The sequence below is a fragment of the Poecile atricapillus genome, chromosome 8, assembly GCF_030490865.1.
Source record: "Poecile atricapillus isolate bPoeAtr1 chromosome 8, bPoeAtr1.hap1, whole genome shotgun sequence".
Lineage (NCBI taxonomy): Eukaryota > Metazoa > Chordata > Aves > Passeriformes > Paridae > Poecile > Poecile atricapillus.
Window position 1 is genome coordinate 4,675,863 of NC_081256.1, and position 72,089 is coordinate 4,747,951.

At 43.9% G+C, this 72,089-nt stretch overlaps 1 long non-coding RNA gene across 2 annotated transcripts; it reads right to left on the bottom strand.

Annotated features, from left to right (window-relative positions):
• Window positions 1-7,613: 7,613 nt before the first annotated feature.
• Window positions 7,614-50,636, bottom strand: LOC131581830 (uncharacterized). 2 transcript variants are annotated; one of them, XR_009278150.1, is made up of 3 exons: window positions 50,524-50,636; window positions 18,349-18,481; window positions 7,614-7,892 (listed from the first exon to the last, which is right to left on the bottom strand). It is a non-coding gene; the product is annotated as an uncharacterized LOC131581830 (long non-coding RNA). The 2 variants fall into 2 exon arrangements; XR_009278151.1 differs by having other exon boundaries at window positions 18,344-18,481.
• Between the last annotated feature and the right edge of the window lie 21,453 nt (window positions 50,637-72,089).

Sequence of the window (72,089 nt, forward strand, 5' to 3'; positions counted from 1 at the left end):
ACTTGAGAGGGAACCCTTAGAGCTCAGGACCTTCTTCTGTGTCCTTCACAAAGGCACCAGAGTTCAGAGGTACAGCCTCCTTCAGAGATGCAGAATACACAGCATCCCTCAGCAGATTGTCCCAGTCACTCGCTCAAAAACCCCATTTCTTCTGGATCTTACCTGACTTTCCAACCATTCCTTCTGCTCTGCTCTGCTCTGCTTTCCAAGGCCAGAGGTCTCAGCAGCTCATGGTTTTCTCCCTTATTTCACCACACAGTGCAATAAAGTCTCTTCTCACTGTTCTCTCTGACAAGGCAGATGTTCCTTCATTTAATCACATTTTAGTCTCACATACCAATGACTCTTTTCCCAACTCACTGGCTCCTTTATGTGGGTATAATTACATCCACACAGGAGATGGTCCTGGGAAAATTACCACAGGAAACATCAACCTCTCCCCTTCCCTGCTGATCCATACTAGTCCAAAACTGAAAATGATTCTACACATAACTCAAAATGTGGACTTCCCTCTGATTTTACTAGAAACTGTAAAACATTCAGGTATTTTGTGCTTGTTTTGTCTAGAAAAAAAAAAAGGACAGGGTGTCTTTTCACCTAGGTGAGCATTCACTTCATAGATTACTTGAGTTCAAAATGAGATTTAAAATAGCTCTCAGCTGTATAACCTATATATAAAATTCTCCCATCTTATGCTCAAGGAAGGGAAATATCCTCCTAGAGCAATTTTACAATTTTTATTTAAAGGACTCTCAAATACATTTTTCAGCTTTCCAGAAGTACATTTTGCTGCTGCTACTTTCCAAGACTCAATGCAATTACTTGTTAATAAAAACATGGTTTAATATGGTGGCAGAAAAAAATTGATACCACTTCCATTCTCTGCCTTAAAACAAATGCAACATAGGAAGGAACTGAGCTGTCTCATTTCTGAAATGGGAAGCAGATATTTTTCCAAGTTCAGATCATTACCAAGTGTAATATTCATATAACAAGCTTAACTGACCTCATGCTATTGCTTCTCTGGAGCTAACTTTGTGGGAAATGTATTACAAAACCTAAAAAGAGGAATACTGTCTCAAAATCTCGTGCCCTGCTCACCAACCAAAATGAAATATCTATGAAAATAATGAAAATGGTCATTATGGAGCTGCTTTATGTGGCAGAAGGAAGGTGTGCACACTGCAGGAAGGCCCTGGAATCAGAAACCTTCAGCCACTGGAGCTGGCTCAGCTGATGGCTTGGAGAGGCTCCCTAGAACAGAGGCCAGACAAGATTAAGAGAATAAAGTGAGTATTTATTGAAGGCCTTCACCAGGCACACCTTGGGCAGTCAGAAACCTCCCAGAGGCTGCAGCCAAGCTGGAAGATGGTCACAAGTTTCTCAGACAATTACAAGTTTGGTCCATTTCCATCTCAGGGGTTGATGCTCCAATTTCAGGTAATGAAGTCATTTACCCCCAGTTTGCTCCCCTCAGTTCTCTGTTGTTTACATTTTTCAGGGTCTGAGGCTGTGGGGTGTCCTTGAGTCCCAGGCCTGGAGAGGAATGGTTTTATCTGAATAAAACAGGAGAACAGCAGCTGACAGGCCATGGAGCTTTAGAGTTGTACACAAAGCAGTGCAGAATCTGAAAAACAGAAAAGTTAAATGCTAAGGCATCACAGCCACTGCAGGCCCTGAGGCAGCTGCAGTGTCCCTGTGCTCCAGCTTTGTGCACACCCTCTCATCTGTACCTCATGGGATGGAGCAGCCTCCAAACCAGCAGAAAGTCACTCCTCCCCTGTGGCTGAGGGGACAAAGTGCTGGAGTGTGAGACACAGAGTGTGTGCCCTTGTCTCTGATACCTAACTCTGAGATCCAGGAGAACTCTGAATTTCATAGAACATGAAATTTATGGGCATGTTTTCATGGTGTTACATGAAAACAACTGTTAAAGTTAGATAGAAAAGCTAAAAGTGTGAGTGTGTAGAGAGTTTTCTTAAGTCACTGGGTGAAAAAGTTAAAGTTTAGAGTTTAAACTAGTTTAGAAAGCAGAAGACAAGATGGAAGATTTAGGGTGTTGTTTCTTTTCCTTCTTTCTTCTTCATGTTCTTCTTCTAGAAGTTTTTTGGTAGTAGTAAGTGATTGGATAGAAAATGCTGCAATGCAGCAGGTGATGGGTCACTGGGTCATTAAGAAAAATAATATACGTGTCTACTGTTAATTGGATAAGAATAAGTATAAAGATAAAAGAACTGCATGGTTTGGGGCCATTTTGAGCTTTCAAAGCCAAAGTGAGCCACAAAGTGAGCCACAAAGTGAGCTACAGGGCCATTTTGTGCCATCAGAAGAAAATGTGCCAGGTTGCAGTGAATTAAACTTGTGCAGAAAGTCTGGAGAGACCTGTCAAGTTTTGTGATAACATCCTAATAAACACCAGAAACAAGATCCTAACAGGCTTTGGAGATTTTGTCCTGACCTGGAGGACTGTGATAAGCAGGACTTCCCGTGAGGGAATATCCCCAAGGAGTTCAGCTCAGAGAAGCTGAGAAATCCAGGAGTGAAAAGAAGTGCAGAAGAAGCACAGCAGAATGAGAAGAGAAAAAAGAAACAGAAAGAATTTTTAAAAAGTTACACAAAGAGCCAGGGAAGCAGAGTTGGGCACTCTTTCCTACCTTTTCTGTCCTCAGTGCATCAGGCCTAATGACCTTGAACAAAACCCAGGCCAGGCTGATCTGAAGCTGTTCAGTGCAGCCACTCATCTGCAGTTATTCCTTTTTGTCATCAAACTGAGAAAAAGCTGTTTACTCTGATGCAGCACCCGTCTTTCCCTTGGAACAGGGAGAACTGAGTTCAGCTCCTGCTTGTGCTCCAGGGAAAAGAACACATGGACCAGGAATTTCCTCAGACAGCCCCGGATTTGTGTCTTGCAGGGGGGGAGAGGTGAGGCTCTCAGTTATGACTGACACAGGGGAGGAAAGGGAATGATTTTCCTAGCCTGGTGCTCGAGACTTAGGGCAGTGCTGTGGGATAGGGACACTCCACTCCCACTCCATTTCAACTTTTGAGTTCTACTGAGTCTAACAGTAGCTACAAGGGACTGAAAATATAACCAGGTCAGAATATCTTATAGTTTGGTCTCTGTGTTTTGTGAAATAACTGCTCAGATTCAGAAGGGAACTGACCTTGGATCTGCCACCTGGGCAATGACTTATTCCACCTGCAAGAGCTGTGGAGCAGGGCCCTCAGCATCCCACGGGCTGGGGAGAGGTGAGCTGATGGGAGAAGGTGTAAATCAGCCTCCTGTAGCCTCGAGAAGCCACAGCTCAGCTTGCTGCCAGGAAATCCAAAGAGGCACTGGGAAAGAGGAGGGCAAACACAAGGGAAGGAGAAGAATCTGACGACACTGACAGAGAACAAGTAAGTGTGAATAAACCATAGATTTTTCTCTGAACCACCTCCTTGGACATGACAGAGGGGAGAGAAGGGGGTGAGAGCTTTGCCACTAGGGATCTATTCAGTTTGGAATTCCTAGGTGGGATTGGAGGGGATGGATGGCAGTGGGAGAGGGCTGGACACAATGACCCAGAGGTGCTCTTAGCTGCCCATGTCTGGGTCACAGCAGCACCACTGGACAGAGCTGAGAGCTGCAAGGGATGGGATGGGATAATGGGATCAGTGGGATGGGATGGGATCAGTGGGATGAGATGGGATCAGTGGGATGGGATGGGATGGGATCAGTGGGATGGGATGGGATGGGATGGGATGGGATGGGATGGGATAGGATGGGATGGGATGGGATGGGATGGGATGGGATGGGATGGGATGGGATGGGATGGGATGGGATGGGATGGGATGGGATGGGATGGGATGGGATGGGATGGGATGGGATGGGATGGGATGGGATGGGATGAGATCAGTGGGATGGGATGGGATCAGTGGGATGGGATGGGATGGGATGGGATCAGTGGGATGGGATGGGATCAGTGGGATGGGATGGGATGGGATGGGATGGGATGGGATGGGATCAGTGGGATGGGATGGGATCAGTGGGATGGGATGGGATGGGATAATGGGATGGGATGGGATCAGTGGGATGGGATGGGATCAGTGGGATGGGATGGGATCAGTGGGATGGGATGGGATGGGATGGGATGGGATGGGATCAGTGGGATGGGATGGGATGGGATCAGTGGGATGGGATGGGATCAGTGGGATGGGATGGGATGGGATGGGATGGGATGGGATCAGTGGGATGGGATGGGATGGGATAATGGGATGGGATGGGATCAGTGGGATGGGATGGGATGGGATGGGATCAGTGGGATGGGATGGGATCAGTGGGATGGGATGGGATGGGATGGGATGGGATGGGATGGGATGGGATCAGTGGGATGGGATGGGATCAGTGGGATGGGATGGGATAATGGGATGGGATGGGATCAGTGGGATGGGATGGGATCAGTGGGATGGGATGGGATGGGATCAGTGGAATGGGATGGGATGGGATGGGATGGGATCAGTGGGATGGGATGGGATGGGATCAGTGGGATGGGATGGGATCAGTGGGATGGGATGGGATGGGATGGGATGGGATGGGATGGGATGGGATCAGTGGGATGGGATGGGATGGGATAATGGGATGGGATGGGATCAGTGGGATGGGATGGGATCAGTGGGATGGGATGGGATGGGATCAGTGGGATGGGATGGGATCAGTGGGATGGGATGGGATGGGATGGGATGGGATGGGATCCATGGGATGGGATCAGTGGGATGGGATGGGATGGGATGGGATGGGATGGGATGGGATCAGTGGAATGGGATGGGATGGGATCAGTGGGATGGGATGGGATCAGTGGGATGGGATGGGATGGGATGGGATGGGATGGGATGGGATCAGTGGGATGGGATGGGATGGGATGGGATGGGATCAGTGGGATGGGATGGGATGGGATGGGATGGGATGGGATGAGATCAGTGGGATGGGATGGGATCAGTGTGATGGGATGGGATGGGATGGGATCCATGGGATGGGATCCATGGGATGGGATGGGATGGGATGGGATGGGATGGGATGGGATGGGATGGGATGGGATGGGATGGGATGGGATCCATGGGATGGGATGGGATGGGATGGGATGGGATGGGATGGGATGGGATGGGATGGGATGGGATGGGATGGGATGGGATGGGATGGGATGGGATGGGATGGGATCCATGGGATGGGATGGGATCCATGGGATGGGATGGGATGGGATGGGATGGGATGGGATGGGATGGGATGGGATGGGATGGGATGGGATGGGATGGGATGGGATGGGATGGGATGGGATGGGATGGGATGGGATGGGATGCTTGTTTGCTGCCCTACAGAGAGCCTGGCTGACATTGGATTTGGACACAGATTTAAAGGAAATCTTTGAATATAATACTTGCAGTACAATGCCTATGTCCAGATTTTTAAAAGGAAAGAATTCATTTGAAATTTTGATCCCTTTTCAAGGCCTATGTAGATCTGTATAATAAAGAAATTAGAATGTTTATGTTTGTTTTTCATCAATTTCCCTAAAAATAGGGACAGAAATTATTCTTTTTTCTGTCTTCAAAGAGTTGTCAACCCTGTGGGACAATAACTACTTCCTGTTCAGTCTATCTAGTGGGACTCTGACCTCTCATGTCTGTTATCTCCTGCTGTTATTTCAGTATAAAACATATATATGAATAGATATTTAACTATATATACCCTAATAACTATTTCCTTTCCACTCCTCTCATAGAGTACTTCCACAACAATTAAAAAAAATTCAGATACATTTAATTAACAATTTAAAAAAAAATTCAGATAAATTGCCATAGAGGAAATGAAAAGGGTTTTCTTCAGCAGAGGATACACAGTGATTGCCCTTGATTAGGTGCAGGATTTGCAGTAACGCCACCACATACCCCTGCACCTCATCCTCCTGCCACATTACCCTTCACTTAATCACAGGAAGTGGTTTTATGACAGTCAAGAAAATTTTGGGCATTGCAGGTAAAATGTTTTGTCTCATCAATATTTATTTTTCCCTCCCACTGAGCTCTGCCAGGTTTTAATTTTTTTATTTTATTTTATTTTATTTTTTTAATGAATGTGCAAAGCTTAAATTAGGAATTAGAAAAACCTCTTAATATTAAGCATTTCCAGGAAATAATTTATAAAATCCTGCAATGCTCCACATGGATGGCTCAGAAGAGAAGTAATCAACCAACTCAGTAAATGTCAAGGGGAAGATTAGCCTTTACTTCTGATGAACACAATTCAGCAGCCACATCAAAAGGTGCCTTTGCATGTGGAACTAAAAGGACTATTTCCTGCTTTAACAAAGTCTTTGACTTGCCTGTAGCTGCAAGTTTATCTCATTCACAGAACCAAACCCACCTTGATCTAAAAATTGAAACACCTTTGAAGACCATTTAACCCCTTGCTGAAGTTGACAGAAGAGTGTTTTGGCTGAGTATTTCAGATAAGCAATTGCAGAAAGGGGATTTTTACTTTGATTTTTGTTTGGATTACAAGATTAGCCCACCAGCTTTGAAAAGCTATCCAGAAGGAGCCTGACTCTGAATGTCACTTACCTTGGTGCGGGTATTTCTGGCTGTTCAGGAATGTGAAGGGCGAAAGCAAAGCTTGCTTTCCTTAGATGTTCCACATAAGTACAAACAATAAGCACAAACAGCCAGAATGATACATTTCTTATCACTTTTGGTCAAAAATCTCCCTAATACCTCTACATCTCCCTGTCTGGCAAGGGTTTGAGGAGCAGAAATCCCCCAAAGGCTCTCCTGGAGCAGCAGGCACTGACCCAGGCAGGATCCCCTGTGCCCGAGCCAGCAGCCTGAACCCGGCTCTGTGCCCACTCCAGCCCCAAAGGCAGAAGAGAACAAGAACCAGTGCAGGTTGAGGCTGGCTACTGATGCCTCAGGATTTTAGCTTTTATATTTGTCATATATTTGTAATCCTGCAGTTCTTCAGTGTGTAACTCCAAACTCCACACACAGTGGGAGCTGCTGCTTTCCCATTTGGGTCAGACACAGCAATTCCTCTCCAGGCCTGGCAATCAAGGACACCTCACTGCCTCAGGCCTGAGAGATGGAAACAAAAGTGAGTTGGGGCAGCAAACTTGGGGTAAATGAGTTCATTACCTGAGGCTGGAATTGGAAGATGAACCCCCAATGTACAAATGGACCAAACTGATAAAAGTGTGAAAACCTGTGACCCATGGTCCATTTTTGGGTGCAGCCCCTGGGGAGCTTTGTCTGCCCTAAATGTACCTGAAGGATCTTCAATAAACAGAACTGCTTTTTATTCCCTTGATTTTGTCTGGCCTCTGTTTTTAGGTAGCCCTGAAAAAGCACCACTACCCTGCCATGCACTGACATGTGTGCTGGTGAAAACAAAAAAATCTCCTTTCTGGGCTGAAATGCTTTATTTACCACTTCTTTCAGATATGGATTTTATGCACAGAGCAATACTTAAAAAAACATTTGAGAATTTCTTGACAAGATACTAATCTATTTGAGTATAATTACACAATCTTCCTGTGTGTCAGTGGCTGATCTGCGAAGATGAGAGCCTGGCACAGCCCTGGGCTGGCTGCTGGAAACAAGGCTCAGCCCGGAGTCCCACGAGCATCACACAAGTCCAGAGTGGTGAGGGAGGTCCAAAGTCACCTACAGCACATCAGGGCTGACCAGAAGCCATGGCCAAGGCAGGGGAAGAGGATGTAGAGCCTGGTGGCACAGGCAGTGTGCATCTGCAGTGTGACTTCAGCTGCCTTCTCGAGATGGTGACTGTGCTAGAGGTTTCCTTATTCCAAAATCCTGTTTGCATCCATGGTGGAAATTAACTCAGCTGTAGCAGACTGGGAAATCTGTGGAAAAAAACAAAAATTGTATAAGATTAAAATAATTTTGCTTCTTTCTTAAAAACAAAATATTTTTAAATGCCAGTAAATTAATATTACAGCATCTTTTAAATTTTAATTAATTTTTTTTTCTGGCATGATGACACAGTGTTTCTGACATTTACAGGAAACAGAGACACAAGAAACAAATTTATATTTCCCATTCATATGTAAAACCAAAGGAAAGGAGAAATGCAATGATGTGATTTATAGACCACTTCCAGATATTTCCACAGTAAACTCTTGAAAATCTTTTGTAGCACAGATATTTCAGCACACTCAAATAGTACTGAGCTCTTTATTTGCCCTATAAACAGTGAGACAGGAACTTCACAATCTGTCAAATGTAGAAGCAAACAAAACCAAACTGCTTGTTGAACCAATAGAGAAATTGACTGTGAACATCACTGATTTTTGTCCTCTTGATTCTGTCCTCAAGTGATCCAACACTGTCAGGCTTTAATATGTGATCCCTTATTGCCAAGCTATTTTAAAGCAAAACATAAGGAAATCTGAGTTCTCCTATGTGTGGGATAGCAGAAACCCGTGCAGGATTCCTGGGAAGTCTAAAACTGCAGTTTGTGGAAGTTAATGAGCACATTAACTGGGCTCCACACACACAGAACACTTCCAGACATCTCTAGCTCCAGGGACAGGGTAGCACATGCCAGAAATAAACTGGGAAGCACATCCACGAGCATCTACAGCAGATCTACTGACACCAATTGCTACTTCATTTTTAAAGCATTTCTGAGCTGTTCCAGTCTCTGGTTTGATAAATGCCTCTCTCTCCAGATCCTCCACCAGTCCTGACCCCTGGGTGGGAAGGTTGTTTCTTTAGGTAAATGAAACATGGTGTGGGTTAAGACATCCTCAGTTTTCCCAAGAACTGATTAACCTTTCTATTTACAGCCATTACTGTTTTTGGAACTAGCAGTTTGAGCCCTGAAAAGTGAGGACTGCTTTCTCCTGGCATCAAGGCTGCCATGAAAAGCTTCATTCCTTTCCTAGCATGAGGCACCATTTGCTCACAAGAGCTTTTCAAAGAAGGGGTTAATTTCCCAGAACTATTTTTATTTAATGCAAGTCAGTCAAACGTAGAACTAAACCCTGACAGATTCTGAGGAGATTCACAACACATGAAATTCAAATAGAGGGATTTTTCTTAAAAAAAAATCCCTTGGGTCAAGAGAGGTCGTGGTGAGGAACCATAACTAATGCAGCAAAATGGGAGAGCATCAGAGGGAGTGACTGGTCCTTGGCAGCTGTTTAATGGTGCAGCACTCCAGGCTGACCAGCACTGATTTTGCTCCTGATGTATCACTCCCTCTGCTCAGCCCCCTTAGCCTGAGGCACAGCTAATTGTGATTCACCCACTGGCACCCAGAAAACAGCCTGAAAAGTTCAATATTGGGAAAAATATTCAGCCTTAGCATGGGAGATCCTTCGAGGTGAAGTTCCTTCTTTGCTGTCCCACTCTTTCACCCTTTCAAAATGACAGCCAGTGAGAAATAGAAGGCTAAACATGGTTAAATTAACTCTGGAATGAAGCATTTGTTTTCTCTTTATTTTATATTTAATATTTTATATTATCTTTTAATATTTTATATTATCTTTATTCTCTTTATGTATCTTTATGTATCTATATATTCTCTTTATTTTTATTTGCCTTTTAATTTATTGCCTTTTAATTTATATCTTTGACTTTTAATTTATATCTTTGACTTTTAATTTATAATTTATAATTTATAATTTATAATTTATAATTTATAATTTATAACCCATTCCTAATGTTTTTAGCCCTGGTGGTTTCTCACCCCAAATCCAATGAGCAGAAGCTGATGTTTTATTCTACATATGCTGTGTGACCTGCAAGATGTGTGAGTGTTTTCCTGCTCAAGGATTGCTTTGTTAGAATAGTTTCCTCCCTGGGTTGTAACCACATTTCTTGTGGTTTTTTTCTTTTTAATTCATGGAGAGGATGGCTGAAGCATGAGTTCTCTGGCCATCAGGTCACAGAGTCCCTTCCCAGCTTGTAACAAACAGGCCCCAGTCCCAGAGGGGACCAGACCTGTTTGGAAACGGTGGTAGGAGAGGGAAGAGGTGTTTTCCATCACCTTTGTCCCCGACTGCAAATTTCAGAGCTGATAAACAATACTCCACCAAGGGGAAGGAGCTTCTAGGCTGGGGTCTGGCCATTTCTCAGTGCCTTTGGGGTTTCTCTGGGGTCTCAGTGGCTTTGGGGTTTCTCTGAGGTCTCAGTGGGTTTGGGGTTCCTCTGGGCTCTGTTTCTCAGTGGATTTGGGGTTTCTTTGGGGTCTCAGTGGATTTGGGGTTTCTCTGGGCTCTGTTTCTCAGTGGGTTTGGGGTTTCTCTGGGGTCTCAGTGGGTTTGGGGTTTCTCTGGGCTCTGTTTCTCAGTGGCTTTGGGGTTTCTCTGGGGTCTCAGTGGCTTTGGGGTTTCTCTGGGCTCTGTTTCCCAGTGGCAGGAGCCTGTGCAGGTGGATCCACAGCAGGGGCATGGCCCAATTCTGCCGGACATTGTCACATCCCCACCACTGCTGTGCTGTGCAAGGTCACTTGGCAGCGTCGGTCACTTCCAGCTCTCTGAACTCCCCCATGTACATCCTGGGCTTCAAGCCCACCAATAATCAGCTTGACACCTTCCTCTTGCCTCTTCATCTCTCCCTCTCTCGGGTAACCTTTACCAGAAGCTGCCTTGACAACCTTCACGCCCTCTCCTCCTCTCCTCTCCTCTCCTCTCCTCTCCTCTCCTCTCCTCTCCTCTCCTCTCCTCTCCTCTCCTCTCCTCTCCTCTCCTCTCCTCTCCTCTCCTCTCCTCTCCTCTCCTCTCCTCTCCTCTCCTCTCCTCTCCTCTCCTCTCCTCTCCTCTCCTCTCCTCTCCTCTCCTCTCCTCTCCTCTCCTCTCCTCTCCTCTCCTCTCCTCTCCTCTCCTCTCCTCTCCTCTCCTCTCCTCTCCTCTCCTCTCCTCTCCTCTCCTCTCCTCTCCTCTCCTCTCCTCTCCTCTCCTCTCCTCTCCTCTCCTCTCCTCTCCTCTCCTCTCCTCTCCTCTCCTCTCCCTCTCCTCTCCCTCTCCTCTCCCTCTCCTCTCCCTCTCCTCTCCCTCTCCTCTCCCTCTCCTCTCCCTCTCCTCTCCCTCTCCTCTCCCTCTCCTCTCCCTCTCCTCTCCCTCTCCTCTCCCTCTCCTCTCCCTCTCCTCTCCCTCTCCTCTCCCTCTCCTCTCCCTCTCCTCTCCCTCTCCTCTCCCTCTCCTCTCCCTCTCCTCTCCCTCTCCTCTCCCTCTCCTCTCCTCTCCTCTCCTCTCCTCTCCTCTCCTCTCCTCTCCTCTCCTCTCCTCTCCTCTCCTCTCCTCTCCTCTCCTCTCCTCTCCTCTCCTCTCCTCTCCTCTCCTCTCCTCTCCTCTCCTCTCCTCTCCTCTCCTCTCCTCTCCTCTCCTCTCCTCTCCTCTCCTCTCCTCTCCTCTCCTCTCCTCTCCTCTCCTCTCCTCTCCTCTCCTCTCCTCTCCTCTCCTCTCCTCTCCTCTCCTCTCCTCTCCTCTCCTCTCCTCTCCTCTCCTCTCCTCTCCTCTCCTCTTCCTCTCCTCTCCTCTTCCTCTCCTGATATTAACATCCACAATATTTAATCCTGACTGCCAAAGGACTGTCAGCACTTTGGGGATTTAGAAGGGACTGGGTGCCAAAATTCTTCAGGCTGCTCTAAAACACAGTCAGTGTTTAACTTCACAGAGATTCACACAGACAGACAGACAGACAGACAGACAGACAGACAGAGCCAGTGGCAATACCCAGAGCACCTTGGCTTTGCAGGGCTGCCTCCCTCCAGCCCTGTTCTCTGCTCCTGCTCCCACAGATAAATCCAGCCTGGAGTACTGGGGATATTGGCAACAAGGGGTGTTCAGGACACCAAACTGATTTGCTTTGTCAAAAACACAACTGAAGCTCACAATGCCTTAAGGGCCTGCCAAAAAAGTGACATTTTTCCACCCCCCCATCTAATTTTTAAGGGGGAATTCCCATGTACTACTGAAGTTTATATCACATAGAACCTGAGGAAAAAGGTGCCTCTGGTATAAACAAAAATTAAATCAAGCAAAATTAGGTACTGAATGTGCCACCATGAGCAGAATGGAGGGAATGCAGCAGAATATGACAACAGAAAGGGAACATAATAAGGAATGCAGATGGTGAGTTTAAGTTTGATGCAATGAAAAAGGAGGAGGCATGAGAGAAATCCACTGAGAGGAGGTGATGGGAGGATGGGATAGCTTTGGTGGCTGCTGAAAGATGCAAGCAGAGGGGAGGGAGTTGGGATAAGCAGGATCTCCAGCTTTCAGCAACTGCCATAGAAGAAGAAAATACATCAGTAGAGAAAAAGGAGATGCAGCTACCCTGCCATCATATTTCCTTCTCACTCAGCCTTCATACTTATTAAACAAACTTATATTCATAAAAAATATCAGAAGCCTTTAAATTTTTATTTTGCCAGTTATATTTTTAAGTCATGAGATCAATTTTTTTTTTTTCAATGGCAATGAAGAAAATTAAAGGAATATTTAAGGAGAGTGAATTAATAACAGAAGAAATTTGAAAAAAACTGGCTGTGGAAAACAGTCAAATAGGCATCAGAACAGCCTTTCAGCTCAGTTTAGATTACAGCAAGCAACTTCTTATAACTCCTTTTTGCTCAACACACTCCAAGTCTGTGAATCAGGCATTTGCCAGCTCAGATCTGGGCTTTGCTCTGCAAAGGAGAACACACATTGCCAGCCCTGCCTTTGCAAGGAGTCTGGCAGCTCGCCACATTACAGCAATATGAGAACAGAATCACTCCTTGAATACTGTTATATTTCAGCTTTTATCACCACTACAAAAGCCCATGAGTTTAACTACACTTTATCAGTGTTTGAGACCAAGAACTGTACCTAAACAAACAGTCTTGGCCACTCTCATTTTTTTGGTACCTTCATTCAAAACTATCCCACTAAATTCCCCACCAGAGATGTCCCTGAGTTCTTTTGCTTAGTGTAAATAACAGCATGTGGTCCTAAATCAAAAAACAGCACAGCATAGTATACAAATTCAACTGTCTTTAGTCAGACAACTGCCTTCGTATATTTTCATAAAAAGTGCTTTAAAACCTAGATGCCATGAGTTATAGCTCTTTTGCTTCATTGCAAATTGATGTTTCATGCTTAGAGCATTAGCTCCATTCTTAGCCTCATCTGTCTGAACAACCTCAAAATGCCTGTGTGTCAGTCTGCCTTGTGGAATGCATTTCTGCTGGACACCACTCGAGCCTTTTTGCCTGTTTGTAAAGCTCAGTTTATATCATGAAAAGCACTGGCACCTGATGTTTACTTCAAATGCAGTGAAATCCTTTCTCCTTTCCTTTCCTTCCCTTTCCCTTTCCCTTTCCCTTTCCCTTTCCCTTTCCCTTTCCCTTTCCCTTTCCCTTTCCCTTTCCCTTTCCCTTTCCCTTTCCCTTTCCCTTTCCCTTTCCCTTTCCCTTTCCCTTCCCTTCCCTTCCCTTCCCTCCCCTTCCCTCCCCTTCCCCCCCCCTTCCCCCCCCTTCCCCTTCCCCTTCCCCTTCCCCTTCCCCTTCCCCTTCCCCTTCCCCTTCCCCTTCCCCTTCCCCTTCCCCTTCCCCTTCCCCTTCCCCTTCCCCTTCCCCTTCCCCTTCCCCTTCCCCTTCCCCTTCCCCTTCCCCTTCCCCTTCCCTTTTTCCTTTCCTTTCCTTTTCTTGTTCCTTTGCTTTCCTTTCTTCTTCTTTCTTCTTCTTTCTTATTTCCTGTTTATTTTCTTTTTTCCTTTCTGTTCCTTTCCCCTTTCCTTTCTCCTTTCTGTTCCTTTTCCCTTTTCCCTTTCCTTTTTCCTTTGCTCCAGAGGCAGGCTGACAAACTAACCTGGTGCACATCTTGACTCAGTTCTGAGGATTCCATGTACAAAAAGGGAGCCTGTTCTTTGCTACCTACAAATGCTTGTGGCTTTTATCCCTAGGGACCTTCCCTGAACAGAGCCCATGGGTGCTGTGTTGGCCCCCTCTCACCTCGCTGCCCCAAAGGCACAAAGGACACACAGGTAGGACAGTGGAACTTATTCTCCCTTCACTCATGATATGTTTATTTTCACCCAGGGAGTTGCATTTGGGGCTGCTCTGCACTCAGGGCTGCTGGAAGGCAGAGCAGCTGCAGCCTCAGAGCCACCTCAGGCACACTTTGTTCAGCAAGCATTGGCAACCTGCCTTCATCTCCCATTTCCCAAAAGGAGCATAAAATCTGGGGTTTTTGCAAGGAGGTGAAATTGCAATAAACATAACATGAGGATGAGGGATGTGCCAACACAGCCTTTTGGGCTGAAGTTGGACACTGAAAAATTAGGTGCATTAGATGTTCATAAAGGACCATTAATGGAGACAGTAGGGGGGAAAAAGGGTATTTCATTTTCTCTGGCTTGCTGAACCAGTCCTCATCAGCAGAGGTTTCTGTGCCAGAGGTGTTTGGTACCAGAGCGATAGCTTAGGATTTTAACTTTTATATTTTTCATATATTTGTAATCCTGCAGTTCTTTAGTGTGTAACTCCAAACTCCACACACAGTGGGAGCTGCTGCTTTCCCATTTGGGTCAGACACAGCAATTCCTCTCCAGGCCTGGCAATCAAGGACACCTCACTGCCTCAGGCCTGAGAGATGGAAACAAAAGTGAGTTGGGGCAGCAAACTTGGGGTAAATGAGTTCATTAGCTGAAGCTGCAATTGGAAGATGAACCCCCAATGTGCAAATGGACCAAACTGATAAAAGTGTGAAAACCTGTGACCCATCATCCATTTTTGGGTGCAGCCCCTGGGGGGCTTTGTCTGCCCTAAATGTACCTGAAGGATCTTCAATAAACAGAACTGCTTTTTATTCCTTTAATTTTGTCTGGCCTCTGTTTTTAGGTAGCCCAGAAAGGCATCACTGTGAGTGCTGAGCACAGCACAGAGCAGGCTCCTGTCAGCGCTGCTCTGATCATCACCCAGGGCAGCACGAGCAGCTCTGCAGCCCCTTTAAAGCACTGATTTCTCAGGAGTTACAAGATGTGAAAAAGCAGAGATTTAACATGTCCAAAACAGTTCTGACAGAATTCAGTTGAACATCTTTAATTATCTGGCTGCACTAAAAAGCTGCTGTAAAAGCCTTGTAACTCAGGGACAATGTACCATGAACACAGTGGGTTTTCATGCAAATCCTTAAAACATTACATCTCAGTTTATGCATCATTACAGACAGCTTAAAAAGGTTTTACAGAAATATATTTCAATTTTGAAGCACTAGTAGTCAACTATTCAAAGAATGATGAGATAGGAGAACTCTTGGCTGCTTTAGTATCATTTTGGGATGACATAAATGACACTGAACAATAGAGGTTTTTTTGGAGGTTAAATAGTTGGCATTAGCAGGGTAGGGCAGAAATAGTCTCTATGGTAAGCATTTACCAACATTAACATTTACTTTTACAACATTTACTTTATTTCTTCAAAAAGCAAGTTGTTGCTATTTCACATTAGTCAAAATTATTTGCATTAAACGCAAAAAGAAAAATAGATTTTTGACTGGGAAAAACCTGCACAGAAAATGGGAATTCTATTTGTTAAAGTATCAGATACATATAAATGAAAGGGGTAAAGGCAGCTCTGGAGGGCCAACAGAGTAAAGAGGTAAAGACCAAAGGGGTCCCCATCCCAGGAACTGTGTGTTATTATATATTATATATCCCACCAGTGTGTTATTGAGTATGAATGGCAGCTAGAAAATCACCTGGAGGTGTGAGGGCACTGAATTATCTTGGAAAGCAAGGGCAGGAGCAGTGAGCTCATGATGGATGCAGGGATTCCTCCCTGCAGTGGGATTTCAGCAGCCCCTGCCCACTGATCTGAGGCACTCGGGTACCAAACCCCAATCTTTTGACACCATCATGGGTTTTTTTCAAAACTTGTACAGCTTTCTGAGGGATGTCTGACCTAAGAACAGAGTGGGGTGGGATTTAGGAGGCTTTGACTCTTTCTTCTCTCTGGTATTTCATTACCCACACCTGCTTTACCCACTCCAGACAGGAGCGCTACTGGTTCTACTTTCCCTCCCCAACAAGGAAAACCCTCTTTTTTCATATAATCAGCCTGTGGCCCAAGTGCTAATGAAGCTAATGAAGCTAATGAAGCTAATGAAGCTCCCCTGCCTTGGTTATGAGTGGGGGTTTAATACTCTTTGATTCCTCTTGTCACTGCCACTACAACACCTGTCCACTGTTGCTGGTCTGGAATATGCCTGGCCCACCATTTGCACTTAATTCATGGTTTCTGGGAAAAGAAACAACTGATGCAGAACTTTGGCCAGCAGAGTTATGAATATACAAAGGCAGATGGCAAGATTGAAAGCCAGTCAGAATTTATCAAAGTGGAAGGTGAAACAAAAAGACTTCCCAACAAAATGCCACTGACATTTATATTAAAGGGGGAACAAAGCCCAGATCTGACATTTAAATATAATGCCACCTGTGTAAAACCTAAACTGAATTTTTTACAGGCAGCAGGAAAGCTTCAAGGCAGCTCCCCTTGTCTGTTTGTTAACTGTGCAGCCTTTCATCATAAAAGGTTTTGCTTTTTTTGCCTTTTTACATTCTTCAAAAGGGATATTGAACAGTGACTATGCAAAAGGCAAGGCAGCAAGAATTAAATGAGTTGAAGAGATCTCAGCACAGGTAGCAGAGCATCACATTTAATTCTTTTGGTGTTCATTTTAATAACATTTATCATGATGAACTCTTAAGTCATTACAGAGTGTAAAATATGCAGTGCTGTGCTTTGCCATTTAACATATAATTTATCTCCTCATTGCTGTGATGAAGACATTATTACTTCTTTAAAATAACTTCTTATCAGGCAGGTTCAGCCACATACCACTGGTTTTATTTCAAAACTCTGCACAACAGTCATAATCAGCAACTGATTCCCCATTTCTTTTCTTCATTACTAAGAAAAAACTCCAGACCACTTGTCAGAATCACTAATCAACAAATTACCTGCAGGAGAAAGGCAGGGAAAGGAGATGTCACCACAGACCTTGTTGCCAGGCTTTTTCTCTGTCTTTATCTGGTTAAATGCTTCACAGATCCATGGGGTAAAGTAGAAGGAACATTTCTTTAGGTCAGAAAGGCTGCTCCTCTGTCAGGCTACATACAAGACAAAGATCTGCACCACGTCACCTCACTGTCAGACCGATCCATTTGTGACCAAACTACACTTCATTGTCCAGGTGGAGCTCTCAGCTTGATCTGAAGTGACTGAGCACTTATTTAATCTCTTAATAAATGACTAATTTCTCTCCTTGTGCAAGTACTTTCACTTCCCTTTAATTTCCAGCTACTGGGCTTTGCAGGGAGGGAACAAAGAGCTCTGGGTCAGAAATCTCTTCATGTGTACTTGCAGCTTTCTGCCTCCAAGCCCACCTTGGCAAGGGACAAGGGCTGATGTCCTCTAATGTCTCACTGAAAAGTTTCCTTGAAAGTCTTCTGAAGAGGATAAAGGAGGGTACTGCTTAATGTTCCTTAAACCACTGTAATCCCAAGATCCCTGTTCCTTAATATTGCTTTTAGTGTGACTTGCCCTGGGGGAGCACTGAACACGGTCAGGAAAGCTCTGTACCTCAGCAGGCTTTCAATCCTCTTCTACAGGGGGAAGCAGAGCTGGCAGCAGGAAACAATCAGACCAGAAAATGAAAGATGAGCAGGAGTCAGAACTCATCAGCCGCTTCAACTTGAAGCATTTTATGGGCATTTTGAGAGAAGTTGGAAAGTGTAACAAAGAGAAATTAAGAGTGGTGTTATAATCATCATCATCATGATGTTTGTTCACAGATTGCCCCTTTACTAATTTTGATTATCACCTTTTGAACAAAGCACAGGGTGAAGAACATGAGCTACACGAGCACACTGACATGTCCTAAAAGCAGTGGTGATGACTCAGGAGGGTACAGGTAGCCAGTTCAGCACGGTGCTCAGAGGCAATTCATAAAAACATACAGTGCACATAAAAAATCATCAGGGAACTACAGTCAAAATGGGAACTTCACGTAATTTAACTGCCCAGCTGCAACTCTGAGTGTCTCATCACACGATGGAAAGTTGGGAAGTGCCTCGAGGACAAGGAGCCAGAGTCTAACTGCAAGCAGAGTGGATTAGGAAAACTGGGGCTGCACTAGACTAGACAGAATGGGGTTCTTCTCTACACCCTCATGAATTTTAAGATTTCAAAATAATGAGAAAGAGCTTCTGGATTTCAGCTGTGCTGATTTTACCCCCAGGTGGTGTAAAAGCATATGGATTTTGATGACTCAAAGTAGACAATTTGTTAGATAAAGTAAAAAACAACACCTTGCTCTCCACAGATGATTTGGTGAAACAGCTGGAAGGGCTCACTTCATGCATCACTTTTGGATCTGCAGCAGAGCTGAATTACAGGACCTCAAGAACTTCATTAGTCTGTTGGCTTACTCAACAAAGGTACCTGCAGGTGAAGGGCAGGGAAAGGAGATCTCACTTGCCACAGACCTTGCTGCCAGCACTGCAGAACCATCCTGGGGTGCAAACCATGGTTATTCCTCTTCCCAATTCACACCCAACAGGCTCTGAGCACCCCCTGCTTTACCAGCTTTTAACCCCCACACCTGACAGATATTTAAGAAACACAAACTTCACTGTTTTTTACTGGCAACTAAGGGGTTGGAAAAAAGTCTTCAGTATCAGCTTCCTTTTTGCACACTGGCTCTCACCCAAAGGCACTTGGGAAACTCTTCTATTTGTCACAGTACAGTAACCCAACACTTTGGGAATCATAATGTATCATTTCATAGCTTTAGTGGATAAATAGCTGTAATTTTCATTAGTCCTTCTTGAATAAGCTTTCCTAGAGTGTGAGGTTTTAACTAAAAAGCTTTGACTTTGTTCTGCTAACTACTAAGAAATGACGAAAAGACAGAAATTATAAGAAAGCCAATCAATACATTACCCTGTATATGTACACAAATTATATGCAGCAGATGAAAATTGTATACAGCAGAGGAAGGACATCATTGATAAGAGGTGCTGGTGGGATTTGGTGGCCTGTTCCACCAGGTCTCTGCCATGCCTGCAAAAGGGAGGTCCCACCTTTGTCTGTGGGGACAGCACCGTGGTCCCACCCCATTTTCACAGCCTGGCAGGCACAGATTTACTGGGAAGGAGTGGAACTCTCCTTCCTGTGGATGTGAGTGATGTCCAGCTGCCAGGGGTGCAGTTATGCAAGAAATGAAGAATCCAGTACTAAGGTGCAGGAAGGAGTAAAATGCTATCAAGCCTGTGTGCTGTGAACACAAATACCCTTCTGTCAAAGACAGATGCTCTTCTTTCTAAAACAGTAAGAACTGTGAAAAAATTCCAGGATCTAAATCACAGGAAAAATTTATAATGTCTTCACGTGCATTTTTCCTCAATTAAAAATAAAATTAAAGTACACAGAAGTGACATGGAAATGAAATGCTGCTGAAATTATAAATTGCATTCTAATATGGTTGTTTATTCTCTTAACATGGTTTAGTCCTGCTCTCAGGGGTGGGTGGACCAGGCAGCCCAAGTTATTCCATCCCTTTTCCAGTATTGAAGCATTTTCCTTGGCATCCTTTGCTGATCCAGAAAACATTGATTTATGCCTATACAGGTAAAACCAGCTGCTTCCCCTACACAAAACCACCTTGATGCTAAATGTAACCCAAACCCTGCAAACACATCAAATATGGAGGGAGGAAAAAAAAACCAAACCAAATGGAAGTAAAGGCATTTTCTTTCCAGACACGTCTGAAAGTACAGAAAATGGATCCTTCCCCAGCTGGAACAGATTTCATCTTGAGCATTTGTTATCTGATAGAGCACTGTAATTGACAAATTATCATGGAATAATTTTTGCCACTAAATATATTTTTATAGATTTCTCAAGTCTTGCTGTGTTTCTAAGAGCATTAATGCAATCTCTTAATATCTCAGCTATCTCTAAACAGAAGGCAGAAGCCCTTGATTAAGTAATTAGTTATGTCAGTAGAAGAAATCATCAGCAAAATCATACCTTCCTTTGGTATGAAAGAAACAAAAAACCCAGGGGAATAGCTTTGTTGTACAAATTAAAAGAATCCATTTATCATTCATCAATAATTCACCTTGACACCTTGCATGCTGCTTGTGCAGAGGGTGAATGGCTTAGAGCCCCCTGGCACAGAAAGAGCTCCCAAACTTGGGAAAAGGCCCAGGAGCAGATGGCAGCTCCTCTCTGCCACCTCCCTCGTTCCTCCTGTTGGAGCAGGGGGCAACGTGTCCCTCCCTCCCTGCACACAGTGACAACCCAGAAACTCTGCAAGACTCTGTGCTCCTGTTTGCCTAATTAACTTTCCTTAGCCAGAAGGGAAAAGATGTGGTCTGGCCTCAAAATCTGTTACAAATAAATTCTCGGCAGGGTAACAAAGCCCTGGAAATGCATTGATCAGGCAGCCCACATTCACAGATGGGCAATCACTGAATGCTTCCTTCTGCTAAGGAACTCACCAAGGAGAAATGTAGCTAACCTTGGTGGGTTTTTTCCATTCACTTATGAAAAGCACAATAACCACAATAATCTTAAAGGCTGAATCACTGTGAGAACAATCTTGAGAACTAATAACATGAAAGGCAGTATTGATGAGGCTGGGGTGAGAGAACAGCTCTGCAGCTGCTTTTCCTGTAAACACAGGGAGTGGAAAACCTGCTCATTTCCTTGTAGGCCAAAAAAGATGCTCGGGGGATACAAATTCCACCAATTCCAAACCAGAACCGGATCCCATTGGTTTAAAATCCCTTCTGCTTTCAGAGTGAGTACTACAGCAGTATCACATCACTTTTTATGTAATGTCAGTTTTATTTCCAACCACTTTACATAATAACAGTTGATAATTCATTGCATATTATTTTGACTCAGTGCATACACTCCCACACTGTGAACATGGCTCATACTGCAGAAAGAGATTCTCACCTTCCCCTCTGCTTTGTGCTTTTCTTACTTAGCATTATACAGGCTGTGAGCAGGCTGCTTTCTACATGCACATCATTCAGCTCCTGGCCCTGCACATGGCTCAGGATTTTGTTTAACAAAACATTCCAAAATAATCCATTTTTAACATGGCTGCTTCTAAATAAAGCTGAGGTTTGTCTGAGATCAGCTGATGATCTGTGCTGTCAGTGATATTTTGTAGTCTATGAACACCTATTCAGTATCAGGGTTACAGCTCAACAATGAATGGTTTTATAAATCTGATTGTGTTCCTCACAGCTTCATCAAGGAGGAAGTAATACAATAATAGGCAAATGTGCTGATGTCCCTGAAGCTGGTGGGCTGTGTGGAGGTTCTCAAAGTTGTCTTTACTACCATCACTAGCTGGTGAGAGAGAGCAGACCTCTCTCCTACCCAGCAATGAACCAGCCTGCCCTGCTGAGGAAACCTGAGCCACCCCTCAGCTCTGGGCTCTGGCAAGCCTCTGCTGCTCACCTTGGCTAAAGAATCCCCAGTGAAGCAGCATGACCTGTGCCACACTTAAAGTAAATGTTAGTGACTCCATCTGGCTTTAAAACTTTACTTTGTGTGAGTTTTCTTTTCCTTTTTTTCTGGACTAACACTGCCCAGATGAACGGGCAGCCTTTCACAGAGATCATAGTGAGCACCTCGAGCTCTGCAAAGACCCCTTTTTCTAGAGCAGAAAAGAAAAAAAAAGAGACAGAACTGAAATAAAAGTTTGTGTAAATTCTGTACACGGGATATTTTCAGTGTGGTTATGAAATGGCTTTAGAATCATTTTCAAAGGAACATAAAATGGCTTTGTAATTACAAAACAGATTTGGAATGATTGAAGTCAAGTACATATTCTGAAAAGCATCCTAAAAACTTCTTGGCATTACAGAGCCCTAGATGTCTGTTTTATGTTCTATCTTGGGAGCAGATAAAAATCTGTTTTTTTCCTAGACATTAATGTTTGCTATAAAGTGTAATGAGAAAGCAGGGCACAGCAGAGGAAATATCTTCATGCTCATAAACAAACGTGAGCAGCAACAGCAGCAGAGCAGCAGCAGCAGCAGGAGCAGCAGCAGCAGCAGCAGCAGGAGCAGCAGCAGCAGCAGCAGGAGCAGCAGCAGCAGCAGCAGCAGCAGAGCAGCAGCAGCAGCAGCAGCAGCAGCAGCAGCAGCAGCAGCAGCAGCAGGAGCAGCAGCAGCAGCAGCAGCAGGGGCAGCAGGAGCAGCAGCAGCAGCAGCAGCAGGAGCAGCAGCAGCAGCAGCAGCAGCAGGAGCAGCAGCAGCAGCAGCAGCAGCAGCAGCAGCAGCAGCAGCAGCAGCAGCAGCAGGAGCAGCAGCAGCAGCAGCAGCAGCAGCAGCAGCAGCAGCAGAGCAGCAGCAGAGCAGCAGCAGCAGGAGCAGGAGCAGCAGCAGCAGCAGCAGGAGCAGCAGCAGCAGCAGCAGCAGCAGCAGCAGGCTCCCTCCCTGCTTGGAGAGCTGCTGGGCAGGGAGAACCAGAGCAACCCAGGAGAAGCAAGAGCATGGGAATGCAGCCTCAGGATTGAGGGAGGTGAAGAGGCAATCACAGAAGGAGCTGAGTGGGAAGGGACCCACAGGGATCATGGAGGGCCCTGCCAGGACCCACCAGCAGTCACAGCACGTGCCCAAGAGTAGTCAAATGAAGAATCATAAAAATAAATTAAGAAGTTATTTGTGTCACCTAACTTCTGTGACCTGAGCAACTCCCAGGCAGTGCTCGTCCCTCCACTGACCCCAGAGGGGACACAATCTTCTTCACCAAGCAGAATTCAGTCAGATGTCTAAAGCTGGTGGAAAACCTGTGCTGCTGTAGCAGATGACAAGGCACCTGCAATGCATTCACCCCACAAATCTGCAGATGCACACCGTTGCTTCTCATTAATTAATTCCTGCCCTCATTTGGCCAATTCTTTTTCCAACTTAGGAAGAATTTGCAATATCCATGCCTTGGTCATTTGACCTGGATTTCTTTGGACAGCTGATAGGACAACTGGGGAAGCCCAAGTTCCATGCCATGAAATATTTCCATGTGTTTCAGCAGAGAGCCCATTTGTTGGATCTTGGTGATTTTATTAGTCAGACTCTGGGGGGCACTAGGATCTCATGATGAAACACGTGGGATAGAATCACTGCTGTTTCCCACACTCGTATTTGCAGCTATTTGGATTTTGAATGTAAAATCAGGGCCAACAGTGATTAAGTTTCAAATGAGTCTCATCACGCTTCAGAATTCCCCTACTTCCAGTTCCACAAACCCTCTCTGGACCTCTTCAGCTGGGAAACCAGCACAGAGTTCTCAGGAGAAAATTGCTTATCTTCAGTTCTGAAACTGAATGTGCAACATGATTTTGCACTGTGTTAAATACTTTTGTTGAGAAGTCCTACACGGCCAGCTGGCACAGCAGGAGCATGGACAGGGGCCGAGGTTCTGAATCCCAGAGCTGCTCCCTCTGGGCTGCTTTCCCCTTCCCCCTGCCCTTCCCACTACACTGGTTTAGCTTTTGATCCCACACAAACCCAGAGAGCACAGGGACATGAGCAGGTTGTTGTTTTTCCCCATGGCTCCTGCTCAGCAGTGACTTCTCTGCCCTCCTCAGAAGCACAGGGTGGGGTTCATGTTCTCTTAAATCCTCATCTTGCTCTTCTCTGTAATCATCTCAGCTTACAGGACAAAGCAATACCCAAAACCTTTGTTAACTGCAATGAGAAAATTGTTCCTAAAGAAAAGTTATGAAAGCAGGGGCAGAAAAAGCATGATTTGAGGTAGGTGCAGGGAAGCTTTCAAGGATGCCTGGAACACCCACACAGTCATTTGCCCTGTTCACAACACTAACAAGGAACCACTACCATAAAAATAGCAATAATAAATAGATCCAATTGCAAAATCCACATTTCAGCCTGCTATTTATATGGATTATGTGATACCATCTCCTCTCCCTGACTGTCTGATATGGTTAGCCAATATGGCAAGAATGGCAAACATTATCATCAAACATGTGACTTGCAATTTAAGCAATAAAACTGTTTTCATGAAACTTCCTATTATGTAAGGCAAAAATATCACAGAATTTATGGAATTTGTCTATATATGGAGGATTTCAAATGACAATTGCCTGCTAGCAGTCTCAAGACCAAACAATTACAGTGGAATATGTTTAAATAAACTATACTTATAGTTAAATGTATGGAATTTCAAAGAACACTGAAAACCTTGAAAATCTCTTCAAATTAATCACTGCAAATTATTCAGTCAGTTACAATTCCAGTCATCTGTGCTTGGGAGAGTAAAAAGCATGTAATTTATTTGTCTGACTCTCACAAAGTGTCCACCCATTCCTTTAAGCTCCATTTTCACCGTGCTTTATGGGGACTCTTAGACAGCTCTACAAAAGCATTTGAACATCAAACTGAGATTCCCAACATACACTGGGCAGAGACCAGAGCTTCTAGGTGAAACCCCCAAGAGGGAATATTATGTGGCATCTTTGATAATTGCAGTCCCTATTGTCTTTAATTTCTAGATTAAATGCAGAAGGAGGTGGGGAAATAAAATCCTTTTTCACAGTCTGATATTGTCATCTGAGGATATTATCTAGCTATAATTTATGCTTTAAAGCACTTCAGAAGGAACTGATATTTTTATAGATGCCTGAACTCTTATGATCTGTAAAGCTGCCAGCTGTTAATACTCTGGAGAAATAGAAATTCAGTTATTTAAAACCACAAAGAAACTAACCAGAAATCCAACCTACAGAGCACACAAAGAGAATTCTAATTTGACCTTTGTCTTTAACCCAAAGTCAGAGACTGCTCAGCTAAAAATGGGGTAAGTGCAAGACTCAGTTCAAACCCACTCAGAGGCTGAGAAAACTGATGTGTATCTGAACCTCAGCTAAGTGCAGTAAAGCTTACTTCAGCTAAGTAAAACAACCTTTACTGCTGGAAAACCTTTTTGTTGGGACCCTTGTTGTGGAAAGGATCCTGTTGTTCTGTCAGAGCAGTGCAGATGAGCAGCTGGAGCACATCTGTACTGCCCCTGCCACCACCGAGGGCTCCAATGGCTCAGCCTCTGCTTTTGATACATCAGAAGGTGCCAAGATTTGCTTGGCAGTCTCTAGAGTTATTTTGGGTCCTGGACTAAACAGTGGAAATTGTTGGAGCCTGGAATACAGAATGTGTGCCCTTGTTTCTGATACTTAGTTATAAGATCCAGAAAAACACTGAATTTCATATAATGTGAAATTCATGAGCATGTTTTCATGGTGATACATGAAAACAAATGTTGAAGTTAGATGAAAAAAGCTAAAAGTGTAAGTGTGTAGATTAGAAAGTTTTTTTAAATCACTGGGTGAAAAAGTAGTTTAGAGGACAGGAGACAAGATGGAGGATTTAGGGTGTTGTCTCTTGTCCTTTCTTCTTTCTTCTTCATGTTCTTCTCCTGGAGGTTTTTGGGCAATAACAAGTGATTGGATAGAGAATGCTGCAGTGCATCACAGAGGTGATGGGTCATTGGGTCATTAAGAAAAATAATATACGTGTCTATTGTTAATTGGATAAAAATAGGTATAAAGATAAAAGAACTGCGTAGTTTGGGGCCATTTTGTGCTTCAGACACAAAGTGTGCCACAAGGCCTTGTTTGTACCATCAGAAGAAAGAAATGTACCAGATTGCAAAGATTAACCTTGTGTAGCCAGCCTGGAGAGACCTGTTCAGTTTTGTGATCACCTGTTAATAAACACGAGAAACAAGATTCTAACGAGCTCGGGAGTTTTCTTCGAATCCTAAGAACTGAGATAAGCAGGGCTCCCCACGAGGGAGGATCCCAAAAGAATTCAGTCCAAAGGAGGCTGAGAAATCCAAGAATAAAAAGAAAAATACAGAAAAGATGTAGCAGAAACGAAGAAACAGAAAAAAGACTTTTTAGAGAAAAGATACAGAAATGATCACCAAGAGCTGGGTTTTGCTGCCCTCCACTTCCCTGGACAGTCCAGCCCACCACCAACACGGAAACCAGAGGTGTTTCTCAGCAGCTGGTGTGTCAGTGAAATGGGAAAGGGTGACAGTGCCCTGCCCAGGAGGGGATGCCAGCTGCACCCCCTGCCTGTGGCTGCAAGAAGACTTTGTCCCTTGTCCCACTGTGCTTTGACAGCATCCAGGTATATCTGACTTTTCCAAGACTTTGAGATTTCTCCATCACTGCTGTCATTTTTGTGGGTGCAACTGAAACTCGACTGCTCTTGAAAGAACAGCCCCCTAAAGCAGCTGAAGCAAGTGAGCTCCTCTGCCTCTGGCCACCACACACCCATCCCATCTTTGGTCCCCATTTTTCTGAACCTTCCTGTCTCTACCCCCAAGGATGATGCAAAAGACAAGCACCACACATGTCTCAAAACCCCTCAGCTCGATACCTCTTTTTTCTCTCAAGGATATGAGAAAAAACCCATAATTCTCACACCCAAAGGACATCACTCTTCAGCAAGTCCAAGCAGTCACTGCCAAGAGAAACAACATTCTCCCAGCAGCTCCCACTCTCCATCCTGCACCCACAGCTCAGTGGGTCAGTAAAGCAAGAAACCTGACAGGAATGAAGTGCTCCTGCTTTCCAAGCCCAGGGCACCTCCCCTGAGGGAGCCTCCCACCCAGCTCACCTCTCCTCCTCCTCTTCCTCACAGCAGGGAAAACAGCAGATCCACAAACCTTGGCCTGATTTCCCAGGTTGCCCACGGATTCCCACTACAGCAGTATCAGTTTGCTGGTGACCAGGAGGAATTTGAGATAAACCCTGCACAAGCAAACTGCCTGGGCACAAAGCACTGCAGGGTCCCATCTGGAGATTTGCTTCTCCCCACCTTCCCCTGCTCCAGCTGCTGAGAAACAGCAGCCACAGCATTCCAGCTTTAATCATAGTTTTGTTCACCCTCCACAGAGCAGTAATAAAAAGTTCAACTGGGAGGGGGGGGGGAAAGAAATACCACAGCCAGTCATTCCCACCAGCCATACATCTGGCCCTTAATTACCCCATGGTATTTATATAATCAACAAAATATTCAACTTGTATGACTGATCATGCTGGAGTAGTGGAACACATTAGCAAATAAATAGCAAAACACACAAATTTGTCAACAGATGGATTACAACCCAACGTAATTAAATGCAAAATAGTTCTGCTTTTAAAGCAATTGCTCATAAATTAGCCTGTCAGCAAATGTATGTAACTAATTGCATGAAAAAAATTAGGCCATAAGACAATATTATCTGCACATAGTCTTTCCAAACAATGTAAAAATGATTTGGTACATTATTAATTGAAAAGAAGTCAAACTGCATTAGTTTAATTGCTCTTTTTTTGTGCAAACCTATTAGAATAATTTATACCATATTTATCCTCTTTAAATTTGATGATAGGTATTTAACTCTTGTTTGTAGACTAGCAATGATGATTTTACCTTTTTCTCAGCTTCATAAATGCAGTAAGAATTCTGTTTGTCCATGTCAATGATGGACTCAGACTGTGTCCCAAGAGGGTGTGAGGAGAATGGCAGCTGAAGCTGTCCTCAGAGATGCAGCCCTTTTAAAATCAACCACAGGCTGTTACAAAAAATCAATGGTGGCAAGGAAAGCTTGTTTTCAGAGAGGAAAAACTAAAGAACTGTAAAACACGATCTAAAAAAAGTGCATCCATAATGACACTGACAGCCCTGAGCAAAGCCAGTTCAGAGCTGTGAGGTTTCACATCCAGAGCCTGGCTCTGTGACACATAATTAAAGGTTTAATCCCATGATTTTCAGCCCAGGATCTACCCAGGTTGGAGCAGGATCCATGGGTTACTGATCAGGAACCTGTGAAAGGTCATTCCCTGTGCAGGAACTGGTTTCTCTTTTCTCCCTATTTTCTCCCAAGTAGAAGAGAAGCACTTGCAGCCCAAGGCTGACAGTCATGAACACAAAGATTGCATTGATTTTAGGAAGCTTTGCTTAAGTTCTGTAACCCAGAAAAATCCATCCTGAGCATAATTCAGGTCTAGTGCTGCTACAGATGGGGAGAGCTGGTGACATCAGAGAAACTACCCCAGAAGAAAGATCACAAGTGTGATTCATTTCATGGCCCTAATCAAAACATCTGCAATTTGAGCACAGGTAATTAACTGCACATAAACAATTGGTGAACTAAGAATCATCCATGTAAATTATTCAGTGACTAATGAATAAATTTGAGGGTGAAAAAAAAAAAAAAAGCAAGCAGCTATTTACTTATCTTGAGCATTTTCCCCCTTTTCCCCTGAACAAGAAGTAAAGCTGACAGAGAATTAGGAAGAAACAGAATAGCATGGAGAAATTACCAGCTTGGAGACAGAAACACAAATGAGCAAACTTGCCAGCTGAACCAAAATGGAAACACTGAAAATCCAACAGCAATCCCCATGCTGGACATTTTTCCCAAAGCAATAAATACAAGGAGCTCCCAAAGCAGAGCCTTGCCTGGCCTGGCATGGAGAATCTGCATTCAAATTCAGCACCTTGCTCTCAGCAGAGAATGAAATCCTGCTCATTGGGCTGCAGAATGATCACAGCAGGGTTGATTGTCTCTGACTGATGGCACAGAAACTGTGAAGCTGTGGGATGAGAAAAGCAGAGAGGTCAGGAGGATTTGGCTGTAAGCTCCAGCACAGTCTCCTGTTGTCAACACACAAATGTTCATTCAATAACAGGACATGGAGTGGAGGAGCCTCTTTAACCCAGCCCAAAAGCCCCAAGAGCCCCAGCAGTGGGGTTTGGCTCCTTGCAGTGTAGTGCTGCCCCTTAAAAGGGCAGAATGACACCCTTCACATTAATATCTCACCTTGAGGAAAGAGAAAATAACCCCTTGGGTCAGTATTTGCAGGGAGCTTCAGGGCACAAGCAATATTGTGGATGTAGGGATGAGTCTTCCCAACCTCCAGAGAATAAAATTTATTTCTTGGCTGAATGCTTTAGCAGGTGAAGTCCAATGGAGCCTGGCATTTGTTGGTAATGAGAAAATTTGGCATATATTTATTTATATTATATATAAATATATTATATTGCATTGTACTGTATTATATTGTATTGTATTATATTATATTGTATTATATTATATTGTATTGTATTGTATTATATTGTATTGCATTGTATTGTATTATATTGTATTATATTGTATTGTATTGTATTGTATTGCATTGTATTGTATTATATTGTATTGCATAGTATTGTATTATATTGTATTATATTGTATTGTATTGTATTGTATTGTATTGTATTATATTATATTATATTATATTATATTATATTATATTATATTATATTATATTATATTATATTATATTATATATATCATACTATATTATATTGTATTATATTGTATTATATTGTATTATATTGTATTATATTGTATTATATTGTATTATGTTATGTTATATTATGTTATGTTATGTTATATTATGTTATGTTATGTTATATTATGTTATGTTATGTTATGTTGTGTTGTGTTGTGTTGTGTTGTATTGTATTGTATTATACTGTATTGTATTATATTATATTGTATTATATTATAAAATATTATATTATAAAATATTATATTTATATTATATTATAAAAGCTGACATTTATGGATAACCCTCCAGAGGAGGTTGATAAAATAATCCCAGGGGAAAGAGGCTTGTAACTCCTTGTGTTGGTGATGTGGGAGTCTTGAGTGAGATGTTTTTGCCCTGGAGGAAGGGGAGCACACATGAAGGGAGGAGGCCTTGCTGTGTCTCTGCTGAAGGTTTGGTCCGTGCCAACGGGGGCCACTCGGTGGCCAAACCTGGGGGAGTCACTGAATGTGACCTGAGAAAATGCAGCTGCTGCTGTGAAGAACTGGGCACCACAGGATCCCTGAAAATACTTCTGAGTTTCCATATTCCCATCCAGAATCCAACAGAAGCAATTTCTGTGCTGCCTATAGCAAATCCAGAGGGATCTGGAACAGTTACAAAACCATGTACAGCCCAGCCATATGTACTCTAAAATCTTGCAAGTTTGTCATAAAAGAGAGGAAATTCCTCTCAAAATTAGCTTTGGACTTCCCAGAAGGAAGTTCAGGGTTAAGATTACCCCCTCCTATTCAGCGGATTTGGAAGATACAGCTTGACAATGATGGATGCAGATAATGTTAATAAATACACAAGTACATTTAATCAGTATTTGGTATTGCAAAGAATGCCCCTGCTTTTCCTACATTAAATTTCCAAAGCAGTTTTGGAAAGATACAAAATCAAGGCTGTTAAGTATTCCTTGATTCAGACAATGCAGGGGAAATGGAGATACTGAGCCAAATGAAAAGTGAAAATAAGAGTAGCAAATTTAAACTCTTCACTCCTGGGCTTTAAGCTTAGAGCATTATTGTCAGCACAGGATTCACCTCAAAAATCTTTATTTCACTTCACTGGAATTACTGGTTACAGCTTTTCCACAGTGAGTGCTTGCTCCTGAGAAATTTACATGACATGAAGCTTGGGAGCATGATCAGAAATTTAACACAGCAGCTCAGCTGCTCTTTCATCCTCCTCCAGACCTGCAGGGTTAGGAAGAGCAGAGGTGGAGCTGGAGCAGTGTGCATCACCTCTGCCCTCTCAGACCATGGGGAAAGGCTACCGGGCCATCTGTGTGGTGTGCTCTGCTGGAATTCCCCAGAAATGCTCTGACTTCACCACTAATGGCAATGCTAAGAAGAGGAAAATATTTAAATGCACGAAAGAGAGGTTTCTGTGAGCGCTTGCAGTACACATTACCTCTGCAGAGATTTTTGCTTAGGGCATATCCTCTTGTGAAGTATTAAGGATTCCTCATGTCCTGAAGGAGGCACTGGGGAACTCTTCAGAAATCTCCCATTACCCACCCAGCTGCCTCTGAGCAAAGGAGACTCATTGATCCTGAGTCTTCAGAAAGTCTTTGCAAAGCCAGAAGAGAAAGAGGATTTTTTTCCCCCCCTTTTCACATTAGACCCAACCAAATGGTTGGACAGAAGCACAAACTTGCTTCACAGCTGGCAACTTCCAATTACTCCAGCAAATACCTTAGGATGCCTGTTGATGAGAGAAAGTGAGGAGCAGGACTGCAGAGACACCAACAGAGACAGAGGAATTGCACAGCATAAAAGGTGTCTGATGAGGCAAAGTTAGGCCCTACTTACAGAATTTTAATGCATTCAGCATTTGGAAGACAAATGAACACTCAGTGTAGGACAGTGTTGAATTATTCCTGAATTGATAATGGGCTGTGCTTTCTTCCCCAGTTTCAATTTGCTGCACCAGGCCTGCTAAGCTTCTACAAGAAATGCCACAAAGCTGACAAGCATTTCCAGACAGTGGGGAAAAGATCTGCTGGTGATGATTTGTGTTCCTGTAGAGCCCAGGAGTTGTGGTGGTAGGCTTGGAAGGTTTGGAGCTGTGAGCTGCACACAGAGAGCAGGGACAGGCTCTTCCCCATGTGCTCACAGAGCAATGGGACATTGGGGGAGGCAGAAAGGCAGCCAGGGAAGCAAGGAGAGAACACAGCAGTGGAGTTAACAACAGCCAGAAATTGCATTTACAGTGTGGCAAAGCAAGATTTAAAGAGGGGGTGGCAGGGAGGAGAATGGCACATCCTATGGGAGGGTCCTTCCAGATGTGTGAGGATGAGTGAGCACAGCTGCATCCCGGACTGGAAAGGGAGACCCTGCCCTGGCAGCAGAAGAGAAGGGAAAATGGGATATGGAGAGATGGGGCAGAGCCTTTAAAGGTAAGGCAAACTGGTGGTGGTAGGAAAAAAACCCCAACAAACCACAAAAGAAGAAAAGGGAGGAGCAGAAGGACACACAGAGAGGTTCCTCAGCTGAAGCAGGTGGCAAAAGGAGCTGCAGGAAGCTCTTTGGACAGCTGTGTGCAGGAACCTCTGTGAGTGCTGCAGAAAACAGCACTGGGGGAGCTCAGCTGGAGGAGCCACAATGAGGATCAGAGCTCCAGGGAAAAGAAGCTACACCAAAGGTTCGAGTGTGAGTCAGCTGCAGCATAGACATTGAGATTTAGAGAAAAGATGGCCAGAGAAAGTGTCCAAATGATGGATGCTGGGGCTCCCCAGCTGCCAAAGAAGAGACAGGAGAGTGCTTGTATTACTCTTGGTATGACACTTCCTTCTGTGCTTTAAGATGTGTAATCTGGATGCATGCACTCAAAAAAAAAAAAAAGAAATAAAAAAATATATGAAGATTTGCCAATGTGGGTGGATAAACCTGTCATTATTAAAATGAATCCATTAACTATGATGCTTTATAAACTCCAGATGATCTCTCTTCTATTATCCCATAAGGAGATTAAAATTTTTCATTGTTGCTTTTATGCAATTTCTTTGTAAAGGAAAATAGCTCAAGGTTAAATTGAAAAACCTTTTCCATCCAATAAAGAGACCATATTAATTTTCCCTCATCTTAGAGAAAATATATGGCCTTGTGAGACATGAAGGCTCTAAGTGTGCTTCTTTCTAGGCTCCTAACTGATCTGTTTAATAATGGAGCAGTGCCTTGGCCATCTGCTTTACTGCACCGCTCTGGCAGGGAGCGAGGCTGCCCATGTCACTTCCAATCAGTTAAATTCAATCCAAACAGATAAAAGTTTGCAAAATACATTTTAAATCCTGGGAACAAGCAGTAAAGCCCTCTCTTGCAAATTAGGTATTCGGTGACTCTGATCTCCCTTTTAATTTACTGCCTCCAAGAAAGGAAATAGAAAATAAGAGCAATGTTCCCTTCCTGGCAGCAGTTTAGAGTATGAATATTGTACAGTTGAGCACCCATGGCAGAAAGTTACATTTTGGCCTGTTGTGCACAAGCTGTGCATTGGATTGAAGCACAGTACATATCATTTACACTCACGTATCCTCCCAGCTGATTTTGCAGCTGCAATAGAATCCCTGACCTCTGCACGAGGTAACTGGTACAGCAGCACCCTGACCTGCACAGATAAACCTCAGGGCTTCCCAGGCTCTTTCATTATCATCTCCCAAGAGCCAAAACAAGGCAGTGTTTCTCCTGGCACACACTGCTGTCCTCCCATGGTATCATTTATGCACCTCTCAGAACTTTTCTGCTTCCTGATCTCTCAGCACGAGCCCAGCTCTCCCCTGCTCGTGCCCTCCCTTCAGAGGCTACAGCCAATTCCACTTCCATGGCTAACCCTGGGTGCTGCAAGGCTCTTCCACAAGCAAGATGATCAGGGTAGGATCAGCTCTACAATCAGAGGGTTGATTTTCATAGCAGAAATGCTGGCCAGACATTGTTACTGCTGAAGATGAACAGATCACACGGACACAGGTCGAGGTGTGGTGAAGAGAAGAGAGAGTTTATTTTTCCCCCCAGGATTTATAGGCTCCTGACCACAGCCAGGGATTGGGTGGTCAGGATAACACTTTCTCACTGCACTGGCCATGAGAGATGCCCATCACAAGACATGTAACAGAAAGAATGTACACATATCTATGTTTACAGTTACTGTCCTGGGAAAGTCTTTAAAAAACCATGTCAGCAAGCTCAGAAGCTGAGTTTTCAGGGTGACAAGACATCAGCTTGGAGCACACAGTGCCCACAGGCCAGCAGCTCATCCCAGAGCACTGCACCACCCATCTTTCCATGGAAAGGTGGGGTCCATGGAAACCTGTCTGGGTAGCTCCTGCCCACCACAGTTAGCAGTGTTTGCTCATGGAACAGAAGGGAGAGCACATCCAGTGTGTCCAGGGCATTCGTGGGCTGTCACTGGGGACAAACCTTTCCTGCTGCTTTCAGAGGGATGATGAGGGTTTGTGCTGGAATGCAAGTTTCCATTAACAGCCAAGGTGAGTGAGCATCAGGAAATTATACGAAGCATCAGTTTTATGAGCTGAAAGATTTGTTACTTCCACCCACACAACTGAAGGCATTATTTTAAAGTGTTTAAATTCCTAAACCTTATTCTTTACATATCAAAAGAAAGAATTCACTAGAAACTGTCCCCCTCCCCCCAGTTCTAGTATGAACCTCCCTAGGTGCCTTTTAGAGGTTTTTGATGGATAGTTTAACTCATAATTGTCACTTCAAAGGCTCTTCAGATTGTAAAATCTGTTGGATTGTCAGAGGTGCAGCCAGGTGTGCTGGAGTCAGGAATGAATGCATTTTCCCAGGACACCAAGTCTCCAGGCTGGGCAGATGGAGCAAGGCTGCACCATCCTGCACCAGACGTGTCCCACCTGGCCACCACCCCCTGGGACTCCTGCCCCTGCCTTTGCCATGATGCCTCAGGATTTTAACTTTTATATTTGTCATGTATTTGTAATCCTGTAATTCTTTAGTGTGTAACTCCAAACTCCACACACAGTGGGAGCTGCTGCTTTCCCATTTGGCTCAGACACAGCAATTCCTCTCCAGGCCTGGCAATCAAGGACACCTCACTGCCTCAGGCCTGAGAGATGGAAACAAAAGTGAGTTGGGGCAGCAAACTTGGGGTAAATGAGTTCATTAGCTGGAGCTGGAATTGGAAGATGAACCCCCAATGTGCAAATGGACCAAACTGATAAAAGTGTGAAAACCTGTGACCCATGGTCCATTTTTGGGTGCAGCCCCTGGGGGACTTTGTCTGCCCTAAATGTACCTGAAGGCCTTTCAAAAAATAGAAAGGTTTTTTATTCCTTTAATTTTATCTGGCCTCTGTTTTTAGGTATCCCCAAAAAGGCATCAGCCCTCTGCCTGATGGGAACAGTCAAAGCAGTTGCCTGAGTTTTACAGGGCATGGTCACATCTGATGGATGTGGAGGAACAGACCCAGCAGAACACATGAGGGCAAAAATAAATCCAAATTTTCTTCTCCATCCTCCCCTCCTCCCCTTGAAGCTACTGTAGATTGTTTTAAAACAGGTTTGCTATTCATCTGCACAACCACAAATAAACCACTCTTGCTCTGCCCACTTACTAAAAAGTGTTTTCTTTCAAACACACAAAATCCCAAACCAAAACTTCTAGGGACACCAAGTGAAATAACCACAGTTATGTATCTAATGGTTTACAAACATCAGACTCTGAAAAATAAAACCTGGTTAAGACAAGGATTCTGATCCTTACCACAGGTTTCTGTAGAAGGCTAGGGTTGTTTTACTGAATTAGGCATTCATGAGTATTTGATCTGAAGATGTACCAGCTTGGGAGACATGAAAGAGTAACTTGCCATCTGAGCTAGCTGGAAAAAAATTAATAGGGAAAAATTAAGTTGAAAGCCTTTGCATGAATTGCCAAATGTCCTAAAGATATTCTTTTTCACCTACTGATCAAATAAATATGGGAATCTTCTGCCTAGAGATATCTTTCAAGACTTATATCTCTTCAACACAGGAGCTGCCTGCTCAGAAGAGTTCAGAGTCCAGCCCCTCCTGCCTACAAATGACACAACTGCTCTGAAAGTAGCTGGAGTGGAACTTGGGTCACTCTAAAAACAGAACCTACTTCTGCAACACAGACAGCAATGTCCTTTCCTCTCAGCAGCACTTCCATCAGCATCCCAGTGTCTGGGGCTTTTTTAAACCCAGATTTTGTGACTTTTCTTCTCGCAGATGTGAAGGAGGGAGTGAAGCTGTGCCTGGCCTGGCAGCTTGGCTGAGCACACTGTTACAGAAGGAGGGCTTGATGCTTGCCTGCCACAAGTAAAATGAAGTCTTCAGTCTTTTTTCCACAATTTGAAGGTGAAATCCCCAATCAATCAATAATACTCACAGTCTTGAGCTACAACCAAAGAGCATAGGCCAAAATCTCTGTTCCTTATTTTTTTCCCTCTTCCCCATAGCAATCCTTCTAAAAATTCAGTCTTGAAGTTCAAGCTTAAATTTGTCTCTTTGAGACGGTCCAAACCTCTAGGAGCCCTGTCTGACTGAAGGATTTGTAGTTACTTTGATGTTTTTGTAGCGTCAGTGCTCAGAGGCACTTTTTCAAAAAATTTATGCAGACTGTCTCATCATATATAGGCAACTGGACATTAATAATCTAGCAGTAAAAGATATGACATCTGCATAGTTTAGAAAATAATGAGGCTTATATTTAAGATATCTGTCCCTATGTAAGTTATTAGAGTACAAGAATCCATACACAAAAATCAATCTTAATTGTCCAGAACCAGCTTTCAGCTGGATTTAAGAATACATCATTCTAATTCATGGCAAGTAACAGACACACAGCAAGTGACAAATATCCTGACCTAAAGCACATTTGATGTTCTGCTCCCAGGCTGTTATTTTTTTGAAATCAGACCCATTATTTTAATGAGATGCTCTGCACGTGGGATGTAAGAATGTCTGACCCTAACTCAGCAAAGGACTTGCTCCCGATCCAATTAATGTCTGTGCTTAAGAGTAACCTTAAATTTGGAGGGGATACAGAATTCCCACTTCAAAAGGCAGGAAAGCAAAAGGAACCAGAAGTATCCAGAGCCCACAGAGCCTCTAAGGGAAGCACAGCTCTGCATTTACCTGTGTCAGATGCCCCTGGTGGGGTCCTTGGCACCGTGCTCTGGCCTCTGATGCTGCAATTGTCCTCCTCCCTTCAGCCCACCAATGCCCCAACTCCCCTCCTGGCCATTCACTTTTGAGATCACAATTCCCTTTCTAAGTGTGATTTCTGCAGTGGGTTTCTGACCCCACTTCCTAGCGATGCCCTCTTGGTTCTTGCCCCTTTTTTCTTTTCTATTTTCTCTGTATTCTCTGCATATACATTTGGAGCTCTGTAGCCTATTAATTCCAGCTAGTTTCCCCAGTACTTTTCCATGCCCTTTCTCTTGGAAAGAAGACAAAACAAATTCAGAGCTCCAAGCCCCAGGAATACAAGGTCCCTATCCTATTTTGGTTCTTCCTGCAAAGCAAGGCTGAGAACAACTCCTCAGGATGGAGATTTTCATGGACAAAGTACAGCTAGTACCAAGGGGGGTGGCTCCAGAGTAGGGGCTTGACCTGAGGGGGGAGAATGCATCACCACTTGTCCTCCTAATTGGTGCTAATTGGTGCTTTTTATCAATTATGCTAATTTCCTAAAACCTATAGTTCACCCTGTGTGGGTGGACTTTTGTGGATGTCCTTCCATAACTGTCCCTGGGGACCTCCAAATAAAAATCCACTTTTATATTATCTTCCATGCTAAAATTTCTCTTCAGTTTAATTTCTAGGTTGAAAAAGGCAACACTGGCACTGTCACCCCTCCATGGGCCTTGGCAATGGTTCCCACTGCCCACATCTGCAGAAGAACAAAGGAAACCACGTCTCACACACTGCCAAACGTTCAGGACAGAGCCACAGTCTTCAAAAAACAGCCTCAGAGTTGTAGCTGACACCTGGTCCAACAACATCTCTATTTCCTGAACATCCCAGTGCAGACAGGTGTCTGGATGGTGCTGCAAGTCAATTCCTCACAGGCTGACTTTTGTTTCACCTGATGTGTTCAGACCATGGATTTGGGATGGAGGGGGAATTGCAGTGCTACCAGTAGTCACAAATGAAAGCAAGCTCTAAACTATTTTTTTCCACCATTCTAGTTTGACAAGTAAGGGCATATGGAATTAATTCCAGGAAAAGACAGGAGTCTTTTTCTGTCAGAGGAGCTGCCTCAGTTCCCGGAAAAAAAAAAAGTGAATTACTCAACTTTTTCTACAACTGCCTTTATCAAATCCTCCCTTGTTTTTGTGGTACCAGCAACTTCACTGCCTAGGGAGCCTCAAGTGTAAAGCCAGGACTGGGAATTCCTCCATGATAGCACAGGTCCTTCACACAGGTCACACAATACTAATCCTCACTCCTGTATCTTCTGTGTATTTAGCCCAAAGGGTTTTGACAGGGTCTTCAACATATGCTAAAAGCCAAGTACACGCTTCAGTGGGCTACAAATAGAGCTCCTTAAGTTTGAAATAACACATTTTGTAAAGCTCTGCTCCAGAACACACACTTCAAGGTTTTACACATAAATACTGCACAGATCACCAGTAGCTCTAACATTTCCCATATGCTCCTGTGCACATTTCACTCATTTCCTCTGCTATTGGTAGTTTATATACAGGCACTCCTCTCTCCTCTCACAAAATCATGTACAGAGGCTTTTGGTTTCACCATCCCCCATTTTTGGCTTTAGCTAGTAGGGGGGTCATCAGAGAGTTGAACTGGTAGATAATGAAAGGCTTCAGGATCATTAATTTTTTTAATGAAGATCATAAGCTCCAAAATCTATGAGAAGAGAGTTCCCCTTTGGAAGACACAAGCACAGCTGGTTGCCCTTACCCTGACAGAACACCCTGTGGGTGGCTATTTCTTGCTCTAAAAGATACAGTCTCAAATGGCTTGTACTTGCTCCTGGAAAGACCTTTCCTATCTGTCTGAATACTCTTTCCTAGAAATATCTGCCATCTTACAAAACGCTGCTTTGATGCTGAGATTAAGTGTATCAGCTTTCTTAGGAGAGCGCTCAGGTTGATTTCTGAGCATTCTTAATGAAAACTTCCTTTCCTCTGTTCTTCTCATAGTTCATTAATTTTTTATTTTCAAGTCTGATCCAAGGCTTTACTGAAACGAGCAGGAGCAATGGTATTTGAGATTGCAGACATGGTTAAAGCCAGCGCCAGCTTACGCTTAACTTCTTTTCATTTTTAACAGTCCATGCCCCGCAGGTATAAAAAGGGAATTAAAGCCATAAGGCACTGCTTCAGATTTGTTCTCTTAATTAGCTCCTGCCATGGTGGATTAATTCCATCTGCAGTGTGTTGCCATCTCTGCAGAAGTTTATTGTAGTGGAATGGGGGATTAATGAGGAGAGGGGATGCCTCGACATCGCAGCTGTCCGTAAACTGGCTGTAATGGGATCTGTGCAGATGGCACCAGTGCTCTCCTCAGGTCTCACTGAAGGTGAGGAATTCATTTTCCATAAACCTGCCACATGCAGTTACTCATCCACTGCAGAAAACCAAGTGTCAGGGCTGCACATCTAACTTAAAAATAGTGGGTAGTGGATCTGATAATCTCCGAATTTCTGAAGAAATGGTGGGGTTTTAAACTTTGAATTTTAAGATGAATTAGAGAGACTAACTGTATTTTCTCCTCCTGTATTTTAAGTAAAGCAACTAAATGTAAATACATTTAAAAACTGGAGGATTTCTTTTAAAGCTGGGAAAGCTGCTGCTGGCACCCAGGCAGTTCAGCAGTGAACTCTGCACTGGGGTCTTTTCCCTAATGAACGAGTCTCTGGGATAGGCTGTTGAGGCAATATAGATTTTTTCCTTTGTGTAGTTTAAAACCCAAATACCTCCAGTAAATCTAGGGAACACCAGAGGCATGGAAGTGGTGAAGGACTATTAAGTATCTTTCTATTTTAGTTATGGGTTGCACTTTTCCCTGTGTTTAAAATGAAAAAATCTTTACTTGCTTCTTAATGTCTGCTCCTGTGAAACATCCCCATGAAGTAATATCTGAACACATCACCTTTCTGTCTCAATACCTGCATTATTTCATTTTACATCTTGATTATTAATAAATTGCTTGCAAGACAGCAGCAGTTATTCTCTTTAAAAAACACAGCTCTGCAACTCTAGAGTTAGAGGTTCAATGACTACGGCTGTTATAGACCGTGTGTAACTGCAAGAATCTTCATTTATCCCATGGCCTTACCTATAAATGGAGATAAGACACCTTTTAGTGCCTGTTTTGTCTATTTTAGACAGTCTGTTACTTGGGGCAGGTGCTGCCATTCTCATGTTCACTCAGTGTCTCACATAATAGAGTCCCCATCTCTGCTGATGCCTCTGTGTGTTATTAAAATACAAAGGATGTCAAACAGAAAAAGACATTTAAGTGCTCAGGTGCCAAGGGAACAATACAGGTGTGCAGGCATTTCTCCTCATCCTTACAAACCTGCTGCTAAATATAAAAAGCTGTCTATAGCTGTTCTATTACTTCCACATAAACCAGAGGCACACCAGACACAGTCACAGTGCTGGATAATGCATGTTGGGCGCCTTCCAGAAGAGCTATAACGAAATGGCAGCACTAACCCTGATTCCTGGTTGCAAAGGACAATAATAATTTGAAACATTATTATTAGTTTCTTATGCATCATCTAGTATGTTTTTTTGAATGCAAAATGCAGTTCTGCTCCACTCCTATGGCTTCACTTCTTACTCCTTACCAATGTCTCTTATTTGAGCTCGAGAACCTACAGCATCATGTCAAAATCTTTCCTCTAGTACTACAGAAAGGAGGGAGGAATCCATGAATTCTGAAATCTTAAGATGAAGACACTTCAAAAGAAAGCTCTAAGGTCCCATTACTCCACTGGATTTGTGAAAAAGAGTTGGAGAGACAAAGTAGAAGCAAGAGCTAATAATTTCAAGGAGACTGCCCTAATCCCAGGGGATGCAGGATGAGCACAAAGAGAAGCAGCAGCACTGGGTCAGAATGAGGCCATCAGAAATAATGGGAGGAAGGTCTTTGAGCCAAGGAGACATCCAAGGCTCTGGATAAATCCCTTCTGCCACACAATCCTCTGAGGGAGGACAGGAGAAGGAATCCAGAAGGGGTGCATGGCAGACAGCAGCTGGAGGCTGTTCTCTGGAAATCTGGAGCTCTCCCAGGCGTGGCACTGGGGCAACAGCTCTGGCTGCACTCACCTCCAGCCTCTCATGGACTGTCACTGCTCTGCCAAGGCTTCTGCCCTGCTCCAGCAGCCAGGGGCTCCCAGCAGAGCCACCCTTTAACCTGGGACATGGTTGGGGTGCTGGATTGCCCAGTGCCTTCCTTCACTCTGCCAGGGTTGCCATGGAGCCTGTGCCTTATGGAGCTGAACCTCAAAGCACCTTACATCAGTGCAGCCTCCCAGTGCTCACCCCGTGTCTCACAGCCCAAAACGGCACAGAAGGGGTTAAATAAAATACCTGGCACCCTGCATGTCTGACCTCAAAGCACAGCAGGTAGGAACACTCGGTGCAGGGTTTTGGAACACGGCTCTGGGACCTGTACAGGCACAGAATGGCAGCAGATATTCCCATTTTTGGTGAATGTAAGTAGCTGAAAAGGCTTCTCTGGGCTCTGGTCACATCTTGTTTGGTGAGATCCCTGTCACTGCACACAGAGGAACATCTCTGCTGCCTGTGTGACTGAAAGGCTGTCACAGCTGGGGCTGCCCTGCTGTCCATGGGCCAGCCAGGCCCCAGATCTATTCCAGCACACAGGGATGGAGCACGGCCTTTTCTCCATGTTCAGTCTGTGACAAAAGAGCAGCACTCAGCCCAGCAACTGCTGCTTTGCTCACCGTGGCCTCTACCCTTCAATCTGCCAGGGCAATTTCAGGTTTTTCTGAAAAAAATTCACTTGAGTGACATAAATATACCCCAACTCTAAAAGATCCCACGGCCAATGTCAGCCTAACTTCTCTGTATGGACGTCCAAATTCAGACAGCCTTGAACCAAGACTTTATGAGAAGGGTGAAAATCAGTCTCCAGATGTCTCTTTTAGCATACACAATACACCTTGTGTGCAACTGGCATTCAGTTCTGATTTCCTATAACCAAATTATCACGTAGGAGCATTAAGGGTAAAATCCTGCTGGCAGCCTAAACCCCGTGTGATTCCTGTAGGGATCTCAGCACTTCCTGCAGCAAAGATGTTCTTCATCCTGCTCCCACTCCTCCCCACCCCTTTCTGCTGTGCCAAAGCAATTATTTTGGGGGTCAGAGTGAGATCCCAGCCCACACACCCTCTCCACAGCTGAGGGGCTCCTGAATTAATGGCATATGAGGTCAGGAATGAAAACTGGAAGAAACCTCTAAATGGCTTTCAGATGAGTTGAGAGGTTCCTCATACAGCCATAGCCTGAAAACTTGTGTCATTTAATTTTAGTGAAACTGAGGTTTCCATTTTAGTACAGTGAGGCTTTGGGGTGGCTTCTTTTTAACATTTAATCCTTAACTGTAATAACACAGTGAATGAAAAGGAATAGTTTAAATCAAGTCCTGTCATTAAGGTGAAGAATAATGGTTCTTAAGCTGAAAGAGGTGAAATTCAATTTGGTGATTAAGAAAACTGACAGAAAAGTTTGATCAAGAACAGTCTCCTTAATGAGGTGGCTGTAGCTAGTTCATTAGAAAAAATGAAGTTGGCAGGAAGGATTCTGCAGTTTTTTGTTTCCTGTTTTTTGTAGCTGAGAAACCCTCCTCCATAAGGTTTTAAAAGTCCAAGACTTTATATAAAGATACATGTTCTCATGGAGTTTTATATCCTGAATCTCTCCCTTAATAAACAAGCTGTTTTAAGGATTAGACAAATGATTTATCCACTTCTATTCTACATCTATAACAATATGTGATTACAGCTTTGAGGAAACCCAAGCCTTGTGCCTTGATCAATAGAGTTCAGAGCTCCTGGTCTGAAGCCTGTGTGAGTATCCCACTCCTCCGGGGAAATTCCAAGAGTTGCTTCGCTGCTTTAATTTATTTACTTTTACTTTATGAAAAAACAGCCAAATGCAACCTAAAGAAAAACCCCAGGCTACAGAACAATAAATTCCTTTGAATGTAATAATCACTTTTTCACTCAGCTCTACAAATTACATGACAACAAGTTCTGAAATAATAAATTGTTTGGCTTGCTATTGTGCATTAATCTTTGCTAGAAATCATAAACAAACTTTAAGTCATCAAGCATGGGTTTAATTAAAAAATTTCCAACTCAGTACTGTTTTACTACCCTTTCCTAGATTAGGAAATAAACCATGGAGTTTTATTTGAAGCAATTTTATTTTTTCCCCTTAAGTGGCTCATGTAAAGGGTAACTTCCTTGAAGCAATTGTGCTTCCCCATTTGTCAGTGTACTGCTTCAACTACCTTCTACCCATTAAGGTAAAACAGGAAAAGCTGGATTTGACCAGAGCTGGGAGAGGGAGAAGCAGGTAAAAGTATCCATTATTGCTTGAGGAATTATTTGAACTCTGTTTAGTTCAATGGTTCTTAATTTATGGTTTTCAGATCCACAAAGAGCCTGTTTCCAGCTGTGCCAATTGTCAGTGAGCCTAAAGTAATTTTTAGACGTTCTAACAGCATAAGAAAATCCACCAGTCTGAATTGAGCTGCACAAACCAAAATTCACTGAAGAAAGTGGAGAGACAAACAGGCTTTGGAACAAATGCTCCAAATGACTCCCAGAGGCAGCCTGTTAAACACAAACCTGAAGTTCTGGGAAACAAAACCAGCCAAGTATCCAGCACCAGGACTGGTTTGAAAATCTGGATCCGTTTCTCAAGCTAACAAAGTTGTCTCTAGCAAAGCAACGTGAAAGCATTTCTGCTTTATTCACCTGGCCTAGTCTCTCATAACCAGCACAGTTAATTTTGGTGCAACTTTTACCTTAGCTCAAGCTGTGTCTTCAGCACAATGACCCAGTAAATTCAATTTATTCCAAGGGAGTTCTGCACTTGCTTTTGGAAGACTGCAACACCAGTTGCTCTTTGAGGTGCCCCCTGCCCAGAGAGGCAAAGATTTAGTTTCAGATAAGCATTGTCAAAGTGACACTCGTGGCTTTAAAGCCAGGTAAGACTGAATTCCATCCTCTGCCTCAGGGGATGTGCCCTGTGAGCCTGGGAAGAGTTGCCCCACCCCAGAGCCTCGTGGGGTGGCAGCCCAGGGTGTTCTGATGGGGTTTGTGCCCCTGGGGTTTCTCCCTTGCTGAGTTCCTATTAGACCCTGACCTTAAACTCCACCCTGGTTCTGTCCCATGAAACCTCTACCCTGTCTCTGCTTGGGGCTCTCTGGATTTCAGCTGAGCTTGTTCCTGTGTTGAATAAATGTTTTCCTGAGATTAACCAAGCAGAGACTTGTCTCGTTGAGTCCCATGTCAGTCACCAGAAGCCACAACCTCTCTGGATCCTGCAGCTGTGGAACACTCCATTTCTCAGTGATAAACAGAAACCAGGAAAGCTTGAATTGTGCACAGCCCAGTGTTCCCAGACAGAGTTCTGGCATGGGTGCCCTTCCCTTGGGGTTTCCACCCAGCCTCTCACAAGTTTTCCCATAGGATTGCCTCAATTCCTTCCTCCTTGCTCTGCACCCCTGTCCTGCCCAGCCCTGCTTTGGGCAGGTCTTCTGCAACCTCCAAATAAAAAATTTCCAGAGGTTTCCAGAGAAACCCAGGCAAAGGAACAGGAGCCTTGCAGCAGTTCAAGCGTTGGCTGCTGCTGAGTGTGGAAGGACAGGAGCAGGAGCTGGCCAGCAGAAAGGGACACAGATCCAAAATACGAGTGTGGAGCCCTTCTGAGGGCTGTGTCTTCTCTGCAGCTGACACCAGCACTTGACCTCTTCTCTGAGCCAGGACCTCTGCTCCTAAAGGACTGTGTTTTCTTTTAGGGGCAATACAGTATCAAAACAGGCACTGTGATAACCACTGAAAAAGGATTTCTCTGAAACTGCGGAATTAGTTTCACTTGAGCTGTATGTTAAAACACGGTGGTTTGTGGTTGTGTTTTATTGACTTACAGGGCATAAAGGTACACATGTAACAAATTTCACCTGGAGAGAAAGGAATCCTCATCCTTCAGACCTGGTGTGCAAAAGGGTTTCCTTTCACTTACCCCCTTCCTCTCTGTGCCTTAGGGAGAAATCCGGGTAGACCCTGGGAAAGCTGAATTTACTTTTAAATAGGGATGCTCTCAGGTGACTCTAAAGAGACAAACTGTAGCTCCTCATGGGCTCTAATGAGAGTGTTAATTTATATAGTTTCTGATGTGTAGCCCTGATAAAGGAACATCCTTGAAATCACTTGTAAATGCAAGTTCTCAAAGTAGCCTTCTGGGACTACTCTGGAAGGGAAGCAGCTCTCCCCAGGAGAATCAGTCACAGCTGAGTGGCACTTTCCTGGGGCACTGCCAGGAATGGCCTTCTTCTTCTTCTTTACCCTCCTGGAACAGCAAACATCACTCTTCTAATTTATTTTCTTCCCTTTGTCGTGTTCCTCCCCACCTTTTCCCTTGTCCTTCTCCCTCCCATAAAACCAAGAGTTAAAAAATGGAAGAAAAAGGCAACAAGGTTTATGGCAGCTTTTCAAACATGGCCAAAAAAAGTCATCTCCAGAGAAATGCAGGTTATAGTCACACCTGCAGTCTAATAACTGCAATCCTCAAGAGACGAGTGCTGTAATTGAGCAGCACTGAAATGCCAGTGCTACTTAATTATTTTTAATATATGCCTCCCTTCTGTAAACCAACACATCAAAATCATAAGCATTACAAGCAATACTCCATTTCCCAATTAGTCTTCTTTCACCTAAGAGCACAGAAAAGTCAGAGTTGTGTCTTGTGGGTGTTTCTGAAACACCACTACGTTCAAACCAGCGTAAAAGTCCAGCTGGGAAAACTGCTCCTAATTTAAGTTTTCCTTGTTTTTCTTTAGTTTCCAGCTGTTATTGCACTATATGAATCTGCCTCCTATTTCTTGCTCACACCCCCCAAAATGTAGCAGCAGCAGCACTGCATTGTCTAACTGCACTTCTAAGAAAGGAGCAGCCAGCAGATGCCTGCTGCTGACCTTTGCAGATCTGCCCCACCTTCCAGCACAGCAGAAGCTTCTCTCACTTGCCTGGTGTTATAGATACATTTCATATTGTTGACTTTTTGCAAATATTAAAATGAATGTTATGTGTATAAGAATGAGAAATTTTGTTGTATTAATATAGTTTTCTTTATTTCTGTTATTGATGAAATTTAGAAATAGTAGTATAATACATATATGTTAGGCTATGGCATAGTATTAAAATAAAAACTGCTTTTGTTTGTGTAACCCAAAGACTGAGAAAAAAAAAAAATATCTAGAGAACTCCTGCATTTGTAAAATATCTTATCCAGATGAAGACAGCAGTGACCAGAACTCTGGGGGGAGGAATTTATTGCATTTCTGGTATCAGAGAATGTAAATCTCAATGGCATCAAGAAGATTGATCAATTGGGAAGGGGGCAAGAGAAAACTGAACAGAAGAACACCAAAGATCCTAAGAAGAATGTATGAATATGTATGAGAATTTATGGATATGTAGTAGGGTTCTGTTTTTAAGGGACAATCCTTTGTTAGTAAGGTGTGCTCTCTTGGCTGAATGCAGAGACACCCGGCCCTATCTGTACACTTTATTTTTTTCTCCTAATTGTCTTTTTTTAATTAAACTTTTAAATTCTATAAAAATTATGTGAACCTCACTTTTCACGCCTGGGCATCTAGAATTTCCCTTTCTGTGCTCCAGCCTTGCTCCCTTACATGTAATATAATGTACATTTAACCTGTGTTGCCAAAAGTCCCTCTAACTCATGCAGGGGATTTCTTCAGGCCCTCAAGTTTTGGGTGCAGAGCTGTCCAACAGAAGCTACTGCACTATTTTGGGCTCTCCCTTTGGTAAACACTGTGTGAGAGATGATAAAAAAATGCACTCAGGTAACTCACACCATCAAATGTTCTTATAAGTTGATAAAATAAACTTCAGTCTTTTTTCTTCCTCCCTGGGCTTTCCCTGCCCTCCATTCCTGTGCTCATTTCCTCGCCCTTATCCACTGAATTAAACTCAGTAAATGTGTACCAGTAACACAACAACCAGGAAAGTCCTTCCTGAACTGCTGGTGGTCTCAAACCCCTCAGGTCTCTGGCTGTAAAATACCAGAATTGAGCCTCATGGTGCTCACAAGCCAAAAAAACAAAAGCCACTGAGCAGTGAGAGCCAAAGCAGGGGTGGAATGGGCAATGTCTGTGGCACAGAGCAGGCACAGGCTCTTTTCTGTAGGGTGTTCACTTGTGTGTGAGCAGGGATTGTGTGTGCACTCACACACTCAGCCCCAGCAGCACAGGAGCCCTGGGCACAGCAGCATTTTCCTGCTGCCACTGCTGGGACCTCTCAGCTCCTGGGCTGTCCTGCAGCAGCATTTCCCCTCTGTCTCACCAGCCTTATTAAAACCATCATTTCTAAACGCTGTACACCTGTCAGAACTGAGCCTTCCCACCTGAAGCCCTCCCCTGACCTCTGGCTGAGTGTGAAAAACGAGGTTCACTCGCTTAATAAATTATAAAAGGTTTAATATCAACAAAAAGACAATTAGAAGACAAAGATAATAAAGCAAAGGGTTAAAACAGCTGGGTGCCCTGGTGTGCTGCCAGGAACACACCTGATATCTTTGGAACACTCCTTTTATCCCATTCTGCTGTGGGGTTTTAATGCATATTCATATTTTTCCAGGAGGTATTTTCCATGGCTATGCCCCGAATCCACCTTTTTAGAGCACGCATCTTAAAGATTTTATTTCCCTTTATCCCATTTTCATTTGGGCTGGGGTTCCTTCTTCTGCAGGCAGTCAGTGTTGACAGCAGCCTGGGCCCCATCATTTGTTTCCTGGAGGTTTTCTTGCTTTGCACAGACAGGACATTGCCCCAAAATCCAAAATTCTTCTTGACCTGTGCCTAAGACTTGCTAGCAGGAGAAAAAGACATAGCAAAAGCACATAATACATAACATTCATCTTAATTCTTGCAAAAGCCAGTACCACAATATGGATTTGTAACCCAGGTGATCACAGTCTCCTGTGTCACACCGTGTGACACGGCTGCTGTGCAGGGAACTCACACAGGAGGCACTGGCAGCTATAAACCCATTTACAACAACAGCAGCTGCAAATGGGCTTTTAATTCACACCCACAAACGGTGTAAATCCAGAATATTAAAAGCACAAACGTGCTCCTGAAGAGAGTAAGAAGCAAATTAAAGTCAGAGCAGTATCAGATTCTGGGAAGAAAGCCAGTAAGAACAGGGAAGGAAGCAAAAGCACTGCATCCTTTGGCCTCATTTGTCATGAGAGGTGATGAAGCTGGAGCTTGTAGGAGAGCCAGGGATCAGCCTTTCTTTTGGAGACATACCTGCAGTGAAGCTCCTCTTCCATCACAGCTTTCCATCCTCTCAACACAACAAGTTTAACAACCTAAATCTGAATGCTTTAAAGATTTCTTTAACAATGCTTTAACAAATGGAGGCTGGGGAGAGAGTGGATCCAGGGCAGCCTTGAGGGGAAGGGGAGCTGAGTGATGGTGGCAATGTGCAGGCACAGCCTCAAAATCCAGCTGTGTCCTGGGCTGCATCAAAAGCAGCAGCAGATCAAGGGAGGTGATTTTTCCCCTTTGCTGTGCTGAGACCCCCCTGCAGTGCTGCATCCACCTGTGGGGCCCCCAGGATTAGGAGGATGTAAATCTGTTGGAGTGGGTCCAGAGGAGAGCACAGAGATGAGCAGAGCTGAGAGTCAGGGCTGTGCAGCCTGGAGAGGAGGAGGCTCAGGGGAGACCTCAGAGTGCTTTCTTGTACCTAAAGAGAGCTGTGAGGGACGTTTTAAACAGGTTTGGAGTGTTAGGACATGGGAAAATGGCTCTAAACTGACAGAGGGCAGGGTTAGATTGGATAACAGGAAGAAATCCTTCCCTTTCAGAGTGGTGAGGCCCTGGCACAGGTCTCCCCAGAGAAGCTGTAGCTGAAAATGTTCAAGGCCAAGTTGGACAGGCCTTTGAGCAACCCTGTCTAGTGGAAGAAACTATTTAATGAGTGTTGTAGCTTCACCAAAGTTAAATATCCTGGTGCTTTGTCCAAGGTGTTTCTGATGGTAACTGCCAGTGTGAAAAACGAGGTTCACATAATTTTTATAGAATTCAAAAATTTAATAAAAAAAGACAATTTGGAGAAAAAAAAATAAAGTATACAAATACAGCTGGGTGTCTCTGCATTCAGCCAAGAGAGCACACCTTACTAACAAAGGATTGTCCCTTAAAAACAGAATCCCACTACATATTCATAAAATCTCATACATATTCATACATTCTTCTTAGGATCTTTGGTGTTCTTCTGTTCAGTTTTCTCTTGCCCCCTTCCCAATAGATCAATCTTCTTGGTGCCATCGAGATTTACATTCCCTGATACCAGAAATGCAATAAATTCCTCCCCCCAGAGTTCTGCTCACTGCAGTCTTCATCTTGATAAGATAGTTTACAAAAGAAAAAAAAAGATCTGCAGCTATCTTTTTCAGTCTTTGGGTTACACAAACAAAAGTAGTTTTTGTTTTAATGCTATGTCATAGCTTAACATATATGTATTATACCACTATTTCTAAGTTTCATTAATAACAGAAATAAAGAAGACTATATTATTACAGCTGAATTTTCTGATCTTATACATATAATATTCATTATAATACTTGCGAAAAGCCAATAATATGATCTGCATTTCTAACAACAGGAACTTCCCAACCTTTGGTAAACCCCTCCAGCCACCCCTGGGATGCAGCATTAGGCAAGGGAGGGCAGTGCCAGATCTCTGGTGTTCCTGGCTCCTGTTAGGAAGGATGTGCTCACAGGGACTGCATCATATTCCTCACTGCCCAGTCTCTTACAGCAGCATTTTTTGTCACACTAAAGCAGAGCAACCTTCGCAGTCCAAAGTTGCTACATTGCTTTAGGGAATTAGCTGCTGTTTTAATAATTTAATTTGACATTATTAAATTAAAATTACTTTGGAATGCCAGTTTGCTCGTAAAACCACAAAATGTAATTTTACTTTTGGTTTCTTTGAAAACCTATTGGATTTCCAGAGTCACATCATGGGATGTGATCTAGCCATTGCCACCTGCAGACTCTTTGAGAGACAATACTGACAGGCTCAGGGCTGTTTCCATCTGGTAGCACTGCAGTGTTATTATTGTAGCACTGGATGGCTTTGTGTATTTTAGAAATACTAATCAGATAGCAAAATTCATAAAAAGAAGAACCACTGAGCTAGATACCTACATTATCACAGATGGCAAAGAGTTCTTTAGGAGAAGGGAGAGCACTGGGCTCGTGGGTAATGAACTGGAAGCCCTGGGCCATGCCCATCACAGAATATTGGGGATGAGTGCTTTGCTAGCAATGCTCTTACATCTGCTAAAGCCAGATGCAAAGAAAAAACCTCAACTCTTTGAGAATGAGGCTCTGGAAAGGATTTGGGTTTAGTTACTTCCCCAATATTTTGCTAGTGCCAAAGGAAGGGGAATTCTAGGACTTGGGTGAGAAGTTGGGGTTTTTTTTTATGTTTTTAAACCAAAACTCTCGATGAAGAGCAGGCTTAGTTTTGACTTCTAGATTAAAAAGTAGACCAGTGCTCATAAATGCACAACCTTGTGCAGTTTTTCCTATGAAGAAATAGGTTGAAAGGTACAGACAGGAGAACTCAGGTTTCCCAGCTTAGATTTTCATTGAAAAACCTAAACCCTCCCAATATTATAGGGGACAGAGTGGAAGAGCAGGCATTGTTAAGAAGCTATTAACAGCCAGTTTGAAGCCAGTTTTGTCAGTGGATTCTTAACTGCAGAGAGACAAACCAGACCAAATGGATTTGTATCAAAGGAATCCTGCACTAACCCTGAAGAAGGAAGAAAGGAAATGTCCTTCCCCTAAAGAGTGACTGCAGATCCAGCTCCTTCCAACTTTCCTGATGAACCTTTTAAGACCAAAGAGAACCTTAGTAAAACCAGAGATAAATCTAATTGGTTTTTGAGCATATGAGCTGGCTAGGCTTTGCCCAGAGGTTGTTAATGAATAATTTGACCTGCTGAAAGCCAGGAGAGAGTTTATTGCTTAACCCTGTAACTACAGTAATTGTAATTAAGTGGTAGCCTGGGAAAGTCTGTTCCCAGCAACACACTCAGGTAAAGCAGAAATTTAATGTTTAAACAGATGATAACCTCATCCTAACTTTTGCCTTGTGCTCAGAGTACAATTTTAAGCAGCACTCAGGAGATTTTTCCAGCTGATGTTGATTATTGGCACAGCAGGATTGCTGAGCACGGTGGTGCATTCTGTGCTGCTCTATGGTTTATTATGCTCTGGAAGCACCTGGTGACTCTGGTCAAGGTGAGACACTTTCCAAATTCCCAGGTCTGACAAATGTGCAGTGTAAGACCCCCAGAGCAGGGGGCAGGAGTGTCTCCCATGGCCATGCAGAACATCCTGGGCAAATATCCCACAAACACAGCTTCTGTTCCAACCATCACATCCTGCCCTTGAGATGCTGAGCCACAGACAGGCAGGGGCATTCCCAAATTCCAGTTTCTACTATTGTTTCCTTATAAACAAATCTCCATTCAGAGCACAGCAATGAACACAGGTACCAACAGCCCTGTACTGAACCTTTGCTTACACTGAGACATTTTGATTAGTTGTTATATGCCTTGTGAGAATTTGCCACAGAGCGTTTCTCAGCTTACATGACTGCTCCTCAAGACAGGAGCTGGCCTCCACCTGACAAATACAGCTCCTTGTCTGACCTGGCAGCAGGAATTACCAACCTCATCTCCTCTTAGGAACTGGGAACAAGAAGGAAAAACTGTTCAGTGTAAATTTCAGGTTAGTGCATCACACTCACTGTTTTAGGGGTCACAAGGCACCAGATAAGCACTTTCTTAAAATGAGCAGCAAAGCCCAGGGTTGCAAGGGCTGATGAGTTAGGAGGAGAAATGTGTCCAGACAGTTGATTGGTGTTTCTTTTAAAAATTATATTCTCTGAGGCTGCCTCTAGGAACTGTTTGTTTTACAGATGGCCCTCTGTGTCCCAGTCCTAAAGGGGAAAATGTAAATTACATACAGTTCTGGCCACACAGGACAAATTCAAGTATGACTTGGATCCTACTCTGCCACTTGGCATGATTGATCAAAAACGGTGCAGATAATCAATTTTTGTCTTCAACAATGCAAAGCCAAACCAAACCCAGACATGCCAAAAACCAGGTTATTCATCATGGCTACATGTGAGGACAATTCCCCAAGCCAGCAAAGCTGTACAGGTATAAACCAACACAAGGGAACAAATGTTTTGGCACAGAAACAATTCCAGTGTTCTTTGTGATCATCTCTATAAATCACTATATGCATAAATGGGCTCTGGCTCCCGATCCTACACACGACAGAGATGTCCCCTTTCAAATTAACCTGCAATATTGTGCCCTGGAAGTGTCCATTTGCATATTTCATTGAAGCTGAACATAAGCAAATAGGAAATCAATTCACTCTGCAACATTTCTGTTTAAGGAAAAAAAAGGCAGCTCGTTGATCAGCCAGGGTACAAAAGAGTTAATTCAAAAAAAATAAGGAGAGAAAAACATAAAAGGATAATCCTTTAAGATTATAAAGGTTTTGTGTCATGCTTAATTTTAATCAATATATAGGACTAGACAAGGATCATCCTCACAAAGGATGACATAAAAGGATTAGAGAGTTCCAGCCAGCACAAAACCGCTCAGAGACATAGCTACTACAGCTTGGAATTGTTTCTTCTCCAAATAAGATTTTAATGCTCAAAAGAGATGATAAAAAGAGATACAGATAGAAAAGGGTAAGACCCCACAAAACGTGCAAGACTCTTTCCTTTTTGGTTGTCCAACATAAATAATTGGTCAACATAAATAAATAAATGAAATCCTTCATTAAGGCAATTTCAAATATGTTTTCTTTTCCTTTCAGGCTTGAATTTCTCAAGTTTCCAACCAGGTCATGCCAGCTAGATTCTTTGAAATGAAAATTGAGATTCACATGATCATACAGTTCTTTGGATGGGACTCGAAGGAAAAGGGATAAAAATACACCTGAAGAAATGGTATTGTCCAACATACAGGCTGCACAGCAGTGAGGAAGTGATCAGAGACAGACAGTAACAAACTCTGCTAGCCCCTCTTTCATCATCTCTTTCCCTTTGTGGAAAGTGAAATATCTTTCTTTATGCACAGCCGCTTCCCCAGACTTTCTTGTGTGCTGTAATCACTTCTCTTGTTCCAGTGTCTCATCTCCTCATCTTCTTGCCTCTTTTTACTACTTTGATCCTCTCCCCTTCGTTCTCATTCTATCCTTCTGTTTCCTACCATCTCTGTTCCCAAGTTCCACCCCCAGACTCCAGCAGAAGGGTATCATTTCTCAGTTTCCTGTTCTTCTATTAGCTATGCCACTGGTGAATCAGCCTAATTGCCAAGAAAAACACGTTCCCCATCATTTGTGAATTTGGTTTACAAATCTGATTGAGTGCTGGGAACAAATATGATGTAGAATGAATATGTAGAAATTAGCTAGCCACTGTGAGCAGCACTAAGGCTGCTCATTCAGACAGAGATATCCGGTAGGAAATCACAGGGTGCATATCCCGGTGTGGTGTTCCATAGCTCACAGCCAAAATGGGATCTGGTTCTGCAGACAGCTATTGAAACTGGCTGCTCTTCCAGAAATGCAGATACAAAAGTCTCAACAGATCTGTGGGTGTTTAACAGCAAACAGAACAAAGAGAACTGCTGGGAGGTGCTTGGCTGAGAGCAGCAGCTCTCCCATACAGCAGCTCAGTGACACAACTGTCAAAGAAGCAATGTGCCAGGTGATAAATATGGATGGACACGAGATAGAAACCTGTCAAAGTCCCCAGGAAGCAGAATACTGTGGCACAAGTGGTTCAGATGTCAGCATCAGGGCCAGGAGCTGCTGGGCTCATCAGTGCTCATCCCACTGAGCAACCTCCACTCACTCACTGGTGAAATCAGGAAAATGCCATTTGCTCTTCCTTCCAGGGATATTGTTAGTTATTAATTCTTAATTAAGTTTGCAAAATACAAATATCCTCAATTGAAAGACACTGTAAAAGTGAAATTATTGTTAGGAGGATAAGAACTCCAGCCTGGATAAAACCTTTGAGTGTATTTTCTCATTAATGCTAATGGAAATTAACAACTTAATGCAAGCCAAGCTGAAAATATGATAATTTACATTTGCATCTTAACTGTATTTGGTTCATTAGTTATTTAGGATCACTGATGGGTGTGGAAAGGTGAGTCTCAGAACTTCAATCCATGGTTTTTGAGTGGTCCTATAGGCACAAATGCATCTCAGTAAAATCTGTACAGTCGTGTTGGGGAGGATGAAACAGGGAAACCTTATGAATATGATTGTTTAGCAAAAGATTCTGAAAATATGAAACCTAAGATCAAAATAGAAATTAAAACTAGCTTTGAGCTATAGGATACTGAGTGTTAGTTACTATATAAGCAAAGAACAATAGCCTAGCCAGCTGAAAGAGAATCCCTGTTGATGAAATAATACCCTTATGCTGACAGTGAATACAAAGGTCAAAAGCAGCAAGGAAAGAAGTTGAAAAGTAGCTTTTAGAGTTTAAAATGTAACACTGTATGGTAATGTAGTAGTTCTTATAGGCTGTATGTAAATCCTTTAGAATGTGTGTCATGTAGTGGTTGGTTACTGGGAATTAGAATATTCACTATAGAAAAAGACATAATGTAACAAGAATTTGGCACTCTTAAGCTCTCTTCCCCCCTCTCTTAACTCTCACTCCCTTCTCCTACTTTCTCTCTCCCATTTCCACTCTCCCTCTCCCTCCCTGACCACGTGTACCCTGTGCCTGGTGGTGGAAACGAGTCTCTTCCTCCCTCTACTCAAATAATAAATTGCTTGTACCTGAACAGCCTGACCCTGCAGAAGTCTCTCACCACGACTGTGTGTCACATCTGTGAGTTGTTATGACAGTCCTCTCCTCCTAGCAACACACAGAACGTGCTTTGCCAAAGGGACACACCAACCTCACAGAGAACACGAGACAGCAACCAGAAGAGGCCAAAGACTCATCCAGAACAGAAACCTGGAGACTATTTAGAGAGGACAAAGGGAGAGAGGCACATGTGGTGTTTACATTTAACTCCAGCCCAAAATTGCAATTCTCAGAGTTTCTGCTGTGCCCTGGACATGCCCAGGTGTGTTGGAGATCCCAGCTTTCCCTGGACAAGACAGAATTTTCCTTCAGTTGTATCCAGTTGCCTTTTCAGTCTTGACAGGCACAGAGCTGGCACCTCCTGCCTTGTGTTCCAGCCCTGGTGGAGAGGGTTGTTACTGCTGAAGATGAATAGATCACACAGACACAGGTCGAGGTGTGGTGAAGAGAAGAGAGAGTTTATTTTTCCTCCCAGGATTTATAGGCTCCTGACCACAGCCAGGGATTGGATGGTCAGGATAACACTTTCTCACTGCACTGGCCATGAGAGATGTCCATCACAAGATGTGTAACAGAAAGAATGTACACATATCTATGTTTACAGTTACTGTCCTGGGAAAGGCTTTAAAAAACCATGTCAGCAAGCTCAGAAGCTGAGTTTTCAGGGCAACAGAGGTTTTCCCCCCACACAGGGACACAGAAAGCAGCTGTACCAGCACCTCTGAACAACAGCAGAGCAGGAGGAGCAGCTCCTGCAGTTTCACGAGGAGGGAGCTCTGTTACCCCATGGGAGCTGTTCCTGAGGGATGTCAAATCCACTCCTCCCAGGGGATCAACCACCTCACCCCACAAACACGAGGGTCCAGCCTGACATTTCCCACACCAAGTGGAGGAGAGGAGATATGGGGAACCTTCCCACCCCAAATCTCAGGTGAGCATCTTAATGCTAGCCTAGGTGGTGGTTTCTGTCTTGGCCTTTTCTGAAGCCCAAATGATGTGTAATTCAAGAGAGAGAAGTGGAACAGCCCAGCCCAGCACCCAGAGAGTCAGACACAACCACAGCAAGCAGAGGCGTAAAGGAAACCACCTTTAAATGTAAAGATACTCCTTTCCCCTACATTAAGATGCTGTTTGTGTTTGGTAAGACCAAAGGCAGCAAGGAAACAATAAAGTTTACAGGAACATTGTGCTAAACACAAGGAACAAACCAGAAATTTCAAGGGAAGCCTCCAGAGATTCCCTCCCTCAAATCACACACTTTGGGAGAGTTGCTTACTTAGTGAAAACATATGAGCAGGATTAGATTTTCCACCACTGACAGGGGCTTTTATTTTTCCTTCTAAAATGCAGAAATTCAAAGCATATTTTTTTGTTACCTGTAGCACACTTTCCATTCTATTTTAATTCCAAAGAATGAGGGGCCAAAGTTGTGCACAACAGGAATTGTGGGAATTTAGAATAATGTGTGCCCTCTTTGCTAAATAACATCTGAGGTGATTCTAGAGTTAATGGCTTCTGCATTTTCAAATATGATAACAGCAAAAGCTGCATAAGTCAGAGCAGAATATATATATTTTACTAAGGTATAATTACAGGAAAGTCACTTTTTTGTTAGAGTGATTACCACACCAATTTATGCCTTTACCCTTAATTAATCTGTCTGAGAAAGATGTCACCTGTTGATGAATAAGATAATCACCAGATTTTGCAGGCTAGGATAGACTGACAATGGCAAAGAGAATTCCTTGTGCCTCCTCACCCAAACACAGTCACCTGTTCTTTGCTAAGAAAACCCACGTCAAGGTTTGTGTGTGAGGCTGTGGGGCAGGAACACTGCCAGGCACAAACTTCTTCCATGAACAAATGCTGGGGTGAGACACTGAAGGTGTCAGAGACTGACAAGAGAGATTTGTTTTTGTGTTTGTGCCCAGCTGTTTATTCTTCCTCATCTACATTATGTATTTACAAATGGTGAGGAGCTATGTACAGTAGGCTGACAAACTACAAAATGAAGGGCTGAGGTAACTCTCCAAGGGCTTTTAAGTGTCAATCTGCCCAAAAATGAAATGCCAAGTAACTTGTTTTCATTTATAACCCAATAACCAAACAGCTGTGTCCCACAATGTGGATTCTTCTATCCATTCACCTAATATTACACAAAAACCCTAGAAAAAGAAGATCAAGAAGGAGAAAGAGCCACCACCCTAAATCCTCCATCTTGTATTTCACTTACTAATATAGTTAAAACTCCAAACTCTAACTTTCTCACACAGTGACTTAATATAATTCTATCTAACTTACACATTCATATTCTCAGTTTCTCCACTTAATTTTAGAAGCTTTCTCCATGGTCTTAGGTTAAACTCAGTGTTCTCTCGAGTGTCTGAGCCTGTCAGCACAGATAAAGGAATATTTTCTGTGCCTCTGACTCCAACAATCTTCCAAACCCCCTGAGCTCCATGCTGGGCATGAGCCCATTCCTGCAGCATCCTGGGGGCCAGGTGGGCACCTCCAGGAGGAAACATTTCCCTGTGACACATTGCCATTGATATAGTGCTGCTGGGGTTTGTGCTTCCCTCAGCATCCTCCTGCAACAGCAAACAGCTGCACAGCTCTGAGAAGAGTGAAATATCATCTGTCATCACACTGACCTTTCAGTGCCTGCCCTCCTTCCTGCATTAAATCATACTCTGCAATTTTGTCCAAATTCTTTTGGGAAACATTTCTGTTTCTAAGCCAGTTCACAAGTTCACTTCCCACACTGGGACAGGGGCCCATATCCTGTGATGGCACTGCCATGAAATAGAGAAAATTTTCAAACCTCTTTGTCCTTTTTTGTGCCCAAACAGGGGGGAAACACCAGCTGTGCTGTGCAAACTGATTTCCATGCAGCCATACTGGCTTCTACCACTGGATAGTTTTTCTCCTCTTTCCTTTCTGAGGAGTGCACAAATTTGCAGTGTCCAGGTCAGGCTTCCTCCCTCTTGGCTAAATAAATCAAAGCTCTGCTCAGACATCTCTCACTGCTTGCCTGTTTATACTGTTCTTCATCAGAAATGTGCTTTTATGAGCTGCTGTGGCATGGGTAGGAGAAGGTACATTCAAATGAGTATTACCTGCTATCCTAATTATGCAGAAGATCCACTTATGCACTATTATGATTTTTAAAATCGTAAAGTCTAGGCATATTATGCCTAGAATTGGTCTCAAGGAAATATCTGGAGACAAGAAGAAATTTATGATATGAGATTATGGGTGTTAAAAGAGGGTTATTGGTATGAAGCCACTCAGTTTGCACTCTGTATCACAAACAATGATGAAGAAAGAACCACCCAAAGGAAGGGCTACATAAATAAAAGGTTAATATTTCATACAGATTTACTTTACCAAGCTACAGATTCATTTTATATGTTAAAAACAACCGTTCTGCTATATATTAAAGAAACACAACACAACAACCACACCAACACAAAAACCCAAACCCCACAGCTCTCCAAGGCCAAGGATTAGCTACCTTCCTAGAATCACTCTTGAATCCAGATCACATGCTGATTTGGAGAGAATTCTTCCCTGAAGAATCTGCTTTATTGTTGAGCTGCTGTCCAAAACACACTCATGAATCTGCTCCTGGGCAGCACTGGGTGCTTCAGTGAGAAGGGCAAATTGCTTTAGAGGTGGTGGGACTGTGCTGGTGTGCACAGGTCTGTTTGTTCCACTAGACTGGCCCAAAAGAGTTTTCTTTCTGGCAAAAATACAAAAAAAATATCCAGAACTAGAGAGAGTCTGCAACAGCAAGTAACATTTTAGGAAGAGAATCACTGAAGGTGCAAACAGGAAGAAGCCATCCCATTCCACACAAGCACCTCAAAAAACAATCCAGAAGGCCCCTCCATTTCCCAGAATCTTATCACAAGGCAAAGAAAACACTCAAAAATACAGAGGTGAAAAAAAATGAAATCTCAATGGGTTTTTCCTACCTGGATCAGCACAAGAGGTGTGCTCAACAAAGGGGGAGAGACAAGGAGGCAGGCGCAGGGCAGCATCCTCTTCATCACAGGGAATGGCCCCCAGCACTCAGCCTGAAGGGCTCAGGGTTGAGCCAGGAAGGTAATTTAGCAGGACAAGGCCAGAATCAGCCATGTGTGACCACAGACAAGGAGCTGGGCTGGCACCTGAGCTCAGCTGCAGCTCCTGAGCCCCCAGAGGCAGGGCCCAGCCCAGCAGCAGCAGCTCCAGGCTGCAGATGTTCCTCAGCACACCTGGCTTGGGAACAGCCTGAGCCCAGCGTGGGGAGCAGGTTCTGGCTTCTCTCAAAGATTAAGGCAGCCATGGAGAGAACACAGGACCTGACACAGAGCTCACTGAGAAACACAAAAGGGGACACGAGCTGGTGGAAGTCAGAGAAACCAGCATGAAGTGTTTTGATCCTGAAAAGGAGGAAAATCCAACTCCTTCCTACTCCCTCGGGAGCCAGGCTTCTGAGGAGAGATGAGAAAGTGAGTTTTATCCACACAAACCTTTTTGCCTATTTTCTCTGTCTTACAGCAAGCTGCCAGCAGCAGTGGGGAGGCTGCACTGTCCCCAGATGAGCAGAGTCAGTCCTCACAGGTGCTGACAGCCCCTCAAGGTGTCCACTGAAAACACAGGATTGTACCTAATCCATACAGTTCTTTCCTGTCCCTCTTTCCCCTGCCACGACTCCAAAGCCCCCCCAGTGCTACTGCAAATCAAAAGCCAGCCCATCCTCAGTCTGTCTCCAGCAGCAGCTCCTCTTGGCAGGAGGCAGAGGAGCATCCAAGAAACAGCAGTGTGTGACACATCTGTACCTCACTCAGGAGCTGCTCTGATTTCAGGTGAACATTCTGCACAGGGCTTGTAGAGGATTCAGAAAAGGAACAGATGTTCAAAATGAGATCAGTTGTTAGGAGTCACACAGCTCCTTAGCCTCAACAGGTAGCCATCTGTAACACCTTTTTCTGATTATCTTATAATGGTCTAGAAACACACACTGGTCATGTTATAAAAATATTTAACAGTTCTTTCTCATTGATTGACTTATTATAAATGGAAATCCTCCATAAAAAGGGACTTTGTCCTTATTCAAATCCACAACTTTGATTTACACTTTGCTTTTTCAACCACCACTTATTTTAATAAAAGGGACATTAACTATTTTGCTTCATTTCTTTTGCTCATTGATGAGTGTTCAGCTACATCCTTCTTCCTTCCTGTGCAGCAGAGCAGAGCAGGACAGAGCACAGCACATTAGGGATGGAATTGTGAGGGAATTGTTCTTTCTCCCTGCCCTCTTCACAGGGAGAAAACAGCTGGTCCCAGGGGCCTGTGTTGGGAGACAGCTGGAAAAGGCAGGCTGCAGGCAAGGGCAAGAATCTGCTGGAAAGGTGATAAAGTCCAAGACTGTGCCTTGCAGGCTGCAAAATCTGCACTCAGTTGGGATCTGGGAGCAGGTGGTGGCAGCTGAAACACTCCAAGTGAGCAGAAGCACAGGGAGCAGCAGATCCTGGTGGCTTGTAGTGCCTCAGAGCCTCTGTATTTTCTGGAGGACTGGGGAGGCTGAAATCACTGCTATTCCATGAGAATGGGCAAGGACCACTCTCAGTATTCCTGATGATTGTCTGTGTGAAATACCCTCCCTCATCCTCTGCACTTAATTTCTACCCTGCTAGCCTGGCTCCTGATTAAACAATAATTTTCCTGCTCAGCCAAGAGTGGGATGTCACACCAAGGTGGCTTCCTTTGTCACCATTTACAGTAGAGGGACTTGTATAATAGAATTCCTCTTCAGAGGCCTAGATCTGACTGCTCCTGAGTGGAATTTTTGGACAATAGCTCTTTCAATCACTTTCATCCCAGCCTTTTTACATTCTCTCCAATCTACCTTTTAAAAATCCAATCTTTCTGTGGTGCTGCCTTTGAACATTTCCTCTTAAGTACCTCAAACAAATCCAATGGCATCATGACCATTTTCTCTCAGATGAAGGCTCTATCTTTTGTGACTTCGTGTTCATTTCCAGCCACGACAACTTCTGATCTTATTGATTGCTTAAGAAAAAGCAGGAAGAAAACAGTCCTGAAATAACCACCAGAATAATTCGTCCTTCCCCACTCATTCTGTAATTCTTAATCTCAGTCAATAGTAGAGTCATTAAAACCCTCCCATGACGACTGTCCTTGACTCTTTATGAGCTGCAGAAACACTCTGCATGCTCTGCTCTCACTTGTCATCTTGCAGCTCTGTTACAGGCTCTTCCTTATTTCTTTCCATCATTTTTATTCTTCCCTTGCAGTTCTCTTTATTAGAGCAGCCAAGTCTGCTTTCTCTTTCACTGCAGACCTGCTCCCACCAAACCTTCACTGTGTTTGCTCTTTGTGAGAATGATGTATGTAAATCTGTAATTTTAGGTTAATAATTACAGTTCTTAATTATTTCCTAGTCTAGAAAATCAGACTTTATTTTCTTATCTTCAGATATTTAGTTAAAATTGCTTTAATAATGAAATCCACTTTTCATTTGTATTCTGTTTCTTCTGCACTCGCATTAGTGATTCATAATTTAGGAATCAGGAGTGATTAATGTCTGCCTACACCACATAATGCTGTTAAGGAACAATGCTGTAATTCAGAAGGTTTGGAGGCTCCCCTCACTCCATGTCCCACATGTTAACCTGCACTGAAACTAATCCGCTTCATCCAAGCTCAGGAGACAGAAGGATATGGTCCAAAACCCCACTGGAAATGATGTGAAGTTACCAGAGGAAATGGCCAGCAAATATCATGAGACAAAAATTAAAAAGAAGAGCAGACATGGGGTTAGATTTAATGGTAAAGCTGGCAGGCAGCACCTAAAGCTTTTGTTTGGCTTTTAGTCTGGTTGAGCTGGTGCCTCTTTGCATGGTGTGTAACAGATAGAAAGTGGAAAGGAGCAGGGAGTGCTGTGAAACACTGAGGACACAGCTGGGGAGCTCCTTCTCTGTCAGAGCAGTCACTTTATATTTCAATATTTGACATATATCTCACAATATTTGACGTGTCCCTCTCAGCACAGCATCCTGCAGCAGGCAGGGATGAGCCTCTCCCAGCTGAATCTGAGACACACAGAAGTGGCCACAATGAGCTTTGTTGGTTCTTCAAGGTTATTTTGATGATGCCTTATCATCCTTTGACCTTGGGATTGAATTCTAACATTTGTAATGTAATTCAGAGATGCAGGCCCTCAAATGGAGCATCAGCACGTTCAAGTCTGTGCTGATGAGGAGTTCTCTGGCTTCCTCCAGCTCTGGAAAAGTCAGGCATGTTCAGCTTTTCCCCAAGTAGGGGACCTGCCCTACTGCTGCAAAACCAGCTTGAATCCCAAACCCTCAGAACCTGCACAGGTGCCTCTGAGTGCAGAATCTACTGCTCTGACAAATCTGATCAGACAAAACCTAATAATCTGACAAATGTGTGTGACAGACACCCACCACTGAGCCCAGCTGGGAGGTTTGGGTGGGGTGAGGGTGGTCAGGTCCAGGGCTGATTTTGTTGCAGTGCTTTTATTAAAGCTGGGCTGTGAGGAAGGAAGGATGAGGTTATTGCATACACATCCAGGCAGCCAAACACACTGCAGGTGTTGGGAGCTACACCGCCCACAGCTCTGTCTGAGCAGTTGGAGATTCCACAGCACTTGTTTTGCTGACTATATTATTTATTTCTACTGATTGCCATCCTAAGAAAATTTATCTCCTCACTTTTCCACACCAGTAGAAGCACTCTCCTCTCTCCATAAACCCCAGACTGTAAATAAACTTTCCATAAGCAAACACCAAGCTCAAGAGTTTTCCAGAGACCCTTCCTGATAAGAGCCTGCCCACATGGAGGGTGGAAGAAGGCAGGACAGAGTTAAATCCAGTGCTGCTTTGAAATATGCACTGAAGAAATTGACCTTGATTTGCAAAACAGTGGTGGTGATAGCTGGTAAAAGTTGGGAGTTGATGTTTACCTTGTTAAGGATTTGCAGAGCCAAGGAACAAAAGCAGATTGGTAATGGCTGAGAACACTGATCACAGTGGGAGTGTTGCCTCACTCTTTTGGCTCTTCAGGCAATAAGTAATGACTAAGCCCTTTGCTCAGGAGACATTTGATTCAGTTTTTATTAATTTAATTTTCTGAAAATTAAGAAAAGGATTAATTTCTTATTTAGTTTTTCTATTAGCTTCCATGGGAGTTGGCATTCCACTATTTTACCGGAGTAGGGAAGACAAGTGTCTCCAAGATCTACTGTTGTGTATTAACTGGTGACTTAGAGTGTCCCATATCACCTCCCAAAAAAAGGAAGAGAAATGACACGTTGAAGGATTGCCTTGGTGCCTCCTTAAAAGTGCAGCTAGGTAGGAGATGACAGCTTGATTAGCATCCCCTGAGGGTCTGTGAATAGGCACACAGTTCCTCAGACAGCTGATGAGCCAAGTTCGAGTGTCATCACAGTGAGAAGCATCCTACCCTCACAGCTCAAGTGGGTGAAGGGGGTTCATTGAGACATGGCTCATTTACAGCATCTGCCTGTCCTCACTCCTCCCTTCCCACCCCGAGCAGCCAGGGAGTTCTGCTGCAGTCCTGAGATGTTCTCCTGCATGGCACAGGCCTTGCTGAGTGCCCAGGCCTTGTCTGGAGCACTCCATACCTTGGAACACAACAGGTAGTTTCAGTCTTCAATGTACCAGCAGTCAAGAGCCCAAGAACAAAAGGGATTTCTTTTCCCCCCCCCCACCCTGGATAATAGTTATTACTACTGATAAATAAATGTCAGCTATTTTTAACTTAAAAATATTTGACATGTCCAGCTAAATTTACTGACTTTGGGGTCATCTTCTACATTTTCTGTGTGAAACTGAGTCTGTTACCAAGACTGGATCCTCACCTGAACACTCACAAAGGGACATCATGCTCCTCTTCCTCTTTTTATTTAAACCTCCATTTTGCAGAGCTGGCATGATTTCCAGCCCCTTCAACAATGTTTCAGTGCTGTGTCCCCCCATCCCACCCATCCCTGCCAGACCAAAGCTCATTCCAGCTGCCCCTGTGGAAAATGCAGATGCACGGTGGTGAGCAGGAGGTGACACCAGCCTGGGAGGCACCCAGCACACCCAGAAGGATCACTGGGATCCTGACCCACCCAGCAGAGAGCCACATCTCTCTTCCTTCCTCCCCCACTGCTACATCAGCCCAACATTTTGGATTTATCCCCAGTTCTGACTCTCCTGGGGCAGGTCCTGAGGGCTGTCACAGCATCTCCTGCCCACAGAGGGCTGGCTCTGGGGGCTGTGCCTCCAGCCAAACAAGGAACTCTTGGGACCTGGACAGGCAAAGAAACATTGGCTTGGGAGCCCCAAATATTAAGCAATTATATTCAAGTTTTAAATCTAGGGGAAGAGGGAAACAAACAGAAAACCTCTGTTCACATTCAAACTGGTTGCTGCTTTGTTCCTAGGCAAAGAAATTAACATTTTGTCTCTTATCTCTTAAACCTGCAACAGTGATCTTGAGTTTTAATTATTTATAACTTCTGAGCTGCAAACTTTGTGCAGGTTGTCTCTCGGGTCACTGAAAAAATACTGCAGGACCTCTCTACGAGCACACACCAGCATGGTAATGACTTAGCTGCTCTCAGAGTTCATCACCTATCAGCCAGAAATAAAACTTAATAGGAATGAAGGTCATCTTGTGTTGCTTCTGAAATGTTCCAAGGAATCAAGAAAAAGTAGATGACACAAACTACTAATTTAATGAAGTAGGTTTGCAATGCCATTAAAAAGCTAGTGTAAGAGGATCCATTTTTCACAAGCCAATATCAAGCAGCAATTATTAAAGAACTTACATATTTTTAACCATTTCTTACAAGATTGCTCTGTTTGTCAGATATCAATTTTACATTTACCTGAGTTTTATTTACATGGATCAATCCATTCCTGCTCCAAATTCTTAATGATAACTCTCCTTTAATGCCTTGAAACTCTCCCAGGGTTCTAGGAGTTTTGAAAGACAAAACCAACCAACGTAGCAAACACAAAAACCACCAAAAAAAACCCAAACAAACAAAAACATCCACCCCAAAAAAACCAACCAAACAAAAAAAACCAAGCAAAAACCCCCATAGCATCAGTCTTTAGTCAGCTCTGTTACAACTACAGGGTATGAATCAATCCACATCTGCCAAATTGAAGAAGTGCAACTTCTGTACCTGAGGTTTAACACACTCCTCAGGTGAGTGGTGAAACTGTTGCATTGTCATATGAACAGGATACCTCATTTTGCCTTTCCTCAACTGGAAGATCAAAATATCTACTGAAAATTGCCTCTTCCATGCTTTCAGTGGCAGTGTTCCCACTTCCTAGCAATGGCCTGTTACAACTGCTGCATATTTCTTGTGGTTTAATACACCTTCAGCTCCCCACCCCAGGTCTCACAATTTCTTGCTGATTACTTAGATTTCAACTTCTATTATACCTTCTTTCTCTAAATCTCCAGTTAATGACTTAAAACCCACCACCTTCCCCTTGTTTCTCTTTGTTATGCATCAGACATTTAAAACCTTTTTCCTCTCTAGTTGCCTTACAGCCCCCTAAATCAGACTCCAGGTTCCTCGGTGAGGAAGGGAAACATCTCACTGCGATGTTCTTGGAGCTTGTGAGTGGAGCTGAACCACTTCCAGAGCACCCTCATGTGCTCTGCAATTTTACCTCAGCTCCTAACCACTACACCTCAAAGTGATGTGTAATGCCATGAAGCAGGCAAGGTTAAACCATGGCTTTGGACTTGCAGACATGAAGTGCGATCCCATCACACCAAAAAGAGCAGTTTTGCAGTGCCCTGAGTTTTACCAGTGTGTCCCTGCTGGATGCCAGACTTTGTCACTGTCACTGAGAACTGGCAGGAGTGGCAGCAGCATCCCAGCAGCACGAGCAGCACTCAGCCTGAAGTCTGCCAGGAGAACACAGCCTTTTTCACCGCTGAAATGACAGATGGCTGCTTGAGCAGTGGCCAACTTGCTTTCCAGTGCCAGGGGGTGGGCTGTAGCAGCCATTAACTCCTACTCCATCTCCTGCTCCTTCTGTTAGGACACGGATTTATCAGCATTCCTGATAATTTCTTTTGAGTTCTTGATAACTCACTAACAGGGAGGGTAATTTCCATATTGAGCACCGATCCTCCTTCCCGTTAGCCCATTAAGTGCTTTCAAAAAGGGAAAGGATAAGAGCCTCAGCAGCCAAAATCTCCTGGGGGAATGTGTCTTGTGTGCCATTACTGCTGCTGGGAATTCAAGTCTGTGTCAGCTATTAAACTTGAGCTGCAGGGAATTCCCAAGAAGCTCAAAGGAGCCCAAATGAATTATGTAGGGTACTCAAGTCGCTCAGGATCTCTGGGAAGTCTCCAGCACAGTGGAGGAGCACAGGATCTGCCCCCAGAGGGGAAAGTTCAGAGAAGGAAAATCCCACTGCAGTGGGGGCAGAGAGCCTGCACAGGCACAGCTGCTCTCAGTGCCAGGGTCCTGGAGCCCCTGACCCTTAACAGGGATTCCTCCTGCTCCCACTGTGCTGGCCATGCTCTTTAGGATACAGATAACTCCCTTCTCTGTATCCTCTTATCCTCTGTATCCTCCTCACTGATTTTGCTGTCTGGTTGAAGGTGGGAGATGTGGCTCTGTTTTGGCAGTTCCATTCTGGGGGTGGCATTTCCTTGCTACAAATGGGCTGAGAAGACTCCAGAAGGAGAGGGGCATGTTGTAGCAGGGCTTCCCACAGTGATCCTGTGCTACCTCTGCATTGTACAGCAGGGTTTGCTCATCCTGCTCACAGAAACAGGAATATCTGCTCAGCTCTCAGGCAGAGACAAGGCTGATGGATGAGGGATGGGTTTCCTGGGCTCTTAACATCGTTCCCACTGGAGAAATCCCATATCCCTCTCATCCTATGTTACCTTGCACTTTTTTTGCTGGTTATCTTTGATATCATCCCCTATAATCAAATCTTTACACCTGTGATGGGCAACAGAAATCTCCATCGTGGCCCCTCACAGCAGTCCCTGCAGTCTCAGGGGAAGTTTCAGCCACACAAGAATCCAGGCTGGAAGAACCTTCTGCTTCAAAAAAGGGCCCACAACGGGATCAGATCAGGATGCTCAGTGCTTTTCTCAAACTAGGCTGGGGAACCTTCAAAGACAGAGATGGTGCACCCACCCCAGAACATGGGTTCTGTGCCTCACTATCCTTATGGGGGACAAGCTTTTGTAATATCCATATCCACTCAGACCCTCTCTTGACCCCACTGATATCTGCTGTCTCTTGCTGCCATGCACAACTGAGTGTGTGAAGCTCGAAGGTGAGATGTGGAATGGAGGGAGATGAGATGGCAGAACAGGACAGGAGACTCAAGGCACGATGCAAAGCCTCCAGAAAGGCAAACCCTGCCCACAGAAGCTTTTGCTTGCACCCAGGGTCTGTAGAGGTGCTGGGATCACCACTCTCATGGCAGGGGAAAGGAGTCACACACAGAGCTCTGACAAAGCCTGTCTCAGAGGGGAAGCACAATCTCCTCTAAAGCTACCCATTAAATTTATCTCCCTCTTCATTTACTTTGTGCATATTGACAAACACATTTTCACAATTCCCTGAGAAGAGACATGAATTTTGTTCTCCACAGTAACACTAAACACCATTTTTTAGAGCCTTTCCCACTGAGCATCGCTGCCCTATAAATGCATTAACACTACAGATTGCAACTGAGCAGCAAACACTGCTGATACAAAGGAGTGACAATGGAAGGGGCTGCTCTCTGCAGAGGTGTCCCAGTGTCTGATTTTTCACTTCAACTTGCACTTTATAATAGTCTTCAAAGGATACTGAGCACACTTAGACATTTATTTATACCTTCATCCACTTATCCCCTCTAACTGCAGCCTGCAGCTCACATGCCCAGCACATGCAGCTCTGCCTGTGCCACCCCAAAGGCTGGAAGCAGCAGGACACAGCATTTCAGTTAAACAAGGGATGGCTGTAAGAGGTAACATGACAAAGTGCTGGTAGACAGGCCAGTTAAAGTCACATTTAACATTTTAGTTAGCTTTACCCCAGGTGGAAACGCTCATTTGCGTTATTCACAGCAATGGTCAAATTGAAAGAGGAAGGAGAAAAGTAGGAAGGAGAAAAGTAGGAAGGAAAACAGGCTTTGTTCTGTAGATACAAAGACAGATAAAAGTAATATTTATCAGTTTGTGCTTCTCCCCTCATATAACTTGTGGGTACACCTCCAGTACATGCCCATGGCCTGAGACAACACCACCCCTTGGGGAGGGAGCCACTGTGCCTTTGGCAAAATCTTACCACACAAAGTCTGAAATTATTCTTTAATAGAGAGGAACTCAAGGAACTTGAGAAACCTTAGAAAACCAGCATATGGCCTGATACTTCTGTGGCTGCCATCCAAACATGGAATCTTCCCTTTCTGTCAGGAAAAAGAGAATTTAAAACCTCATGCTCAGCCTTTTCTTGCCTGTCTCCCTTGACTGAAGGCTTGATCTGAGTGCCTTGGTGGGAGGTTGAACCAGGTGATCCCCAGAGGTCCCTCCCAGCCCCAGAGATTCCAGAGCTGCTCTCCTGTGCAATCTATTCTAGCACACAGCTCCCTGCTTTGCCCTCATCTCCCCTGTTCTCCCCTAGGACATTTGCTCCCTAGCACAGTCAAAGTGCAGGGCAGCTTATTTATCTTTTGTTTTCAGAGTCCATACATACATGAAGATTAATGGCTCCCTTCAGTTTCACCTTTCTTGGACTTTCAAACCCCAAACCTGCCCTCATCCATTTATAGCATCTTTGAGTTGTTGGCTCTATCCAAAATTATTTGCATGGTCAGAGCCTGATCTGCAATAGAGAGAAATGTTCCCTCCCTAACCACCCCATCACTGAGTTCAGCAGAGGCAAATGCGATTTTGCCACTTCCTCCTGCTGAGCTACACAATTTTCAGAGCACTGAAAGGGGCTGACATATGTAGGCAATGGGAAATTACCCAAAAATTCAATTAATGCTTTGTACCACAGCACTTTTTAGAGCTGCTGACCAAACACCTTACCAGCAATGAGGATGAAATAGATCTGATGACATGATTCATTGACATTACACTGGGTTTTGGATCCAGAAATACATTCATCAAATGCCAGTTTATAAGGACAATATTCATAAGCCTAGGCCATCTTCATGATAACTTCCCCTTTCATAATTAGGTTCTCCTGTTTTGTCCCAGTGGTACTGAGTGGAATTCTGTAATTAGTAAGAAGCACAGCACACACCTGGGGTTTACTCTCTTAAACATTACCAAAGCTATGCTGTAAATTTTATTACAACGAAACAGCAAACATCAGACATTGCAATGCTTGGGGAGAAAAATTAAAGAAGAACAAACAAGATCTAAGAGAACAACATTCTGTAGATTATGAAAATGTGTTTGACTGAACAATCCCAGCTGAAAGCTATCAACCACTGCCAACATACCCAAACCAATTACTGATAAAGCTGCTATGAAGCATGGATTAGTAAGAACTTGGAGAAACCATCTTGGCACGAAAGCTCCCCTCATTCTTTCTCTTTTAAAGCCTGCCAAGGAAATGAACCCACGGAGATGTAATTAAATGCAACATAAAAAAAATCTTCTAGGAAAAAAACAACCGTCCGACCAAACAAGGAGCCATATTTAAATCTGTTTTGTCAAACTTTGTAGAAAGTAATTTTTCCTTCCTCTCTCCTCCAGGCTGGTCTCACAGATAAACAATTAAAATTAATGTAGTAATATCAGCAGTTTTTCAGAGTTTTATTTCATTTCAGGTTCAAAAGACAAAAGGGTTCACTAAAGTTTCTGTACCAAAAGATACTCATTTGCCAGTTTGCATCCTTGAAAAAGAACTTCTCTGTAGCAATTTCCATGCATTAAGAAGCACAGAAAATATAATTCTGCGTTAGCAGGTGATGACAGAGAGGACCTTAAAACCTGGAGAGATTAGAAATCCAGATGTTCCTCTGGCCAGACAGAAGTGTAGTGGTTCTCACAGTACCTGCTAGGGATAGACAACAGCATTTTAGAACATCTGCACTAATGCAAAGGCCTTTCAAATGAGCAATATGGGATTTACTAGCTGATGAATTCTCATGCAAATTATAGTAGAGCAAAAGGAGAAGAGTAATCATAAAGTTTTGGTGATCAGATTTTTTTATCTTTCTTACCTACAAATATAAGGAGCTGTAGAAACACCTACAAATCTGTACAAAATTTTCAGGAGCATTGTCCCATTTATGCTGCTGGTTCTGAAAGATTTTTCTTTTGGGAAGACTATAATTGCATAGTGAAAACGGGTTCATGTAATTCTTTAATCATGATTTTTGACAAGGTGGGGGGGAGTAAAAGTTGCTCAGAAACAATTCCAGCTCTTCATGCCTTTTAATGAAAACATGTTGATTAGGTATGTTATGTATCAAGGACATATCCCACTGAAATTTTCTGGCTGGAGCTTTCCCTTCAGGACCAGACAAACTCTTTTGTGGTCTGTATCAGTACAGGTGCCACTCATTCTCTACATCCCAGTGCCTTGACAAGTGGGACCATGTCCATTTCAAGTGTTCCAAAACTGAGGCTTTTCCTTTTACTGATATGGAGAAACTCAATATATATTGTCATACTGCATTGAGCTTGCCTTGAAGTGAGCAAAGCAAATTATCTCCTTCAGAATACACAGGAAAAATAGAGTTTCTGGGTGGCTGGGGTTGCAAAAATCACTCTGTCTGCAATATTTAGCTGGAACATTGCACTAAAAAGATTTATAAGGGCAAGAGGGAAGAGGGAGATGGACAACAAAAGCAAAAATGTGGTTTCTATGATGGTGCAACAAGTTCAGAGTAAAAAAGGAGAAGGTCAAGTGAGAGGTAGAACAAATTTAGTACTTATGATTCTAACTTTTTTTGAGTGTAAAGGTCTGATGGCCTGACCTCACATCCTTGAACAGCACAACAGTATTAAAAGACATGCTGAAAAGCACAATAAATGACTTGAAATGCTGCCAGTAATCAGATCAATACAAGGAATCAGATCAATTCACCTTCCTGAGGCTTGGTCCTTGCTGCACAGCCACCCCAACAGCAGCACACCTCTGAGCCAGGCAGGCTCCTCTCCAGAAGGACGAGCACATCACGGTGTTCAGGACATCAGGAGCTGCCAGCACCCACACTCAGCACTGCTTTCCCTCCAGACTCACTCAGGGGCACTTTCTGTGGCAGCCTTTCCATGCAGGGACAGCAGCTGTGGAAAGGGAGGCTGGTTCCAGAGCAGGGAGAGGAAGAGGAGAGGCTGGTTTGGGGCAGCCTTCCCTGGGGTGCTGCTGGGTGCTGCTGGTACCTGGACCAGGTGAGTTCCCCAGCAGGGCCCTGCAGGGCATTCCCTGGGCTCTGGGCAGCAGCACCTGCCTGCTGAACCCTTCTGCAGCAGATGCTGAGTCTGTCTAGAGCAGAAAATGCAAATAAAGTGCTGGAGAGGAGCCCTACAGTGAGCAAATGTGCTGCTGCTGGGCTGCCTCCTGCCCCTGCAGCACTGCACAGGGGCACTCTGGAAAGGGAGCTCAGTGCTGGGGCACAGGGCTGATGCCTTAGGATTTCAGCTTTTATATTTCTGATACATTTGTAATCCTGCAGTTCTTTAGTGTGTAACTCCAAACTCCACACACAGTGGGAGCTGCTGCTTTCCCATTTGGGTCAGACACAGCAATTCCTCTCCAGGCCTGGCAATCAAGGACACCTCACTGCCTCAGGCCTGAGAGATGGAAACAAAAGTGAGTTGGGGCAGCAAACTTGGGGTAAATGAGTTCATTAGCTGAAGCTGGAATTGGAAGATGAATCCCTGATATGTAAATGGGCCAAACTTATAATTGTATGAAAAACCCATGATCATCGTCCATCTTCAGTGCAGCTTCAGAAGCCTCTGACTGCCCAAGGTGTGCCTATTGAAGGCCTCCAATAAATACCTGCTTTTATTCTCTTTATTTTGTGTGGCCTCTGTTTTTAGGCAGCCCCTCCAAGGCATCAGCTGGAGCATCTCTCGCAGCAGCAGCCGTGGATGTGAGCACGTGTGGACACAGGCTGCACCAGGAGGGACAAGAGGCAAGCGAGTTTTTGTTCTCTAAGAAGTTCCCATTCACCTACAGAGGGTTTTTTCCTCTGTTCTCTAAGAAAACAGAAAGGTGAAACTTTCTGCAGCTGTGTCTGAGGCAATCTGAAATAGGAAAAGCAACAAAGCTGAACATAGCAGGGTGTAAAGGATGGATGTGTGATGGAGCAGGCAGAGCTGCTCACTGCAGCAGCTCAGCTCAAACCGTGTCACTGCCATTCTGGGGGGTCTCTTCAGGCAAAAACCATCATGCTTT